Here is a 72089-nt window from a genome sequence, read left to right on the forward strand (position 1 = left end):
TTTACAATGTTGTATTGGTTCTGCCATACATCAACATGAATTTAAAAATTCTAAAAGTTTAATATTCTTGATACTCATAGCATTTTTAGCTTTGATTGAGAAAAGACATTTAATCTAAATGCAAGAAGCAAAGGGAAATATAATTTGCCCAATTGAAAAAAAAAATTTCACCATCAAGAACAAATGTATGGATACCAAGGGAGAAAGGGGTGAGTGGGATGAATTGGGAGATTGGGATTAACACATATGCACAACTGATAATATGTATAAAATAATAACCAAGGAGAAGCTACTGGATAACACAGGGAACTCTACCCAATGCTATGTGGGGACCTAAATCTAAGAAAATCTAATAAAGAGAGGATATATATATATATATATACATATATATATATATATGCATATAATTCACTTTTCTCTACAGTATAAACTAACACAATATTGTAAAGCAACTATACTTCAATAAAAAAAAAACATAATTCTGTACAAAAGAATCTATGTGGCTTTAAAAACGAGGGCATATAAGCTATTTTGTAAAAAAGAACAAAGTGAGCGATCACGTGTTTAAAGGTCAGGGAAAGAAGTGTTTCATCTTGGTTGGGAACCATATGAAAGTATTACCTATTCCAGAGTAATTATTGGATGTTTTCTCCTATTAACAATGAACAAGAGCCACACCTCTTGACAACCCCATGGATGCGCCTTTAGACTGAGACATCAAAAGTACTGCAGCTGCGTCATCTGCAGAGGAGCCTGAAGAGACCTGTGAGACCCAGTTCTGCTAAAAGTTCCGGGCTCCTGGGCAAATTGGTTAGTCCTTTTGCATGATGGTCTCATCATCTGTCAGTCAGCCTACAACAGATACACCTCCCAAGTGTAGTGTAGGTCATATTAGAGAAAGTAAACCCTTAGTCTAGTTGATGAAAGTATAACAATGGTCATTGTGCTAAACTGATATGTAAATTGATTTTGCAGTGGCTGTTAAGAACCTCAGTCCCAACATCGCATTTCCTTTCATGGAAATCCTTGCAGATCCATGGCAAGGATCTGACAGTCATTGACAATACAGGAAAACAGACGCTTAAGGATGTCAGCGAAAAACTCACCCCACTACTGGACCAAAAGAAGATAAAAGGTCACTTCCGAGTGACATATCTTGGGAAGAGGGAGCTACTTCTCTTTGTCCTGATGCAGCGTTCTCCTGGTAGAGTTGAAATTTAATCTGCTCTCCATTAAGGCTTTCTGCATATGAGCTCAACGTGAGGAAAACCAAGAACTTGACCCAGGAAGCCTAGTCTCTGCCCCCTTGAACCCTATAAAAGTATTTCTCTACATAGAACTGCTCACCACAGCCAGGGTATCACACACACCTCCATGTGCAGGGACAGAGCCTGGGAAGGGGCAGAGCTTAGCGAGAGGATGCTTTGAGCCTCAGGTTCTGCTGACATAATTCACAACATCCTTGATCCACTCCTGCGCAAACCGTCCATATGAGGAGGTGAAGACTGAAACACGTAAGGCCGAGCCCAGCAGCTCTCCTAGAAGCCAGGACTGAAGAACTCCAGAGAAGCACCCCCAGAGCTCCGAGGACTCGGCTCTCTTCCAGAGGAACTGCGTCCCACCGCCTCCTGGCAGCCTCACCTGTCAAGCCGATCTGTCACTCCTGCAGGACTGAGTTCTTCCTCGCCTTCTGCCAGGCCTGCAGTGACACTGAGATGATGGGCAGTCCGCCCCGCGGGCCCAACACCTCTGCTGCGGCCTGGTGGGTACTACAAATCAGAGTATCTGGCCTTGCCAAGCGTGGACAAACGGAGGAGACCACGAGCCCCGAATCCAAGTCCGAGGCAGTTCCTGTACCTGGACAACCTGACCTGGCCCCTGACCGCGTGGTGGTCCTGCCCACCAGCTGTGCTCTGCCTGTGCTCATAGACGACATTGACCTGCTGCTGGGGCCGGAGCCCACATCTGTGAGGCAAGTGTCTTGGACAAGTCATCCTCATGCTGGTCCCAAAGTCCTCCTGGGCTTGACTGTGGAAGGCCCATGGGGACAAGGCCTGGAATGGGGTGCTTTCCTGAGTGCTCCCTGGAAGTGCATGGCCCTGGGGCCTGGATTCTTCTGCACGGCTGTCCCAGAGGTTGCCTGCCTAGAAGAGGCCAAGAGGAGGGCTGGACCTGGACTCCAGCTTCCTGAGGGCTGAGATGGATGCTGCCTCCATCTTAGGGGCTGGGTTCCTCCTTTTGGCTGGAAGTGTGTTGGGCTTGACCTGCAGAGCCTAGTCTCAGAGCCCTCCCCTTGAGCTCCGAACACTTGTCTAGAGAGACCCTCACCGACCTCACCAGGAGACAACCTGGACTTCGGCCTTTTGGAGTCATTCCCTGACTCACCACTCCAACCTCTACTTCCTTCTTGGAGTCCAAGTCCTCACCAATGTCCCGGAGGTCCTCATGGTCCTCCACATAAGACCTGGAAATGCCCGTTCCTTGAATCAAGTGCCTTGCACAATTCCTGGCCACCTGAATGGGGCCTAGGACAGAGTCTTCTGATACTGGCTGTGTATACAATGCACATACCATAAAAATCACCTGAACAAATGCTTTTTGAATTCATGTTGCATTGCAGAATTTTGATCAGTGGCTAACTAAAACAACCAAAAGGAAGATCATCTGGACAGAGAAAAGCAGCTTGAAATGCAATGTGTTTGCACATAGCCAGACTGCTGCTTAGGTTTTCTCTAGGGAGGTGAACCTCAAGCAGCTCTACCCACCTCCCATTCACCTCAAACCTAAGCACCAGCTGTTGCTGTTTTAGTTGCTAAGTTATGTCCAACTCTTTTGCGACCCCATGGATTGTAGCCTGCCAGGTTTCTCTGTCCCCAGGCTCCTCTGTCCAAGGGATTTCCCTGGCAAGAATACTGGAATGGGTTGCCATTTCCTTCTCCAGGGGATCTTCCCAACTCAGGGATCAAACCTGCATCTCCTTTGTCTCCTACATCCTTTGTCTTCTCCTAGTAGAACTCTCAAAATATGTGTATTGGTCTTCAAGGTACTGTGTTATGCTTTTTCACTTTTTTCCATCATTTCAAATTACCTGTCCCTGAGTTCTGATCTTTTTCTTCTGTTTGATTATATATTGTCTTGAAATTGTTTAGTGAAGCTTTCAATTCAGTTATTGTTTTCTTCAGCTTCATAATTTCTGTCTCTCTTTTTTTTAGTTTCCATTCCTTAAAATTAAAATTTTGTTTGTGTATCATTTTTCATTTTGTTTATTTGTCTATCTGCAATTTTGGTCGAACATTGAGCTTCTTTAAGACATTTACTTTGAATTTTTTCTAGGTGATTCATAGTTTCTTTCTGGCAGCTTAGTTCTAAAGATTTAGTCTATCCCTTTGATTTGGCCATGTGTCCCTGTTTCTTTATATGTCTTTTGATTTTTTTTTTTTTTCTGAGTAGTATATATTTGAAAAAATATCCGCCATTCTCAGTCTTTGTAAGCTGTTTTTGCATAGGGCAATATTCTGCTCAGTCGAGCTAGAAATTCAGGGCATTTCTGAAACATCTTTTGGGGATTGACAATTTTCTGGGTTTTTAAGTGTCATTTCCCAATTGGAGAGGTTTCCTGGTTTCTTTTTCAGTCGTTCATAATCTCTTGCTCCCTCTGGTGTTTGTTTATGATACAGCAGTTTCTGTGGTACTACAGCCTCAAGTCTCTGCTGCTGCTAAGTTGCTTCAGTCGTGTCTGACTCTGTGAGACCCCATAGAGGGCAGCCCACCAGGCTCCCCCGTCCCTGGGATTCTCCAGGCAAGAACACTGGAGTGGGTTGCCATTTCCTTCTCCAATGCATGAAAGTGAAAAGTGAAAGTGAAGTCTCTCAGTCATGTCTGACTCTTAGCGACCCCATGGACTGCAGCCTACCAGCCCCCTCCATCCATGGGATTTTCCAGGCAAGAGTACTGGAGTGGGGTACCATCTACTCTCCTCTTTTTCTCAGTGGCCTAAGCTCCCTATTAGCACCCCGAGTCAGGTGAGACAAACGTAAATCCCTTGGATAGCCCTCTGAACAGCCAGAATGCCAGATGCATGCTTTACTCTTTTCCCTTCCTCCAGAAGGAGAAGTCATGAGTTGGGATTCCTCTCCCAGCCATGCTAAGCCAACCCACCCTCTGTGGCCCTGCAGGCCCTCTGGTACCATATTGAGCTTCCTCTACTCTCCCTTGTTTTCAATGGCCCTAAAGCACCCAAACTATGCTGATTTCATCCACTGATGAAAGTGCTCCAAGTCAGGCAGACAAAAATCGGTCCCTCAGGCAGGCAGCTCTTCAAAGAGCTAGGGCATTGCCCACAGGTTCCACTCTTCCCTCCCAAGGGAAAGGCCAGGAGCAGGCTTCTCTCCCAATGGAACTGAGCTATGTCAGCTTATGGGTGGTGGTGATGGAGCATATAGTGAAATGACATGTTTCAATGTGTCTCTTCTTAGCCTTGTACATTCATGGGTACTGCGACTTCTTACATGATTTCTATAATTCTCATACAGACATTTTGGTTCCTGTGTTTTTCTAGGTTGTCTCTGTGAGATAATGACACCTGAGACTTCTTATTCTGACTAGTGTATACTTCCTTAGCAACTTTATACTGACAGATAAATGATTTAATGTTTTTGTGTTCAATTTAGGAAAAATAAATATTTATATATATGAAAAGAGGGTTCTTAATCCTGACTTTGAACATTTCCAATCTGTAAACTTGGGTCTGCCAGGATGTCAAAGGTATATTTTAGCTTAGCAAAGCAGAGTAATTATCAGTGGAGTTTATTCTTCCTAAGGGTTCCTGTGTATCTGTTTCTGTGTTTAGAAATGTGAATGTAAAAATAACCAAAAGATACAAATTTTGGTTTTGCCCTTAAGAAATGATGATAAAGTTTTGTGATATTCCCTAGCATGCTTTTATAATACCAAGAGATCTGGGAATCCAGGGTAAGTGCTAAAATTGTCTTTTTAGGTTTGTGAGCATGTCTATTCAGCTGAAATTTTAGTTTCATATTTTTTACCATTTTAATTAAAATATATACTAAAATAGTCATGAAAAGTTAGACACCCATTGCTACAGTGAGAGGAACAGGGACTTGCGAGTCATATTGCTTGTTTTTGAATTCTTGATATATTTATTCTTCACTGTTTTAACCTCCATTTCTACATGTGCAAAATAAGAATATTGATGTTTGCTTTATATTATTATGAGATTCAAAATCAGATATGTTTACTTCAGATTGTTATGAGAACTGAAATCGATAAAATGCCTTCACTCTGAAGTCAATAAATCTTAAACATGACAAAAACATATTTTTTTGAACTTTGGTTCAAAGCTATTTCTTTCATGGTCTGTTTTTCAGAGGTTATGGGATGAGGCACAAAATAATGATAAGGATTCAATATAGTAGATTAAATGAAATTGAGTCCTTTTTAAAAACTTTTTATTTTGTATTGGGGTATAGCCAATTAACAATACTATAAAAGTTTCAGGGGAACAGCAAAGGGTCTCAGCCATACATATACATGCATCCATTCTCAAGTTTAGTCTTATTAGAAAAATAATTCCAAACATTTTATGAATATTGTTTAAAAGGTATCTCAGAATTTTCTCACAACCTTTTTTTTTTTAAATTTATGAAGATGCTACTTCAAATAGAGCATAATACTATTTGAAGTGATCAAGTATTAAAAAAAAAACTTTTATTACTAAGAGTCATATTACTTTAGTTATTTAAAGAATTCTATTTTTATGTTAGATTTCAGCAGAATCTTTATGGCTGACAGAAGTGTTCTCTAGTACCCATAAAATGTTCATAATTTTAATTATATACTGCCATGTTATACTATTTAAAATAGAATATCAACAAAAGCAGTGTAATCATTAGGTTATCAGTGGTATGATTATCAAATACATTGACAATTACTGTCTGGAAATTGTAGTATCGATATTTATACTTATATTTCAGATTTTTTGATGCATAAAATTGTTACTTCATTATAAACTAATGAAAGCACTAGAAGCAGACTTACTATAAAACAATTCACCTTAGTTAATTGCAGCACAAATAATATCTGGAAACATTATGAATGAAGAAACTATAGATCAAACAGAAAAGAAAAAAAAAAGTGGTGGGATCATAGAACTATAACGTGGTGGCTAACAATTGTACTAAAGTGTTGGATGCAGTAGAACCTGTATATCATCAGTCAGGACTCTATGGTGTCCATGCATATGTTCACAAAATATTGAAGAGTCCCTAATGGCAGCAATTTCATCCCAGCAAAATAATAGCGTGTGCTATAGTAAATTATTCTTTGCAATTTAAATTTAAGGATTTATATTTGCAGGTTTTTCTAGTTGTATAACAGTTCTAGAAATGATAATGTGAAGTTTATATTTATGTAGTCAATAATATGAAGATAACTTCCCAGGTGGCACAATGAAAAAGAATCTACTTGCCATTGAAGGAGAAACAGGAGACACAGGTTTGATCCCTGGATTGGGAAGATCCCCTGGAGTAGGAAATGGCAATCCACTCCAGTATCCATGCTTGGAAAATGGACAGAGAAGACTGGCAGGCTATAATCCATGGGGTCACAAAGAGTCGGACATGATGAGCACAAGCACATATGTAGTAGGAAGATAAAAATGATTTAAGGCAATGATTTTTTCCTTCTACCTTAAAAATGTCCCCAATACACAGAAATCTGAGTAACACTGATGGAGTGTATGGCGCTACCAAGGGGGTGATACATTCCTGATGAACTCACAGGCTTCTCACCTCCTAAGACATAGACAATACTTCAGCCCTTTCTAGGTAAGACATGAGTAAGGGGTGATTGAGAGGGTGAAGTTGATGACTCATCATATGTATGCCTCTTGAAGCAGTTAACAATATTGGAAGGCATGTATTTTTACCACTTTACTCACCAAAAATAGAAGCTGAGAGAGATTCACTATAATAGGCATTTCACAGACAATAAGCAGGTGGATGATTTAAACCATTGTGATTTTATTTATTTATTTTTTATTTTATTTTTTTTTTTAAACATCTACTTCTGCTTTATTGACTGTGCCAAAGTCTTTGACTGTGTGGAACACAACACACTGTGGAAAATTCTTTTTTTTTTATTTATTTATTTATTTTTTTACTTTTAAATTTTATTTTATTTTTAAACTTTACATAATTGTATTAGTTTTGCCAAATATCAAAATGAATCCGCCACAGGCATACATGTGTTCCCCATCCTGAACCCTCCTCCCTCCTCCCTCCCCACACCATCCCTCTGGGTCGTCCCAGTGCACCAGCCCCAAGCATCCAGTATCGTGCATCGAACCTGGACTGGCAACTCGTTTCTTACATGATATTCTACATGTTTCAATGTCACTCTCCCAAATCTTCCCACCCTCTCCCTCTCCCACAGAGTCCATAAGACTGTTCTATACATCAGTGTCTCTTTTGCTATCTCGTACACCAGGTTATTGTTACCATCTTTCTAAATTCCATATATAGTATGGAATTTATACATAATATACATAATATACATAAATAATACATAATAATAATACATGTATTATTATAATAATACATATAACAATAATAAATAATACAAAAATAACATACATAATATACATAAATACAGTATACTAACGCATATATATGGAATTTAGAAAGATGGTAACCACTGTGATTTTAAACCATTGTTTGTCTGATTCCAGAGTATCTTTAATAATACATACTTAAAACTGAAAATAAATAGTAAAATATTATCCTATCATAAGTGAAGTTTCTTATTAGAGATTTTTATTTGCTAAACACAAGAATTTGCCTTTCGAGAAGCAAAATAGTTTAGCATGCATTAACATGAAGTTGGAACGTTATTATAGAAAGAGGAATTTTAAAATTCCACAAGGAATGATGTGGGAAATGTCAGTTCATACTATTAATACTACCAAAGCCTTTTTACTTGTACATTGAAATCACTGACTCTTACACAGAGTGAAGGGACTAGAATGCAAGACCATGCATCTTACAGCTTTATGATTCCATTATGCTTTTGAGGCAACAATCTAGAGAAATGCACAACTTCAATATTCAGAATGTATCCTGCTTTCTCCTGTAGTAAAATTTCCTATGTACCAAGCCAGCCAGTTTCTTACCATGGCATAAGGTTTGCTTCATTATCTGGATCCCAACTCCCTTCGCCAGGATTGTCTCCTAGCATTTCCCCGAGGTGCCGTATGGACTGGCCATGCCCTTCTAGTTATTGTTCCCCAAAGACAGCAGGTGTTTCACTTTCCCACTTTATTGTGTGTGCTCTTCCCTTTGCCGGGAAGCTATACTCTTCTCACTTTACTAATCTTTCCTCCTTTCAAGCCTCTCTTCAATTTTAAACTCTTCTGAAAGGTGATTAGACACATTCCACTTGTGTATTCACTAGAATTGCTTACAGTTTTGCCTCAGGGTTCAAATCACATCACATGTTATGATCTATGAGCAGTTATTCCCATGTAGCTTTTAAATCCATGATTTCTATTCTAAGCACTTATCTACGGCACACACACAAAATGTCTTCCTCACCTTTATGTCTGGGCTTCCCTGGTGGCTCAGTGGTAAAGAATCTGCCTGTCAGTGCAGGAGACAGAGGTTCAATCTTGGATCAAGAACATCCCCTGAAGAAGGAAATGGCAACTCATTCCAGTATTCTTGCCTGGAAAATCCCATGAATAGAGGAGCCTGACAGCCTATACTCCATGGAGTTACAAAAGAGTCGAACAGGACTTAGCAACTAAACAATAACAATAAATACCTTTATATCTCTAACATCCAGATGGATCATTACATAATAGGTGCTAAAGGAGTCAATATGACTGGATTGATGTGGTTTGTATAAAATAACTATAATCAAGTCATCAATACCTGAGACAGATTACAATTTGTTTTCAAGAGAAGAAACAAAATTCGATTCTAAAATAACAATTCATACATGGACCACTTGCCAAGGAATGGAATAGCATCTTAAAAATAATGCAAGCTTAAGCCTATATACTCTGTGGAAGGAAAGTTATGACCAACCTAGATAGTATATTAAAAAGCAGAGACAAAAAAAAAAAAAAAAAAAAAGCAGAGACATTACTTTGCCAACAAGGGTCCATCTAGTCAAGGCTATGGTTTTTCCAGTGGTCACATATGGATGTGAGAGTTGGACTGTGAAGAAAGCTGAGCACCGAAGAATTGATGCTTTTGAACTGTGGTGTTGGAGAAGACTCTTGAGAGTCCCTTGGACTGCAACGAGATCCAACCAGTCCATCCTAAAAGAGATCAGTCCTGGGTGTTCATTGGAAGGACTGATGCTAAGGCTGAAACTCCAATACTTTGGCCACCTCATGCGAAGAGTTGACTCATTGAAAGAGACTCTGATGCTGGGAGGGATTGGGGGCAGGAGGAGAAGGGGATGACAAAGGATGAGATGGCTGGATGGCATCACCAACTCAATGGACATGAGTTTGGGTAAACTCCGGGAGTTGGTGATGGACAGGGAGGCCTGGCATGCTGCGATTCATGGGGTCGCAAAGAGTCGGACACGACTGAGCGACTGAACTGAACTGAAGCCAATATACAAAACAATGAATTTTAATGTGCATCTTGTCTATGTTGTGCTAAATAATTGATATGGATATTGATATTTGATGCATTTGCTTTTAAAATTGTTATTATCAGTGGTTATTGTGTCACATTATAATGTGACATAGTGTATATTTAGAAAACATGCAAAATACAGATAATTTTTATCAGTATATCTCATAATCTACAATCATACTTTATAGAATGTCTAATGTTAATTTTTATATAAATTTAACATTCACAGACATGTTAGAATGTCATTTTAAAAAATAAATTAACATTTACTATGGCTTAGTATGGATCTTCCCAAGTGGCACTAGTGGTAAAGAATCTGCCTGCCAACGCAGGAGATTAAGAGACGTGGGTGCAATCCCTAAGTCTGTAAGATCCCCCAGAGGAGGGCATGGCAATCCACTCCAGTATTCTTGCCTGGAGAATTCCACTGACAGAGGAGCCTGGTGGACCACAGTCCTTAGGGATACAGAGTTGGACATGACTGAAGCAACTTAGCATCATGCACACACAGCTTAGTATTTCCATGCTAGGCCTTGAATGATTCAGTGGTGAGCCACATTAGAATCTTTGTCTTTATTAAACTAATCAAGATATTAATAAATTAATTTAAAACTGTATAATTAATATTTTTTATTTTTAAAATTAATTTGTTTATTTTAATTGGAGGCTAATTACATTAAAATGCTGTAGTGGTTTTTGCCATACTGTTGACATGAATCACCCATGGGTGTACATGTATTCACCATCCTGAACCCCCCTCCCATCTCCCTCCCCATCCCATCCCTCAGGGTTATCCCAATGGACCAGCCCTGAGCACCCTGTCTCATACATTAAACCTGGACTGGTGATCTGTTTCACATATGATAATATACATGTTTCAATGCTGTTCTCTCAAATCATCCCACACTTGCCTTCTCCCACAGAGTCCAAAAGACTGTTTTTACATCTGTGTCTCTTTTGCTGTCTCACATATAGGGTCATCATTACCATCTTTCTAAATTCCATATATATGTGTTAGTATACTGTATTGGTGTTTTTCTTTCTGGCTTACTTCACTCTGTATAATAGGCTCCAGTTTCATCCACCTCATTTGAACTGATTCAAATGTATTCTTTTTAATGGCTGAGTAATATTACATTGTGTATATGTACCACAGCTTTCTTATCCATTCATCTGCCGATGGACATCTAGGTTGCTTCCACGTCCTGGCTACTGTAAACAGAGTTGTGATGAACATTGGGGTACATGTGTCTCTTTCCTTTCTGGTTTCCTCGGTGTGTATGCCCAACAGTGGGATTGCTGGGTCATATAGCGGTTCTATTTCCAGCTTTTTAAGGAATCTCCACACTGTTCTCCATAGTGGCTGTACTAGTTTGCATTCCCACCAGCAGTGTAAGAGGGTTCCCTTTTCTCTGCACCCTCTCCCACATTTGTTTTTTGTAGACTTGTTGTTAGCAGCCATTCTGACCAGCATGGGATGGTACCTCATTGTGGTTTGTTTTGCATTTCTCTGATAATGAGTGATGTTGAGCATCTTTTCATATGTTTGTTAGTCATCTCTATGTCTTCTTTGGATAAATGTCTGTTTAGTTCGTTGGCCCATTTTTTGATTGTATCATTTATTTTTCTGTAATTGAGCTGCAGGAGCTGCTTGTATATTTTTGAGATTAATTCTTTGTCAGTTGCTTCATTTGCTATTATTTTCTCCTATTCTGAAGGCTGTCTTTTCACCTTGCTTATAGTTTCCTTCGTTGTGCGAAAGCTTTTAAGTTTAATTAGGTCCCATTTGTTTATTTTTGCTTTTATTTCCATTACTCTGGGAGGTGCATCATAGAGGATCCTGCTGTGATCTATGTCAAAGAATGTTTTGCCTATGCTTTTCTCTAAGAGTTTTATAGTTTCTGGTCTTACATTTAGATCTTTAATCCATTTTGAGTTTATTTTTGTGTATGGTGTTAGAAAGTGTTCTAGTTTCATTCTTTTACAAGTGGTTGACCAGTTTTCCCAGTATCACTTGTTAAAGAGATTGTCTTTTCTCCATTGTATATTCTTACCTCCTTTGTCAAACATAAGGTGTCCATATGTGTGTGGATTTATCTCTGGGCTTTCTATTTTGTTCCATTGATCTATATTTCTGTCTTTGTGCTAGTACCATACTGTCCTGATGACTGTGGCTTTGTAGTAGAGCCTGAAGTCAGGCAGGTTGATTCCTCCAGTTCCAGTCTTCTTTTTCGAGATTGCTTTGGTTATTCTAGTGTTTTTGTATTTCCATACAAAAAAAACAGAAAGAGAAATTAAGGAAACAATTTCATTCACCGTTGCAATAAAAACAATAAAATACTTAGGAATAAATCTAACTAAAAAAACCAAAGACATTGATGGAGAAGGCAATGGCACCCCACTCCAGTACTCTTGCCTGGAAAATCCCATGGACAGAGAAGCCTGGTGGGCTGCAGTCCATGGAGTCGAGAAAAGTAGAACATGACTGAGTGATTTTACTTTCACTTTTCACTTTTATGCATTGGAAAGGGAAATGGCAACCCACTCCAGTGTTCTTGCCTGGAGAATCCCAAGGACGGGGGAGCCTGGTGGGCTGCCGTCTATGGGGTCTCACATAGTCGGACACGACTGAAGCGACTTAGCAGCAGCAGCAGCAGCAGTAGCAACAAATAGTGAAATTATTTGTTCTAGTTCTCTGAAAAATACCGTTGGTAGCTTGATAGAGATTGCATTGAATCTATAGATTGCTTTGGGTAGTATATTCATTTTCACTATATTGTTTCTTCCAATCCATGAACATGGTATATTTCCCCATCTATTTGTATCATTTTTGACTTCGTTCATCAGTGTTTTATAATTTTCTATATATATGTCTTTGGGTTTTTTTTTTATGTAGATATATTCTTAAGTATTTTATTCTTTTCGTTGCAATGGTGAATGGAATTGTTTCCTTAATTTCTCTTTCTGTTTTCTCATTGTTAGTGTATAGGAATGCAAGGGATTTCTGTGTGTTAATTTTATATCCTGCAACTTTACTATATTCATTGATTAGCTCTGGTAATTTTTTGGTGGAGTCTTTAGGATTTCCTTTGTAGGGGATCATGTCATCTGCAAACAGTGAGTTTTATTTCTCTTTTCCAATATGGATTCCTTTTATTTATGTTTCTTCTCTGATTCCTGTGGCTAAAACTTCCAAGATTATGTTGAATCATAGTGGTGAGAGTAGGCACCCTTGTCTTGTTCCTGATTTTAGGGAAAATGCTTTTAATTTTTCACCATGGAGGATAATGTTTGCTGTGGGTTTATCATATATGGCTTTTATTATGTTGAGGTATGCTAATGCCTGCTTTCTGGAGGGTTTTTATCGTGAATGGATGTTGAATTTTGTAAAAGGCTTTCTTTGCATCTACTGAGATAATCATATGGTTTTTATTTTTCAGTTTGTTAATGTGGTGTATCACATTGATTCATTTGCGAGTATTATAGAATTCTTGCATCCCTGGGATAAAGCCCACTTAGTCATGATATATGATCTTTTTAATATGTTGTTGGATTCATTTGGCTAGAATTTTGTTAAGGATTTTTGCATCTATGTTCATCAGTAATATTGACCTGTAGTTTTCTTTTTTTGTGGCATCTTTGTCTGGTTTTGGTATTAGGGTGATGGTGGCCTCATAGAATGAGTTTGGAAGTTTACCTTCCTCTGCAATTTTCTGGAAGGGTTTGAATAGGATAGGTTTTAGCTCGTTTCTGAATTTTTGGTAGAATTCATCTGTGAAGTGATCTGGTCCTGGGCTTTTCTTTCCTGGAAGATTTCTGATTACAATTTCGATTTCCATGCTTGTGATGGGTCTGTTAAGATTTTCTATTTCTTTCTGGTTCAGTTTTGGAAAGTTATACTTTTCTAAGAATTTGTCCATTTCTTCAAAATTGTTCATTTTATTGACATATAGTTGCTGATAATAGTCTTTTATGATCCTTTGTATTTCTGTGTTATCTGTTGTGATTTCTCCATTTTAATTTCTAATTTTGTTGATTTGGTTTTTCTCCCTTTTTTTTTTTTTTTTTTTGATGAGTCTGGCTAATGGTTTGTCTATTTCATTTATCTTCTCAAGGAACTAGTTTTTAGCTTTGTTGATTTTTTGCTATGGTCTCCTTTGTTTCTTTTGCATTTTTTTTTTGCCCTAATTTTTATGCTTTCTTTCCTTCTACTAACCCTGGGGTTCTTTGTTTCTTCTTTTTCTAGTTACATTAGGTGTAGAGTTAGGTTATTTATTTGATTTTTCTCTTGTTTCTTTAGGTCTGCTGATATTGCTATGAACCTTCCCCTTGCTGCTGCTGCTGCTAAGTCGCTTCAGTCGTGTCCGACTCTGTGTGACCCCATAGACGCACAGCCCACCAGGCTCCCCTGTCCCTGGGATTCTCCAGGCAAGAACACTGGAGTGGGTTGCCATTTTCTTCTCCAATGCATGAATGTGAAAAGTGAAAGTGAAGTCACTCAGTCATGTCCGACTCTTCACGACCCCATGGACTGCAGCCCACCAGGCTCCTCCATCCATGGGATTTTCCAGGCAAGAGTACTGGAGTGTGGTGCCATCGCCTTCTCCAGAACCTTCCCCTTAGCACTGCTTTTACTGAAGCCCATAGGTTTGGGGTTTTTGTGTTTTCGTTTTTATTCATTTCTATGCATATTTCGATTTCTTTTTTTATTTCTTCTGTTATTTGTAGATTATTCAGAAGCATGTTTTTTACCCTCCATGCTTCTACTGCTGCTAAGTCGATTCAGTCATGTCTGACTCTGTGCGACCCCATAGATGACAGCCTAGCAGGCTCCCCCATACCAAGGATTCTCCAGGCAAGAACACTGGAGTGGGTTGCATTTCCTTCTCCAATGCATGAAGTCAAAAGTGAAAGTGAAGTCTCTCAGTCGTGTCCAATTCTTCACGACCCCATGGACTGCAGCCCACCAGGCTCCTCTGTCCATGGGATTTTCCAGGAAGAGTACTGGAGTGGGTTGCCATTGCCTTCTCCATTAGCCTCCATATATTTGTATTTTTAATAGTTTTTTTCTACAGTTGACTTCTAATCTTACCGCATTGTGATAAGAAAAGATGCTTGAGATGATTTCAATGTTTTTGAATTTACCAAGGCTAGATTTATGGCCCAGGATGTGATCTATCCTGGAGAAGGCTCCGTGTGCACTTGAGAAAAAGATGAAATTCATTGTTTTGGGTTGAATTGTCCTATAGATTTCAATTAGGTCTAACTGGTCCATTGTATGATTTAAAATTTGTTTTTCCTTGGTAATTTTCTGTTTAGTTGATCTATTCATAGGTGTGAGTGGGATAGTCAAGTCTCCCACTCTTATTGTGTTACTGTTAATTTCCCCTTTCATACTTGTTAGCGTTTGCCTTACATATTGTGGTGCTCCTATTTTGGGTGCATATATATTTATAATTGTTATATATTCCTCTTGGATTGATCCTTTGATCATTATGTAGTGTCCTTCTTTGGCTCTTTTCATGGGTTTTATTTCAAAGTCTATTTTATCTGATATGAATATTGCTACTCCTGCTTTCTTTTGTTCTCTATTTGACCAAAATATCTTTTTTTCCAGCTGTTCCCTTTCAGTCTGTATGTGTCCCTGTTTTGAGGTGGGTCTCTTGTAGACAGCATATATAGGGGTCTTGTTTTTGTATACATTCAGCCAGTCTTTTGGTTGGGGCATTCAACCCATCTACATTTAAGGTAATTATTGATAAGTATGATCCCGTTTCCATTTACTTTGTTGTTTTGGGTTTGAGTTTATGCATCTTTTCTGTGTTTCCTGTCTAGAGAAGATCCTTTAGCCTTTGTTGAACAGCTGGTTTGGTGGTGCTGAATTCTCTTAGCTTTTGCTTGTCTGTAAAGCTTTTGATTTCTCCTTCATATTTGAATGAGATCCTTCCTGGGTACAGTAATCTAGGTTGTAAGCTTTTCTCTTTCATCACTTTAAGTATGTCCTGTCATTCCCTTCTGGCTTGAAGGGTTTCTAATGAAAGATCAGCTGTTATCCTTATGGGAAGCCCCTTGTGTGTTATTTGTTGTTTTTCCCTTGCTGCTTTTAATATGTGTTCTTTGTGTTTGATCTTCATTAATTTGATTAATATGTGTCTTGGGGTATTTCACCTTGGGTTTATCCTGTTTGGGATTCTCTGGGTTTCTTGGACTCGGGTGGCAATTTCCTTCCCCATTTTAGGGAAGTTTTCAACTATTATTTCTTCAAGTATTTTCTCATGGCTTTTCTTTTTGTCTTCTTCTTCTGGGGCTCCTATGTTTTGAATGTTGGGGTGTTTGACATTGTCCCAGAGGTCTCTGCAGTTTTCCTCATTTCTTTTAATTCTTTTTCCCTCTCTGTTTCATTTATTTCCACCATTCTATCTTCTACCTCACTTATCCTATCTTCTGCCTCAGTTATTCTACTCATGCTTCCCTCCAGAGTGTTTTTGATCTCAGTTATTGAATTATTCTTTATTGATTGACTCTTTTTTTTATTTCTTCTAGGTCCTTGTTAAACATTTCTTGCATCTTCTCAATCCTTGTCTCCAAGCTATTTATCTGTAACTCCATTTTGTTTTCAAGATTTTGGATCATTTTTTCTGTCATTATTCTGAATTCTTTTTCAGGTAGACTCCCTATCTGCTCCTCTTTTGTTTGGTTTGATGGACATTTATCATGTTCCTTTACCTGCTGAATATTTCTCTGCATTTTCATCTTGTTTAGATTGCTGGGTTTGGATGGCCTTTCTGTATGTTGGAAGTTTTTGGTTCCTTTTTATTGTCGAGGTTCCTCCCTGTGGGTGGGACTGGAAAGTGGCTTATCAAAGTTTCCTGGTTAGGAAAGCTTGTGTAGGTGTTCTGGTGGGTGGAGCTGGATCTCTTCTCTCTGAAGTGCAATGAAGTGTCCAGTAGTGAGTTTTGAGGTATCAATGAGTTCAGTGTGACTTTTGGCCGCCTATATTGTAATGCTTAGGGTTATGTTCCTGCGTTGTTGGAGAATTAGCTTGGTATGTCTTGCTCTGAAGCTTGTTGGCTCTTGGGTGGAGCTTGGTTTCAGTGTGAGTATGGAGGCTTTTGGATGAGCTCTTGTCAATTAATGTTCCCTGGGGTCAGAAGATTTCTGGAGTTCTCAAATTTTGGGTTTAAGCCTCCTGCCTCTGGTTTTCAGTCTTATTCTTACAGTAGCCTCAAGACTTCTCCATCCATACTGCACAGATGATAAAACATCTAGGTTAATGGAGAAATGATTCTCCAGAGTGAGGGACACCCAGAGAGGTTCACAGAGTTACATGGAGAAGAGAAGAGGGAGGAGGGAGATAGAGGTGACCAGGAGGAGAAGAGGGGGAATCAAAAGGGCAGGGAAAAATCTAGTCAATAATCTATTCCCTATGTGCTCTCCACAGTCTGGAACACCCAGAGAGGTTCATAGAGTTATGTAGAGAAGAGAAGAGGGAGTAAGAGGTGACCAGGAGGAAAAGAGGGGGAGTCAAAAGGACAAAGACAGATCTAGCCAGTAATCAGTTCCCTAAGTATTCTCCACAGCCCGGAATACACAAAGAGATTCACAGAGTTGGGTAGAGAAGAGAAGGGGGAGGGAGGAGATAGAGGTGACCTGGTAGAGAAAAAGGAGAGTCAAAAGGGGGAGAGGGCAATCAGGCCAGTAATCACATTCCTAACTAAAAATGGGTAGTGAAGATTGGATTCTTATAGTTATGAAATTGATAACAAATACCAAAAGCAAAGATTAAAAATCTAGAGGTTAGACTCTCAAAATTACAATATTAAAAAAAACAACAAAACCACGAAAAATTATAAAAAATATATATGAAATTTGCTTTTAAAATTGGGTCTTTTTTTGCAAGATAATAGTAGGTTATATAAATGAAAATTAAGGAGTAATGAATATCTTAAAAATAAAAAAATTAAAATTAAAAAAATGATAATAGTAAAATATATCTAGGAATTTCTCTGGAGCTGTTGAGGACAGTGTGGGGTCAGTTCAGTTTCAGATAGTTTCTTGTTCTAGCTTATACTTCTTCTCAAGATCTATAGGCCCCTTCCAATGTAGTCGGTGCTAACTACAGGGTTTTAATTTGTTGATTCTGTCACTTCCAAAGTGGTTCCCTCTTCATTGTTTATTTTGGCTTCCTCTGTTTTCAAGTCTCTTTAGTGTCTAATTTCTGCCATGACACAAGGGGGAGAAGGTGGTCAGTTATTTAGGCTCACTTGTTCAGTTGTGCTGTGGGGAGGGAAGAACACTACAAACAAATATCACTGGCATGTGTAGGGAGTGCTCGCAGTGTCTGGTCCACACTGGGTTTGCCCCTACACATGGTGTGTGTGCTTTCCTGGTCTACACTGCTCAAGCTCCAGGTTGCTCTGCAGGGGAACTGTCTCAAGTGGGCCCTGGGTTGCGTGCACTTCCCCAGTCCAAGCTGTTCAGGTTCCAGTTCTTGGGTAGTCCACAAAGGCACAAACTCTGTTGGACCTGCATTTTGTGCCTTTCCCAGGTCTGAGAAGCTCAGGCAACCAGGTGCTTGGAGAGTGCACTCTCCCCAGGTGGGCAGTGTGTGTTATCACCTCCCTGGTCCCAGCCGCTCGGTTTACTGGGTGTGCAGCACGAGCGCCATCTCAGGTATGCTGTATATCTCCTCTGGGGAGCTGATCTCTGACTGTGACTCTCCTGGAAGATGTCAATGGTCCAGGATTCCAGGAAGACTTGGTTAGCAACTGGAAGCCTGCTTGCAGTTTGGTAGAGGATGCTGTCTTTGGAGCCGAGATTGCCCCTCGCCTTCCAGCTCTGGTTATCGCCTACCTGCCTCTCTGCCTCCAGCAGGGAATGGGCCCGTCCACAGCCAGCTAGCTCTCCTCTGGTATTCACTCAGTCCTTAGGTTTTGTGAGCAGGCTGGCAGTGCCTTAAGTTAGAGCTTTTTGAGGGAAAGTTCTCTCTCTCTTTCCCTCTCTCTCTCTTTTTTTTTTCCCTCTCTCTCTCTCTCTCTGGCTATCCCACAGTTTGGGTTTCTATCTCATGTTAGCTCTGTCAGATTATCCTCAAGGCATTCAGGCCCAGTCCTTACCTTAAGCAATGCAGCCTGCACCTCCCTATTCAGCCCCCACTCACTGATGGCAGACGTGAGCATCTGGGCTACTTTTCCACAGGAAGTTGCAGTTAGGCACATAATCTGTGGGCTTGGCTTTTTTTCCCCCTTCCTGGTTATGTTGCCTCTGGGATTCCAAAACTTCCCACAGACCTGCCAGTGAGAGGGTTTCCTGGTGTTTCAAAACTTCTCCTTCATGACTCCTTCCCTGGGTCAGTTCTCCATCTCTAACTCTTTTGTCTCTCTTTTTATCTTTTATATTTTGTCCTACCTCCTTTCGAAGACAATGGGCTGCCCTTCTTGGTGCCCGGTGTCCTCCACCAGAGTTCAGAAGTTGTTTTGTGGAATTTGCTCAGCATTCAAATGATCTTTTGATGAATTTGTGGGAGAGAAAGTTGTCTCCCCATCCTATTCCTCTGCCATCTTAGGACTGCTCCCTAAAACTGTATAATCTAAAAGCAACCCAATGTGTTATAAAGGAAAGATGTGTGGCATCATGACAGCACATGACATGGCTTCATGATTCAGAATAGCATTAAGGATTATTTTTATTCCTGAGGCAATAACACAAAACCTGAGATCTAAATATTGAAATCTGATGATTTTAATAATTTGTAGAAATGCTGAAGATAAAATGTCAAATAAAATAAATATCTGATAATAGCATTTTCCCTGGATAGATAAGATCCTTCAGTAAGTATTGATTTTTATCACGATGGAAATGGGAGACCATGGGAGGAGGATTCTCATAGAGGAAGTCAACAAATATGATCTAGGATATTTGATTTTTGTTAAAAATTAACCACAAAATCTTATTTGCAAAGCAACTTACACTTCAGTTATATGAATAGGGGCAGAAAAGGACATAGCTCAGAGGCCAGAAGTATAATATTGGGGAGTAGGGAAAAGGCCTCCATTCTCATTTAGCTCTGTAGCCCCCAAATAATTTTCACTCCTTCCAAAGAATGTTTAGTTTACAGCCAACAAAACACAGGTGTGTGCTATTTTTACAAAAGTTTCTTAAAACATAAATCCAGGCATAAAAATAATTGGTAAATCTTTTTATAGAAGAATTTACCACAGACATTATTTTTGTGAAGATTTTACTGTCATGCATGTCATATGAAGTTTACAGATTTGTATTTACATTCAATTTCTTTTTCAGAAACATAGTTTTGGAAACATACACTTTACTTGGATCTAGCAAGTTTAAAATTCAGCTTAGCTTTCTCTGATTCTTGATAGAATAACTAGAAAAGGAGTGCAAATATAAAAATCTCTGCAATTTCTATCCTACTTTGCAATGGTCTAGCTAGATATTATAGTGTTCTATTTCAGTATGGCAACAAGGAAAATAGTGTGATTAATGAGAACTTGCTGGGCATCACACATATTTAATTATTGTTGTCTCTAGCACATTTCTTCAGTGATCTTGTCTCCAGTCTAATGCAGAGGGAGATCACTTGGCAGTACCCATTATTACCTACATGATGAAATGACAATGACATGTTTAAGATCTTCTGGGATTCAAACTATAAACACTAATGAATGCATGGAGTCTGAAATCCTAATTAGATATATTTCTGTGTGTAAAGCCCAACATTTTAAGAGCAGAAAAACATAGTTTTGCACCCAATTTCTCTTACTTATCCACTGTGTTCTTTCAATTATGCAGCCTTTCTGATTTGTAAAATAAGAACAACAACAAATACCTGACAGGACCATGGTTAGGAGAAGATAAGGGGCTGCAGAGAACATGTTTGGCATAAACAGGCTTGGAAGATTATCTTAGCATTTGGGTTATAAATCAAAGGATAAGACACAAGTTTACCAAAACTTTATGTGTGTTTATATAATTACATAAATACATACATGTGTTTATTTTTAACATGTATTTTTAAATACATACATGTGTTTATTTTTATTTATAAATAGATAAAATTTTATATATTTATATAGCTAATCTTGGCATAAACACAAACATAAGAACAATGCTAGACTGCTTTAGTAATGGCATTATGAAATGACATTTACTTTGAAGAACTAGTGTGTCAAGAAGCATTTTGGCATTAATATCACAGATGCAAATAGAACCTGAAAAGAAAGTATCACACAAACATTGTGAAATGGTATAGGGAAATAAATCCTGATGGTCTGACAGGAAGAGTATAGATGAAATACAAAATATTTGTGTTTCTATTTTTCAGTTTAGAAATTATGCATTTTCTGATTGTTTCACTTTCCTTCCTCCTTTTAACTCAGATTCTGACTGTCATCTATTTTTATCTGAATCCTTCACTACATTTAATATTATTTTCATTTTTCTTCATCCACTGAATGACTGACTTCTTGCTTTATTCAAGGGAGTCATCCTGCCTATAGAAACCTACATTTATTATACATTGAATGGGTTAACAACAATTAATTTTATTGTATAGAACATGGACCTATATTCAATATTCTGTCATAAACCATAGAGGAAAAGAATATGAAAATGAATATGTATGTATAACTGAATCTCTTTGATGTATAGCAAAAATTAATACAACATTGTAAATTAACTAAAAAAACCTACCTTTATATTCTTCAATAAAAGTTGGAAGTATCTGTCAATCCATCTCCATTAATACAGTTTAGAGGTGAGTGAAAGGAGGGACTGCTCTCAAGTAAAATTTGTTTTCTCTTCACATATATCCACTTTGAAATATAACATTTACCTTTAAGATTTGAAATAAAGGATATTTTTTTAGTTTTTTATTGCTGACAAAGAACATGACTAAGATATTTTAAATAGTCTATTTTTATTGGTAAGATGTATAAGACAATGTTTTAGTGTGGACACTTGAAAGGGTAGCAGTGTGGTAATCTAATCAGAAAGTGTGGAGAATACAAACATGTTGAGAGTGATAACAATATTTAAGGATGAAATACCATGAAACCAGGTGCAGAAGAACATTTTTATTCACAAGAAAATTTTGAATGTTTCCATTCTCTCTTATTTCTATGAAATATGTTCATCTTAAAGTTTGTAACCAGAAAGAACAGATGGTGAAGGCAAAGATAAAAGAATAGGTCACTCAAGTGACCGAGTATCCTCTCAAAATTCTAGTAAGATATTCATTCCTGCATTGTTTTATCAGATACACCTCAGAATAAAACAGAAAATACAATTAAACACTTTCCATTTATTCAAAAAATTTTATACTATTTATGTCAATTTAAATTATCTCTGCTTTCTATCAATCATTGATAGTTTTGTAAGAGTATTATTTCAGATGTCATTTTTATTAGTAAATAGTAGTATAACAATTGTTACTGTATTGTGTATTATCTTTTATAGTTATCCAAATTGCTTCTATACTTATTTATATTCAGAAAGCTATCAATATTATAGAATTTAAATCACATTATGAATTTATTAATAAAAAAGCTTCATCATATAAACAAAAAGGAAATTTTTTGCATATGCCTCTTGAAAATGGTTTAGAAAACAATTTTTATATTGATTTTACCAAGAGAAATGAAACTCAAATATGTCTTCTGAGTATAACAATAGCTTGACTTCAAAATAATTTTTAAAAATGAGATATTTTTCCTATTTCTTAGTTTTAGTATATTTATATCTAACACAATGGATAATTATTTTGAAAAGAAAAATGAAGAATCTCAGTTTATAATGAAAAAAAAAAAACATAATGTCTTTCCTCAAAATTTGATTGCCAGGAAAGTTAAATCTTTTTCGTATAATGACAGAACTCTTTACAATAGAGTGGTAGTGAGTTCTCTCTCCTTTCCTTTTTTCATCTTTTTAGCTATGCATTGCTCCTTAGAACCTGCGATTACAAGTATGACTCCTGAAGTGACTATAATTTTATGGCTAACAAAGGATTCTCTGACTGAAGTTAACATTTTCACATAAGAAAATATTGAGTGCACAAACAATGTATACTTAATCATAATGATGTTAGTGAAGAATTACATAATCAATAGTTAAATTTTCTTAACATTTTCAGTTCAGTTCAGTTCAGTTGCTCAGTCATGTCCAGTCTTTGTGGCCCCATGGACTGTAGCACGCCACGCTTCCCTATCCATCACCAACTCAGGGAGCTTGCTCAAACTCATGTCCATTGAATTGGTGATACCATCCAACTATCTCATCCAATGTCGTCCCCTTCTCCTCCCACATTAAATCTTTTCCAGCATGAGGGTCTTTTCCAATGAGTCAGTTCTTCACATCAGATAGCCAAAGTATTGGAGAAAACAAGGCTCTTATAAATACAGGACCAAATACTGGCAAAAACAAACTCCAGAGAAATATGCTTGCAAAATATTTCTATGTAATATAGAAGAGCTTTTCATGTCCTTCAGAATAATTCTTTTATCTTGTCCCCATACATAATTTATATTGGGCTCAAAGTCTCCTGAATTTTGAACAAATATATAGACTTGAGGGAAATTGAAATAGAAGAGAGGGCACCCCACCTGGGTAGAAATATAATACTTGGTTATGGGTTAAAAAGCTCAAAGATAAGGACTTTGTCATCAGAAAAAAGAAAATTTTGACATTTGAAAAGATTCCGCTTTTTCTTAAATGAAATTCAATCAGAGCCATTGACTTATAAATATAAAACAGAACCAGAAATGATCTTTTGTTCAATACTGGTGACATGAGAGAACAATATATTTGGCAATCACAGTTTAAAAGCTGGTGAAGTAAGGTATCTTTAAGAATTTCTCTTCCACCTCATTATTTGACATTCATATGCTGTTTAGTTGGGGAATATTGTAATAAAACATAGAGCTCTCTGTTGGGAATCATGGAATCTACCAGGCTTGATGTAAGTGAATTATTTAGCTTCTTTGAGCCCCAGTAGTTTTTACTTGAAAGTTGGAATGATAATAACTTGAAATAGCCTATAAAATGAAGATTGAGACATATTCATAGATATTCAAATTTACCCCCCAAAAAGTAAAACATCCCTTCTATCAGGAAAGTTTGAATTAAAGGTACAAATGGATTTTAAAATGATAAGCATATCAAAATAAGAATTGGGCAGATTTGGGGAAATGGAAAAATACAAGTCAATAGGCTTGTTTTACCAACCTCCATCTTGTTTTTGCAGGAAGCATAGAATCTGCAAACATTTAGTTTTGAATACGATGGTTCTACATATCTTGAACAAGAGCTCAAGAACTCTTTCATTATCAGGTTGACTCTTTTAGTTTTTTCCTGATGATTATCAAATGTAGCATGGTTGCAGGCATAGATTTAGAACCAGATTGGCTGGATTCAACTCTAAACTATGGCTACTGATAAGCTGTATGTCTATAGGAAAGTAATATAGCATTGTTGTGTCTGCTATTTCTCATCTGTAAATGAATTGTTATAAAGGAAAAAGTGGCTATTATTTCCAAAGTGCTTGAATAGTCTCTGACACATAGTAGGCATGCTATAAATGTTTGATTAAAAATAATGATTTAACTTCCAAGTTAGAAATTCCAATTTATAACTTTTCCCTGAGAGACAGGTTGCTTTTGTAGAGAAAACAATACTAGGTTCCTGAATCTTCAAGTCTGAGGACCAGACACAGGACTCTGATATATTATCCAAAGCAATTGATGTCAACATAGGATGGTAGTGGAGCTAGTTAAGTAGTCATGATGATTCTTGACTTATCTTCTGGAAATGAAACTTCAATGTTAGGAATGCTTTAGAGACTTGGAAAATACAAATTAAAGACCCAAACTTTGAAAGAACTGGGATAAAAGTCAACATCCAACAATAGTTCTCTGATTTCATAGCCTGAGTTATGTCAGTCGAGTCTTTTTAACATTTTTATTAGGGATTATGAACTTCAAACATATACATTAAAAAATTTTATAATGTAATCAACATCCATATACCCATCATCCAACTTCAATAGCTATCAGTTTTTAAGGTCAACATTTCAGTTTAAGAACATTTTTCACTTTTGCTCTTATGACTTCCCCTTGTCCTGTAATATTTTAAAGCAAATTCTTGCACTTTATTCCTAAGTATGAAACTCTTTTCAAAATCACAATTAAAGTAACACACTAAATAATTTACAATAATGTTTAATAAAATCAATTATCCAGTCTATGTTCAATTTTCTAAGTTTCTTATTAATGTTATAAAAATTTAATTTTCTCTATTTGAAATGACTGATATATGACTTTTTAAGATCTTTCCTTTAGAGGGTCCGACATCTCTTCTTCTAAGTGATTCTTGCCCACAGTAGTAGATATAGAAGTCATCTGAGTTAAATTCACCCATTCCAGTTCATTTTAGTTCATTGATTCCTAAAATGTCTATGTTCACTCTTGCCATCTCTTGTTTGACCACTTCCGATTTGCTTTGATTCATGGACCTAACATTCCAGGTTTCTATGTTGGGGAAGTGAGTAATTTCCTTGGTTCTGTCTTGCCGCAGCAAAAATTTGAAGCAATGGACGGACCAGTGCTATAGCTCAGTTTTATTGGCAAGCAAAGGAAAATACATCCTCAAGGCGTGAGAGCAGGCCAACCCAAAAGACACGAAGAGAAGCCACCAGCTCAATTTTGTCCCCTCTTTTTATATGTCTTTTCTCTTTCCCTTGAGCTGGCCCTATGTAATTTGGGCTGGCCAGGAGGGCTGTTTGTTTTACTGGAGGTCCTCACTTCAGTCTTCTAACCTTCCTTTGTTCTATTTTCACAGGCTTTTCCCTTTTTTGTCTTTTAGCAATCACCATTTTGTACTCTATTTTCCTATTGTAACTACCTAACATATGCAATATTGTTCAAAATCATTGTCTGAGGAGGCCTTACAAATAGCTGAAAAGGAAGAGAAACAAAAGGCAAGGGAGAAAATATCCATTTGAATGCAGAGTTCCAAAGAATAGCAAGAAGAGATAAGATAGCCTTCCTTAGTGATTAATGTAAAGAAATAGAGGAAAACAGTAGAATGGGAAAGACTAGAGACCTCTTCAAAAAATTAGAGATACCAAGGGAACATTTCATGCACAGCTGGGTACAATAAAGGACAGAAATGGTACAAACCTAATAGAAGCAAAATATATTAAGAAGAGGTGGCAAGAATACACAGAAGAACTGTACAAAAAAGATCTTCATGACCCAGATAACCATGATATTGTGATCACTCACCTAGAGCCAGCCATTCTGGAATGCAAAGTCAAGTGGGCCTTAGGAAGCATCACTACGAACAAAGCTAGTGGAGGTGATGGAATTCCAGTTGAGCTATTTCAAATCCTGAAAGATGATGCTGTGAAAGTGCTGCACTCAATATGCCAACAAATTTGGAAAACTCAGCAGTGGCCACAGGATTGGAAAAGGTTAGTTTTCATTCTAGTCCCAAAGAAAGGAAATGCCAAAGAATGTTCAAACTACCACAAAATTGCACTTATCCCACATGCAAGCAAAATAATGTTCAAAATCCTCCAAGCCAGGTTTCAACAGTATGTGAACCTTGAACATTCAGATGTTCAAGCAGGTTTTAGAAAAGGCAGAGGAACCAGAGTTCAAATTGCCAACATCTGTTGGATAATGGATAAAGCAAGAGAGTTCCAGAAAAACATCTATTTCTGCTTTATTAACTATGCCGAAGCCTTTGACTGTGTGGATCACAACAAAATATGGAAAATTCTTCAAGAGTTGGGAACATGAGACTACCTTACCTGTCTCCTGGCTGTATGTGGCTCAAGGAGCAATAGTTAGAACTGGACATGGAACAACAGACTGGTTCCAAAACAGGAAAGAAATTTATCAAGGCTGTATATTGTTACCCTGCTTATTTAACTTATTGAAGAGTACATCATGTGAAATGCCAGGCTGGATGAAACAAGCTGGAATCAAGATTACCAGGAGAAATATCAATAACCTCAGATATGCAGATGACAGCACCCTTATGGCAGAAAGCGAAGAAGAACTAAAGAGCCTCTTGATGAAAGTGGAAGAAGAAAGTGAAAAAGTTGGCTTAAAACTCAACATTGAGAAAACTAAGATCATGGCATCTGTTCCCATCACTTCATGACAAATAGATGGGGAAACAATAGAAACAATAAGAGACTTTATGGTGGGGGTGGGGGGCTCCATAATCACTGAAGATGGTAACTGCAGCCATGAAATTAAAAGATGCTTACTCCTTGGGAGAAAAGCTATGACCAACCTAGACAGCATCTTAAAAAGCAGAGACATAACTTTGCCAACAAAGATCCATCTAGTCAAAGCTATGGTTTTTCCAACAGTCATGGGTGCATGTGAGAGTTGGACTATAAAGAAAGCTGAGCACCGAAGAATTGATGCATTGGAACTGTGGTATTGGAGGAGACTCTTGAGAGTCCCTTGGACTGCAAGGAAATCCAACCAGTCGATCCTAATGGAAATCAGTTGTGAATATTCATTGGAAGGACTGATGTTGAAGTTGAAACTCCAATACTTTGGCCACCTAATGCAAAGAACTAACTCATTTGAAAAAACCCTGAAAAGATTGGAAAAGACTGGAAAGATTGCTGGAAAGATTGAAGGTGGGAGGAAAAGGGGACGACAGAAGATGAGATGATTGGATGGCATCAAGGACTCATTGGACATGAATATGAGTAAGCTCCTTGTGTTGGTGATGGACAGGGAAGCCTGGTGTGCTGCAGTCCATGGGGTCACAAAGAGTCGGATACAGCTGAGTGACTGAACTGAACTGGCATCTCTTTTTTCCCTGTCATGTTATTCTCACCTCTTATTTTCCAAATATTGGTATTCATATCCACATATTTTATTATTATAACTTCTTTATAAATTTAAATTTTTTTAAATTTAAAGTTGATTAAATTTTTCCATCAAAAACCATGATGTTCAGTTGAATTTCTCATTAATGACATTGTCTAGATCAATTCAAAAAGGGTTGCAAAATGTTCATATATTATTTATATTATATATTTTTCATTTTTTATTGAAGTACTTCTTTCATGAAAAATTTCCATTCATGTACTATTTCATTTTCCAGGGGTTCAATTTACATGGAAAAAATAGGATAACTATTTCCTTGTCCTTTTATCTACTAGTTTTCAAGTAAGGAACTGATTCCCAAGCCTTTTCCAAACAGATCAATTAGTTTTAATTTTTTTTTGCTTCAATATTAATTAATAACATTAAAATTTTTGCTTTTAACACACTTTTTATTTTAAATATTTTTAGCAATTCAGTGTAAAACTGTGTAACCTAGAGAAAGTTGAAAAATAGTGTAGTGTACAGCCTATAATTACCAATACAATTAAGTTTTTACTATATTGCTTTATCATATATCCTTTTGCATTTATCATATATACATCCATTATCCTGCCTGTACCCATCCATCAAGACTGAATTTTTAACTGATCTACTATTCTTCCTTTCTTTATCATAAAAAGAACATATGAAGTACATGGGGTTCTAAGTGTTACCTTCATAAACATGGCATTTGACTTGATCCTTAATTAGTGGTAATGAATGAATGAGTGGATGAATGAATAGATGGATGAATGGATGAGTACCTGAAAGGAAAAAAGTACAGAGTGAAACTGAGGGGTAGAAATTAAAATAAAGTTTTTCTACCTCTTTAAATTTCCTTTAGTCCTGTGGATATTCCACCTTCCAACTTACTACAATATAAAATGGAAAAGGATGACTGCATTTTCCAATACCTTAAAATGTTATACATAGACAAATTCTGATGAGAAATATTATCATAGTTGTGATCATCATTGTTAAGATTGAGTCATCAACTCATTTAATCTTTACAAATATCCCTCAAATAAATCAAGGCATAACATTAAGAAATATGCATATTTCACATAAAAATGTATATGTAATTTGTATATATGTTCCTCTTCTGATATTTTTAGTTTCTTTTTGAAAACCTCATTAATCCCTGCTGCTCAGGAATTTCAGTGTCAGGCAATTATGTCCATATTCTTTTCACCGACCCAAGCAATTTCTCCCCCCGCCCCACACCTTACTTGTGAAGGCACACTAATTTATTTTCCTCGGAATTATACTTTAGCAGTGGTAGTGAACTAAGATGTCCATACCATGATTCCTCGCAAATCGGATTATCACCTAAAAATACCACTGACTTCATCATGTTCTGTCCTTTCAAGCACAAGTCTTCATACAACATGGCAAGAGTTTCTTGCATGGCTTATTTAACTCTAAACTTTACCTATAACCCAAAACTCATTGGAAGGTAGCTTTCTTCCAAGGAAAATATAAAGAAAAGAAAAGAAGTAGAGAGTGTTTTGCGAATAAGAAATTATGATGTGCAGAGTGAATAAGTTGTTCTTTCTTATTTGAATCAAAGAACAAATTCTCCATGTTTCCCTGAGGGAATTAATCTTAAATTGTATACTTTTCAGTTGCCAGAATATTAATATAGTTAAATTATAATAAACCTCAGAATTATTTGAACTCAGTAGTTCTTACCCTTGCTCTTCTCATTCCCTGACTTTGGATATCTAAGGATAAAATTTAAAAAAGAAAAAAAAAAAAGATTTTATGTGTATTAACAAGTAGGGAAAAAATCCTAATGTGCGAATTAAACAGAAAGTAAAGTCTGAAGTGTGGTGAGGTCATTCATGTTATTTTTCCAACTCGGAGTATAGATATTGTAATGGGAAAATCATATTAAACACTTCCTCTGACTTCTTGGGCAAGACTGACATGAAATCATCTCCATATCTCTTTGTGGTCTTTCTTCAGCCTCTTCCATTTTTAGTCCTCCTAAATATTCCTTTCATTCCTTCCTCTAGTCCTTTTGTGCCCTTAAAACTTACCTAAGAATCTTTCTCCCCACCTCCCACATCTGGAATGTCCTTATTTCTCATGCCAGTAATATCTGAGTATCAAGTACAATTCAGATAAGAGCCTACCTCCTTTTGTCAGTGGGTTCTAAAAATCTCCACTTCTACAGCTCTTACTAGGTTTGCTGCTTTAAATACTCTTCTCTGTGATTGGTATGGTCAAGCTTCTGAATCATTGTTACTCTTGTGCTCAGTCACTCAGTCATGTCCATTCTTTTCGACCCTATGGACTGTAGCCTGCCATGCTCCTCTGTCCATGGAATTCTCCAGGCAAGAAAACTGGAGTGGGTTGCCATGCCCTCCTCCAGGGGATCTTCCTGACCCAGGGATCAAACTGGCATCTCTTGTTTCTCCTGCATTGACAAGTGGATTTCCATTGCCACTTTCAGTTCAGTTCATTTCAGTCACTCAGTCGTGTCCAACTCTTTGCGACCCCATGGACTGCAGCATGCCAGACCTGGAGAAGACTCTTGAGAGTTTCTTGGACTGCAAGGAGATCGAACCAATCCATCCTAAAGGAGATCAGTCCTGGGTATTCTTTGGAAGGACTGATGTTGAAACTGAAACTCCAATACTTTGGCCACCTCATGTGAAGAGCTGACTCAGTTGAAAAGACCCTGATGCTGGAAAAGATTGAGGGCAGGAGGAGAGGGGGACGACAGAGGATGAAATGGTTGGATGGCATCACCTACTCAATGGAAATGGGTTTGGGTAGACTCTAGGAGTTGGTGATGGACAGAGAGGCCTGGCGTGCTGCGGTTCATGGAGTCGCAGAGTCAGACACCATTGAGCGACTGAACTGAATTGACTGAATCCTTATGATAGGCTTCCCTGGTGGCTCAGTGGTAAAGAATCCACTTGCAATGCAGAGACATGGGTTTCATCCTTGGGTTGAGAAGTTTCCCTGGAGAAGAAAATGGCAACCCACTCCAGTGTTCTTTCCTAGGAAATCCCATGGATGGAAAAATCCAATGGGTGTTGCCAGAGTCGGACATGATTTAGCAACTGAACAACACCACCAAGTCATTATGGTAACACTAATTGCTTAGCAATTTGACATTTATTTTTTCCCCAAAAATTAACTGTATGAACCCTGAAGATCCAACTCATTTATTCTTATTTATTTATTTTTTGTCATCAATATCTGGCAAGTGGAACTCCTTTTCAAGGCATCCTATCAACTGTCAAAAGATAATCACTAGCTAACACATTGCAGCCTCATGTATTTAGACTGAATATTAATGAAATCTGAGTATTTAAAATATTTTGAGACACTTATTTCCCATATCTATATACAATTTACTTTAGTCTATAAATATTATTGTTATATTTTTTTCATATTGGTATGTTAAAATATATATGGAACAGTTGGCAAGTTCTTCTAACACAGGTATATATTCATGCTACAACCAGTTAAACTAAAGGCTTTTAATCTTAATTTTGAGGGGCAGATGTCTATTTGTGTGGCTTTTGCTTATTTCTTTATATCCTTGTTTTCCTTTCAATGAAACTGCCCACATGCGCCAGAGTCATTGTGTTCTTAGCAACTGAAAGAACAGAGAATGTATTTCAGTTCTTGCCAGATTAAAAAAAAATTATAAAAGAAGAAGAAGAAAAGAAAAAAGAAGGGAGAGAAGATGTCTCTAATGTTAAGTAATAAAAATAAAACTTTAAAAAGTAAAGTTGAATTTTAGTTGAATAAGAAAATAGACTAGTCAGTGTTCTCCTATTATTCACCCCTGTTCCAAAAGAAAGTATTTTCACAGTCTGGTTATCTCAACTCATATAGATATGGCTATTTTAAGATATAATGTAATGCAAATAATTGCTTCTCTACCTCCCTCCTTGATCCATTGAGACTGAGAGTGGAGTTCCAATATTTGGTTGCTGTATTTATTCATATGGGGGAATTTGATAAGATCTAACATGAAGTCCAAATTCACTTGAACAGTAAATATTCAGGGATCTCATGACCTACTGAGACTCAGCCCTAGCCCTTCCCCACTAGACCCAGCTCCACTAGTTCAAGGTGTTGATAAGTTTGGGATTTTCTAATGCTTGTTCTCAAAAAGTATCATGTTAGAAGAGGGGAGATTTTCCTTCACTGATTTTTTACTCATAAGAAATGTTTTAAAGAATTGATTCCAATTGTCTTAACTATGTTATTTTAATTAGGGGGGATATGATTTATCAAAATAAGAATTAAAACATGTTACAGACCAGATCATATCAGTCCATGCAAAGTTATCTCTGATTCACTGTATTATTTTACCAACACCTGTACAGAGTACAGACCTCAAAGATAAATCTGCACTTCTATTTTTCAAGAGAAGAAAAGACACATCAACAGAGGAAATTTCTAAATGTATAAACTGACCCATTTTCTTTTTTTTTTTAAGCAGTGAAAATGTTAGAAATCCTAAACTAAAATTAGGAAAAATGGACTTTAAACCTTGATGGATAAAGTTATTATACTTTAATCAACTTGCAACCACCATATTTAGAAATAAAATTCTGTTTCTAAAAAATTGGTATTTATAAAATAAATTTTGGGCTTCCCTGATAGCTCAGTTGGTAAAAAATCCGCCTGCAATGCAGGAGACCCCGGTTCGATTCCTGGGTTGGGAAGATCCAATAGAGAAGGAATAGGCTACCCACTCCAGTATTCTTAGGCTTCCCTTGTGCCTCAGCTGGTAAAGAATCTGCCTGCAATGCGGGAGACCTGGGTTTGATCCCTGCGTTGGGGTGATCCCCTGGAGAAGGGAAAAGCTAACTGCTCAGTATTCTGGCCTGGAGAATTCTGTGGACTGTAGAGTCCGTGGGATCTCAAAGAGTGAGACACAACTGAGTGACTCGTTCACTTTCACTTTTCAAAATAAATTTCTAGTATTTATTAAAACAGATCACACATTTGGTAAAAGGTGAAAAAGAGACTAGGCAGGAATAGTGTACAATCTTTCCAATAAGTTGGGAAGATTCCTGGGAGAAGGAAATGGCAACATTTTCTGATGGTGTTGTAACTCAGAGTGATGGAAAACATTAGAACAACAGTATCTTCCAGAGCCATCCTAGTCAGGGATAGTTTTAACTATGACTCTGTGTTTTAGTTTTATTTATTTACTTACTCTAAATTTTATATTTGCTTTATAAGATTGTGGTAGTTTTTACTGTACAACAAAGTGAATCAGCTATATGTATACATATATCCCCTCTATTTTGGATTTCCTCTCCATTTAGGTCACTACAGAGCATTGAGTAGAGTTCCCTGTGCTATACAATATGTTCTCATTAGTTACCTATTTTATACATAATCTCAATAGTGTATATATGTCAATCCCAATCTCCCAAATCATCCCATCTCCCCCTTCCCTCTTTGTTCTCTACATCTGAAAAGCAGATTTGTTTTTAAAGTCTGTAAGGAAGTGTTACTGAAATGTATCCTCTAGTGCTCTAGTGCAAAAACTATGTAATAGTTTATGACATCATTTCAAGCATAAGAAAAATTTGGTGTGATTGAAAGGTCAAGAGTGAAGAATTTACTGTGAGAATATACTGGAAAAGGTATGGCTACACAAGACCTGTTGGCCTTATTCTGGAGTGTAGGCAATATTCTCAGATCAATGAGAAGCCATTAATTAATTAGAATATGACTAAAACAGCCTTTCATAAGAACATCACTGTGGTTAAAATGTGATGAGTGGATGTATAGGAAATAAGAATGGTTGTTAGAAATAAATAAAGAATATAAGTTAAGAGCTTGGCCTCAGTTGTACAAGCAAGAGATAACACTGAATTATAATAAACTGGCTGTGGTAGGCTGAATAAAGCCACATATACCCCAAAGATATCCACATCTTAATTCCCAGAACCTTTAAGTATATTACCTTACATGCAAAAGGAATTTCATAAATGTGATTACATTAATGATCTTGAAATGGGAAAATTATCCAGGGTTGTTTGGGTGGGTCCAGTGTAATCACATGAGTTTTTACTAAGATAGAAAGATTAGAATCAGAAAAAGGGGATGAGAAGATACTACATGGCTGGCTCTGAAGACGAAAAATGGGGTCATGAGTCCAGGATGCAGGTGGGCTCTAGAATCTAGAAAACTAACATAGGTATAGATGATGATGATGATGGAAAGTACAAGTATTCCAGGGAAATTAACAAAGTTCATACAGATAAATTTGACCCAGATAGGATATAGTGGGTGAGAGAAGGGGATTTATCAAGCATAACTCTAGGCATTTTGGGGAACCATCCCTTTATTTGAGGATAGGAACAGCAGAAGAGGACTAGATTTAGAGCAGGGAGATAATTGAGTTTCTTTTCGAATGTACTGAACACGAGTTGCCTTTGAGATATTAAAAAAAAAAAAGTCAAGTATGGTATTGAGATTATGTTTCTGAATCACAAAGAAGAGATTAGGCTAGAAGGCCTTCATGGGCTAAAAGTAATCATTGACTTCAATGACAATGAAGTTCTGAATGAAAGCTATTTATAATAAAGAATGTGGCAGAAGACAAAGTGGAGCAGAGTGAAGACAACTTAGAAATGAAGAAGTGGAGATAGTTGGTGTAATACGTTTTACAAGTAGTTTGGCAGTGAAGTGGATAAGAGACAACTTTTGAAGGATAGGGGTCAAGAAGTCAAGCGAAGCTTAAAAAGTTTTCAAAATATTTTTGTTTAATATCAGGAAGATTATATACTTTTTATGGTAAGGATTTTTTTAAAGAGAAAGTTGTTAAATATAAAAAAGAAATAAAGTATTATTGGCGCTGGTTTCTAAACTATAAAATATATGTGCAAATACCATTAATCAATTATGTATATAAAAGCAAACAGAGAAAGTGAAAGATTGAAAAACTAGACCTTAGATTATTTATCCTTAGAGAGTGAGGCTGAAAGGATGGGGTGTTAGTGAAAGAATGAAAATAGGCTTAGATTTTGAATAATAAAATTTCATATTGTGATTTTCTATATCTTGCAGTTCAGTTCAGTTCAGTTGCTCAGTTGTGTCTGACTCTTTGCGACCCCATGAATCACAGCACACTAGGCCTCCCTGTCCATCACCAACTCCCAGGGTTTACCCAAACTCATGTCCATTGAGTCGGTGATGCCATCCAGCCATCTCATCCTCTGTCGTCCCCTTCTCCTCCTGCCCCAAGTCCCTCCCAACATCAGGGTCTCTTCCAATGAGTCAACTCTTTGCATGAGGTGGCCAAAGTATTGGAGTTTCAGCTTCAGCATCAGTCCTTCCAATGAACAATCAGGACTGGTCTCCTTTAGGATGGACTGGATGGATCTCCTTGCAGTCCAAGGGACTCACAAGAGTCTTCTCCAACACCACAGTTTAAAAGCATCAATTCTTCAGTGTTCAGCTTTCTTCACAGTCCAACTCTCACATCCATACCTGACCATTGGAAAAACTATAACCTTGGCTAGACAGACATTTATTGGGAAAGTGATGTCTCTGCTTTTTAATATGCTATCTAGATTGGTTATAACTTTCCTTCCAAAGGCGTAAACATCTTTTAACTTTATGGCTGCAATCACCATCTGCAGTGGTTTTGGAGCCCAGAAAAATAAAGTCAGCCACTGTTTTCACTGTTTGCCCATCTATTTCCCATGAAGTGATGGAACCAGATGCCATGATCTTAGTTTTCTGAATGTTGAGCTTTAAGCCAACTTTTTCACTTTCACTCTCCTCTCTCACTTTCATCGAGAGGCTTTTTAGGTCCTCTTCACTTTCTGCCATAAGAGTGGTGTCATCTGCATATCTGAGGTTATTGGTATTTCTCCCAGCAATCTGGATTTCAGCTTGCACTTCCTCCAACTCAACATTTCTCATGATGTACCCTGCATGTAAGTTAAATAAGCAGGGTCACAATATACAGCCTTGATGCACTCCTTTTCCTATTTTTAACCAGTCTTTTGTTCCATGTCCAGTTCTAACTGTTGCTTCCTGACCTGCATACAGATTTCTTAAGAGGCAAGTCAGGTGGTCTGGTATTCCCATCTCTTTCAGAATTTTCCACAGTTTATTGTAAGCCACACAGTCAAAGACTTTGGCATAGTCAATAAAGCAGAAATAGATGTTTTTCTGGAACTCTCTTGCCGTTTCCATGATCCAGCAGATGTAGGCAATTTGATCTCTGCTTCCTCTGCCTTTTCTAAAACCAGCATTTTGATATTTGGCAAAACTAATACAATATTGTAAAGTTTAAAAATAAAAAATAAAAAAAAATAAAACCAGCTTGAACATCTGGAAGTTCATGGTTCACGTATTGCTGAAGCCTGGCTTGGAGTATTTTAAGCATTACTTTACCAGCATGTGAGATGAGTGCAATTGTGTGGTAGTTTGAGCATTCTTTGGCATTGCCTTTCTTTGGGATTGTCTGGCTCAAACTAGTTTGATGGGACTTAATATTATATTTTCTTGGAGCTAACCATACCCTGATAAGAAACAATTCAAAAAATCAACACTGTGCACTTTCTGCTCTAAAGTTCCTTAGGAACACAATGAACTCTATAGATCTTATTCTTTACATGAGCTACTCAAAGTCAGGGCCTGGCAGGTGACATTTGAATTTGAAATATTTCAAAGTGAAAATTGCCCTTTTTCCTGAAGTCCTACAAACTAAAGCTAGATGACTTGACATAAACTTCAGAGAAATTACAATATGTCACGTTTAGACAATCTTCTTCATGCTTGTTGCTATATGCACCACTCAGTATGTTTACCTGAACATATAATGGCATCATCAGACATATTCAAACTACAAAAGATGCACCAACCCTGACATCTAGAAATCTTCTCAATTGTCTATACTCAGAAATCTAAGGCTTGCTTGTTATTTGCTCCAATTATTATGTTAACCATTGTTTTTGTTTGTCTTTGACAATTCATAGAAATACCTCTTATTAAACACCTGACTTCTTGCACCACAGGCCTGATTTTGGGGGCCCACTTGCATCACCATCTCCTAAAATGAATTTAACTGAACTGACCGATTGTCTAGACAAAAGACATCTGGTTCAGTGAGATGGAAAAATCTACCAGCTCAATTTTATTGTGTGAAACTTCCAGGGGATTTTCACAGGAGAAAATTTTTAAGGCCCAGGATAAGCTGCCCTAAGTATGCCTCAATGGCATATTGATTATTTTGAAATGAAGTTAGTTAAGAAAGATTCTGGTGACTCAGACTGTAAGGAATCCACCTGCAATACGAGAGACCTGGTTTTGATCCCCGGGTTGGGAAGATCCCCTGGAGGAGGGCATGGCAAGCCACTCCAGTATTCTTTCCTGGAGAATCCCCAAGGAGAGAGGAGCCTGTGGGCCACAGTCCATGGGGTCACAAACAGTCAGACACGACTGAGCAACTAAGCACACCACACAAGAAAGACTCAATGCAAGAGGACATTTTTGCCCTCTTCTCTGTCTCCCTGAAAGCAGGAAAAAAATCTCCTATGTGAAAGATACCCTTACTGTTCCAGGCAATAGAAAAGAATCCTTATCACCAGAGATAGTGAATTCAGGGCCAAGAAGGCTGTATCAACAAACTTTGTTTCCTCTTCACTAATATACTACCCTAAGCCCAAACTTTGCTTAAATTCCTTACTAATTGAGCACCCAAATCTAAATTTTTTTGTACTATCAATGCTTATCAAATTTATCATTTGTCTAAAAAGTATAAAATTCATCTACTTTAGTCACCTCTTAGAGCCTATTGAAACTGAGCAGAACTCTGACTTACGAGCATGGAAGCCTTTCTGTTCCCCATTTTATAGGAAATATATTTCAGCCTTCATGACCTTCCCTGAGTTCTAAAGGGCAGGTTCAAACAGCTTTCAGTCAGAGAAGGGAGGGGATGCAAAGACAAGGAAGAAGCAGTCAAGAAATAATAGTGCAGCCTTGGGACTAGGTCCTGGTTCCCCTTCACAGGATGCACATAACAGTATCTTTGAGTTCTTTTGCAGAACTGAAACCCCCAAAGTATAGAACATGTTAACTACTTGATGAAGTAGTTAGAGAGAAAGTTTGATGACATCAAGAACCACAAAAGTTCATTGGGAGACCACCTCAGGCCAGATTAAAGAAATGCAGGCTTTGCACACACCCTGATCCTCATCAGCAACCCCATCCTTAAACCATTGTAATAAAACTTCTCACCAAATCCCCATTGGGTCAAGTCACTCTGTTGTAAGGGCATGAGTCCATTGTGTTCCTCTTTTCCTGGCAAGTCAATAAAGCTATTCTTTCCTTCATTGTTGTTCAGTCCTTAAGTCATGTCCAACTCTTTGTGACCCCATGGACTGTAGAACACCATGCTTCCCTGTCCTTCACTATATCCCAGAGTTTGCTCAAACCCATGTCCATTGAGTCAGTGATGACCTTCAAGCGACTCATCCTCTGTCACCCTCTTTTCCTCCTGCCTTCATTCTTTCCCAGCATCAAGGTCTTTTCCATTAAGTCAGCTGTTCATGTCAGGTGGCCAAACTATTGGAGCTTCAGCTTCAGCATCAGTCCTTTCAATGAGTATTCAGGGCTGATTTCCTTTAGAATTGACTAGTTTGATTTCCTTGCTGTCCAAGGGACTCTCAAGAGTCTTCTCCAGCACACAGTTTGCAAAGCATTGGTTCTTTGGTGCTCAGGCTTCTTTATGGTCCAACTATCACATCCATTCACGATGACTGGTACTTTGCTACTTCACCCAAAATTCTGTCTCTGAGATTTGATTCGTCATTGGGTGCACAAACACCAAATTTTTAGCATCACCATTTCTATGAGACCACTGTGTGGCCAAATTAAATTTCTTTTTCTGCTTTTGCTTTTAGTTCAGTTCAGTTCAGTTCAGTCGGTCAGTCGTGTCCGACTCTTTGCGACCCCATGTATCACAGCAAGCCATGCCTCCCAGTCCATCACCAACTCCCGGAGTTCACTCAAACTCACGTCCATCGAGTCAGTGATGCCATCCAGCCATCTCATCCTCTGTCGTCCCCTTTTCCTTCTGCCCCTAATCCCTCCCAGCATCAGTCTTTTCCAATGAGTCAACTCTTCACATGAGGTGGCCAAAGTACTGGAGTTTCAGCTTTAGCATCATCCCTTCCAAAGAACACCCAGGGCTGATCTCCTTTAGAATAGAATGTTTGGATCTCCTTAAAGTCCAAGGAACTCTCAAGAGTCTTCTCTAACACCACAGTTCAAAAGCACATTTTGCTCTATCTTGCATCAATTATGTTACTAGTCCAGCCATAAGACTCAAGGAGGGTGGAAGGAGAAATTTTCCTCTCTCTGAGAGCTACAACTCATTTGGAATTTAAGGATGGAATAAGTTAAAACAGATGGAATAAAGTACAAAAATTATGCATGAGATGCTCCTTTGTTGTAAGTGTTATCTTGGTATTTTCAGTAGAAAAAGAAAACAGAACTGTTTGACAAAGGTGACTATAGAGAATACCCACATTTACAGTATTTAATGTCTTTTATTACCTTCTTTAGTTAATTTTAACTCTATATTTTTAAATTTAAGGAAAATTAAACCCTATTTAATATTCATCCATGACAGTCATCCTTTTTTTATATGTATATTTGCTGAATCTCTATTGTTATTGTTTGCTTAAAAAAGTAGAAGATACCAAAAAACTTTATGTGATATTCTTTAAAAATATGCAGGCTAGGCACATGTGTTCCATATTTATAGTTCCAGCTAGACTTGATTATATTGCATTCAATTTCTTGGATGAGAACAAGGTAATTGATTATATTACTGTTTAAATAAAATGCCAGTGAAAATAATATTTTATAAACCAGTTTGAACCGCCCCTACAATGTTGTACATAAAAAGACAATCCAAGAAAAAAATCAATATAATTGAGTCAAAAGACAAATCTCAGTTGCCAGCAACCATATAAATAACAGCCACTGCAGGCTGCTTGCCATTATTAACTACAGTCTTAAATGCCTCACTGTAGCCAAATATGGAAGCAGGTGTACCTACATATATTTAACTAATGGGGAAATTGCTTTTCTCTATTTCCTAAGGTAAATATAATTTACAAGTTTCTGTCAGTGTTGCAAGTCTTAAAGCAAATGTGTTCTGAACTAAGCATTGAAAGAGATGCACACCTTAAGAAAAGGAGAGTGAAATATATCATCAGAGATAGTGGCATAAGCAGTAGTATACAATGCTATTTAGTAGGGAGAAATTAAATATGTTGAACAGAACAAAGGGGATCCACTATATTGGCACTCAACCAAGATTACTATTAGAAAGAGGTTTGGTTTAGTAGAAAGAATAAGAGAAATAGAAAAGGCTGTTTTAAAGAGATTTTTAATTGACAGTGGGATAGATTCATGGAACTAGGTGCCATCTTACTATCTATAAATGGAACATTACATTGATGATCATTAGCTAAAACTTGACAAAGTCATTAAGATTGTGCTTTATTTTGGGGGGCTCCAAAATCACTGCATATGGTGACTGCAGCCATGAAATTAAAAGACGCTTCCTCCTTGGAAGGAAAGTTATGACCAACCTAGATAGCATATTCAAAAGCAGAGGCATTACTTTGCCAACAAAGGTCCGTCTAGTCAAGGTTATGGTTTTTCCAGTGGTCATGTATGGATGTGAGAGTTGGACTGTGAAGAAGGCTGAGCACCAAAGAATTGATGCTTTTGAACTGTGGTGTTGGAGAAGACTCTTGAGAGTCCCTTGGACTGCAAGAGATCCAACCAGTCCATTCTAAAGGAGATCTGCCCTGGGATTTCTTTGGAAGGAATGATGCTAAAGCTGAAACTCCAGTACTTTGGCCACCTCATGTGAATAGTTGACTCATTGGAAAAGACTCTGATGCTGGGAGGGATTGGAGGCAGGAGGAGAAGGGGACGACAGAGGATGAGATGGCTGGATGTTATCACTGACTCAATGGATGTGAGTATGAGTGAATTCCGGGAGTTGGTGATGGACAGGGAGGCCTGGCGTGCTGTGGTTCATGGGGTTGCAAAGAGTCGGACACAAATGAGCGACTGAACTGAACTGAAGAGTCCCATAAAAGTTTCCTTTAAAATGAATCATGCTTAAAACTTTAAATTGTTAAGCTATAAATGATTGAGGTATTGTCTCTTATGTAGGTCACAGAGATCTAAGGTACTTGGTTGAAACGGTATATAATAGAATCCAGCTACATTTATACTGATTTTATAGTATCAGGACAAAACCACAAAGTAATCATATGCTTCTCATGGCTTAAGAACAATAAGCACAACCATTTGAAAGATAAAATGACAAAGTATGTTGATTACAAAAGTTATAATAATCACATTCTTTCAGTAGAATTGGTTTCAAAATATGTGTACATTGGGAAGAAAAATCATGTAAGTAAATACGAAGTTTACTGAATGCATTATAGTTAATACAGTCCAGATTACTTTAAAGTTTAACTTTTAAGGTATGTTTTATTTTTAAATCATGACTATTAGAGTCTAGGAAATCAATATTTTCTGCAAATAAAATGATGACACTTTCCTCCTGGGACTTTATGCAGACACATAAGATGATACCCATACATAAATTTTATGCCTTATGAATCAAATATCTTAGTGAAATAAAAATATATATAGTTAGATTTATGTAGATTTATGTGTGTTGCCTTCAGGATGCAAGATACCTGGACAACATATTTGAAAATTTCCACTTTATTTTCAAACTGTTCTGGTGACAGATATATAGTTATAAAGAGGGGAATAATTAAAACAAAAATGTTTCTAAGGAAATACTTTTTAAAAAAATCAATAGCTTTATTCTAGTTATTAATCCTATATTGTACTATATCTTAAATATCAAGTATTGGGAATTCCCTGGCAATTCAGTGCTTAGGATGCTGTACTTTCATTCCTGTGAACATGGGTTCAATCCCTAATCAGGGAACTAAGACCATGTGAGCCATAGGGAGGCTAAAAAATAAATTAATTAAATTAAATAAATATCAAGTATTGTATGTTTCAAAACAAATTACTAATTTCATAAACTAAATGAATTATTTTACTAACTTTTCATTGACTCATTCAGATAAGTATATGTGAACGAATAAACTTTATGTGAGATGTATTTCCCCTTTTCATACTACTTAAAATACATAATGAGAGGAAATATTGCATGTGGGTGACATTTATGTATGTGCTACAATATCCAGGAGCCAAGAGAATACATATACAAATAAAATAGCTAGAGACCACAGAAGAATATTAATCTTCCTCATCCATTTGACCTATCCAATCAAGATTATAGATTGATAATCAAGTAATAGTGATACATGTCATTTACTCAAGAAGAATATATCCTAATCATATTTGTTCTACCTATCAGGGAGGGAGAAATTTTCCTCAACCCTTTTAGTTTCTTCTGGCTGGTCTAAGGATTAAATTTACATGAGACAGATTAATTGGGGAAAATCAAACACGAGTTTAATAACATAGGAGAGTCTCAGGAGCATTGAGTAACTTGCCAAAATGGCTAAATCCCCACCTTAAAAACCATCTTCAGCTAAAAAAACCCCCATCTTCAGCTAAAGACAAAAAAGGATGTTGGGAGTAGTGATGAAATGCAAGGACTAGTTGCTCAGTCATGTTTGACTCTTTGCAACCCCCATGGACTGTAGCCGTCCAGTCTCCTCTGTCCATGGAATTCTCCAGGCAAGAATACTGAAGTAGGTAGACATTTTCTTCTACAGGGGATCATCCGGATCCAGGGATTGAACCTGGGTCTCCTGCATTGCAGATTATTTACCTTCTGAGTTACCAGGATTTCAAAAGAGAGGAAGGCAATTGACAGGCAGATAAAAAAGCAAATGTTTGGTAAAGAAGTATTTGCTGGTCTGGGCAGGGACAATGGGATACAGAGAGAAATTGTAACAGACCTTGTTAGGTTTCTCCCTGTCTACTCAATTAGTCCATACCATAGTTATGTGGTGATAGAATCGTTCTTGGAAAGGTCTTCTATCTACATTTTTAGGCACTCAAGGGGAAGGTCAAAGTTTCTTCCTGAGGTTTTTGGTTCTTGATCATTTTCATCTTGGAATAATCTGCATTTCAGAGATATTCGAGGGTAGCAAATTTTTCTCCCCTGTGTACTCTTTCCTTAATATGTGCAGTTTGACAGAAACAGAGATATATGAGATGATATGACATAATATCTACTTTTGTGGGGGTTGATTTGATATTCTCTTTGGGGAGAAGAGAAACCCTGAGGGGTAAAATTACTCCCTCTTTACTCACTTTGTTGCTTTCTAATAATTTGTTTTTGGAGTGACATGCATGATATGAGAGAGATTCTGAATAAATATTGTCAGTATGGGAATATTAGAGGCAGTGGGAAAGATGATGGAAGAAATGAGGCTGACTGATATAGAAGGATTTTGGTCCAAATAAATTAAGCATCTAGATTTAAGACAAATTTGGAATAATGATTTATCTCCTGTGTCAACCCAACAAATCTTCAATGAATTTCTATGCTATTTACTAGTGTAATGTGGAGTGATTTTCTTTTATCTGTAATCTACCAAATTCTGTCCCTTGATTTTAATTTATCTTTGAAATGCAAGAAGGTCAATTCTCTGAATCTGACACAGCATAGGTAGAACTAAAGTTATTTATAGGCTGAGATAACTTTAGTTTTACATATTTTATAATATTTATCTTATTACTCTTAATCCTAAGTCAATGCTGGAATTTCCTCTATAGCAAGTCTGATAGGTGCCCATGTATAATTTTGTTATTTAATTGCATTGTTGTCATTATGTACACTTTAATCTGTGGACTTCATATTCTCAGATAGATTCTGACATCTTTCATGAGCAATAAGAGTGTTTACTTTCCCTCATTTTCTTTACTCACTATTGATGATTGATTTATTTTATATTCGTTATAGGCCACAAAATAAAGCATAATCTCCAATTTTTATAACATGGAATGATGACTATAACATATTTTCATGAGTCAGTTCCTTTTTATTGCATATGAGCAAAATTTTAATCACATTGGTGTTTAAGAATCCACTATAAGTACTAATATAATATGCTAATTGAGGTTAAGGGGGAAAAAAAGAAACAGAAGTCATCTGTGAATTCCAGACAGAAAGTGTTTAATATAGGAGTCATAGACATATATGACTGTTGGAAGACTTGAAGGGATTGGGGTGACAGAAATTGTCATTGAAGATCAGGGAATATATCAGTCAGGGTTTCATCAGAGAATCAGAATCACTAGCAGAGATGTAGAGTAAGAACTTTACTATAAGATTGGACTTTTACACTATGTGGGAGCTGGCTGACTGGTTTATGTTCAGCTATTGCTTCTCTGTCAGATTCAGGGCTGAGGTCAACAGGGCAAGCAGTCAAGAAGAAAGGATGACTGTGGAGGTGTTAGGGAATAAGGACAAATTAGAACACATAGAGGCAGACTGTAATCAATGATGGTGAGCTGAAACACATGAGGGCCTCTCGTGGCTTCTAACCTTTACTTCTGTCATAACAGCAACCTGAACTAGAAGCTAGTGATACTCATCCCAGAGCTAAAAGGGCATCTGTTTGTGGAGTCAGAGATGCTGAAAAATGAAATACTGAAGAAGCTGTAAGCTGTAGATTGGGCTGCTGCTTCCTGCCCATGAAAGAGAAATGGTGAACATATGAGAGCACATGCTGACAAAGAGCCCAAGCCAACACTGACTTACAAAGAATATCCATGAATGCTCTTTCATTTTCACCTTACAAATCTCACTGAATTTCTCTTGAGGTCAGCTTCAACCCAGAACTCAACAGAGGAGAAAATCCTGCAAAATAGTTTTCCCAACTAGCTGATGTAGAATCAAGCTATTGCATGGAGACTGGATAAAACTCACTGAATATCAACCCCAAAGCAGGAAAGCAGGGCATTGTCCAAAGTTTACTGCAAAGTTACAATTCTCAGGAATCTCTAGAAACTCTCACTAACACTATCTGAAGCAGCAAAGTGTATGGTTCTTAGAAGCTCGTTGGCATCAGAAAGCCACTGTATCTACTGTCTGAACTGCATACCTGACTCCAGTTTGTGCTAAGTGAATAATAGCACTTTTTTTCTTTCCTACCTTCCCAATTTCCAAAGAGTTTCTCTTATTTGAATTAAAAAAAAAAAAAACTCAAATCCAGCGTCATGAAGAGAAGGAGATTCTGGGAAGTTCTATTCCTGACTTCTCCCTTGTAATGTAGTGGAGCCCCTAAAAGTAGAAATCCTGGGGATACTGAAATGGCCAGAAATAATCCAGAAAATAAAAGTATTCAGTGAGTGGTTTCATCTAGAGGAGAATCCTTGCTAAGAGAATCAGGAAATGGTTATCAGAGGAGATGGTATTTCAACTGGCTCCTAAAGAAAAATACAAATGTTCAGGAAGCAACTATGAAAAGAGAAAACTGAGAAAGGAGGATAAAGAAGATAGAATTTGAGCAAAGGTGCAGGTAGGTGAGAGCACATAGACTACACCAAGACCTATGATAGTTTGGGAAAACTGCAATGTAAGGCCAACAGGGAATGGAGAGGGAAGGTCTAGAAGGCAGGCATAAGGGGCTTAATATCAGTGGTTTATCTTGTGAGGGAATAAGAAGATTAAATGTGCCTTGAGAGCACCTAATAATAGTCAGGCAATATCTTCATCACCCACATAACCACGATGGTGTGATCACTCACCTAGAGCCAGACATTCTGGAATGTGAAGTCAAGTGGGCTTTAGGAAGCATCACTATAAACAAAGCTAGTGGAGGTGATGGAATTCCAGTTGAGCTATTTCAAATCCTAAAAAATGATGCTGTGGAAGTGCTGCACTCAATATGCCAGTAAATTTGGAAAATTCAGCAATGGCCATAGGATTGGGAAAGGTCTGTTTTCATTCCAATCCTAAAGAAAGGCAATACCAAAGAATGTTCAAACTACAACACCATTGCACTTATCTTACATGCAAGCAAAGTAATGCTCAAAACCCTCCAAGCCAGGCTTCAACAGTACGTGAACCATGAACATCCAGATGTTCAAGCTGGATTTTAAAAAGACAGAGGAACCAGAGATCAAATTGCCAACATCCAGTGATCATCAAAAAGGCAAAAGAGTTTCAGAAAAACATCTACTTCCGCTTTATTGACTATGCCAAAGCCTTTGACTGTGTGGATCACAACAACTGTGGAAATTCTTGAAGGGATGGGAATTCCAGACCACCTGACCTGTCTCCTGAAGAATCTGTATGGAGGTCAATAAGCAACAGTTAGAACTGCACATGGAACAACAGACTGGTTCCAAATCGGGAAAGGAGTGAGTGCATCATGGCAAATAGATGAGGAAACAATAGAAACAGTAAGATACTTTTTTGGCAGGGGGCTCCATAGTCACTGCAGATGGTGACTGCAACCATGAAATTAAAAGATACTTACTCCTTGGGAGAAAAGATATGACCAACCTAGACAGCATATTAAAAACAGAGACATTACTTTGCCAACAAAGATCCGTCTAATCAAAGCTATGGTTTTTCCAGTAGTCATGGGTGCATATGAGAGTTGGACTATAAAGGAAGTTGAGCACTGAATAATTGATGCATTTTAACTGTGGTATTGGAGAAGACTCTTAAGAGTCCCTTGGACTGCAAGCAGATCCAGCCAGTCCATCCTAAAGGAAATCAGTCCTGAATATTCATTGGAAGGACTGATGTTGAAGTTGAAACTCCAATACTTTGGCCACCTGCTGTGAAGAACTGACTCATTGGAAAAGACCCTGATGCTAGGAAAGACTGAAGGTGGGAAGAGAAGGGGACGACAGAGGATGAGATGGTTGGATGGCATCACCGACTTGATGGACATGAGTTTGAGTAAGTTCCAGGAGTTGGTGATGCGCAGGTAAGCCTGGCATGCTACAGTCCATGGGGTCGCAAACAGCTGGACATGACTGAGTGACTGAACTGAACTGTAGGAGAGAGAAAAACTCAGTGTGTAATTGGAAACAGAGAACACAAGGTATCTATTTCAGAGTTTATATGAGAAATGATGGAAAATAACAAATATTGATAGTTGGATTAAAATACAAAATAGAATTGAAAGATAATAAGATGACCAAATGATGGAATTTGATAAGTTGAAAGGTCTCCTGGGAGCCTGGCTTATGTGACTGGTATTCTATCCACCCCACTTGAGAAGACAGGAGAGATAGAAGAATACAGAAGGAAATGATCAGTTTTGTTAAAAGCACACTGGGGTTGGTATTCTGTGAAATATTAACAGAATATCATTTGATGTATAGGTATAAATATGAGTGATGAACTCTTGGAAGACATTTATGGCAGAAACAGGTATTTCTGAATGACTATTAAAACATGGTTAAGATATAGGTATAAATTAAAGTTTGTTGAATAAACAAACCAAGTTATGGATAAGAAATCTCTTATTAAGTAGTTAAAAAGAGTTCAGTACTATGCTTCAGATAGTAATAGCTATCTATTTATATGTCAGATTTTAAGCTTAACCAGTTATAAGTGATGTACTCATAAGCAACTGAACATAAATAGTGAAAATAGTACATATGGTACAATTATATTTTTTATTGGACTCTCGATACCCCACATCCAAGGTCAAGAGCATCGGTTGTGAGGAGCTATCCCACATTCAAGGTAAGGAACAGTGGCTGTGCTTTGCTGGAGCAGCTGTGAAGAGATACTCCACGTCCAAATAAAAGAAACCCCAGTAAGACAGTAGGCACTGAGAGAGGGCATAAGAGGGCAGACAGACTGAAACCACAGTCACAGAAAACTAGCCAATCTGATCACATGGACCACAGCCTTGTCTAACTCAATGAAACTAAGCCATGCTGTGTAGGGCCACCCAAGACAGACAGGTCATGGTGGAGAGTGCTGACAAAATGTGGTCCAATGGCAAACCACTTCAGTATTCTTGCCTTGAGAACCCCATGAACAGTATGAAAAGGCAAAAAGATAGGACAATGAAAGATGAACTACCCAGGTCGGTAGGTGCCCAAATTGCTACTGGAGATCAGTGGAGAAATAATTTCAGAAAGAATGAAGGGTTGTAGCCAAAGCAAAAACAATACCCAGTTGTGTATGTGACTGTTGATAGAAGCAAAGTCTGATGCTGTAAAGAGCAATATCACATATGAACCTGGAATCAAAGTTAGGTCCATGAATCAAGACAAATTGGAAGTGGTCAAACAGGAGATGGCAAGAGTGAATGTTGACTTTCTAGGAATCAGCAAACTCAAATAGACTGGAATGGGTGAATATAAATAAGATGACTATTATATCTACTACCATAGGCAAGAATCCATTAGAAGAAATGGAGTAGCCATCATTGTCAACAAAAGAGCACAAAATGCAGTACTTGGATGCAATCTCAAAAACGACAGAATGATCTCTATTCATTTCTAAGGCAAAAAATTCAACATCACGGTAATCCAAGTCTATGCCCCGACCAGTAACGCTGAAGAAGCTGAAGTTGAAAGGTTCTATGAAGACCTACAAGACCTTTTAGAACTAACACTTAAAAATATGTCCTTTTCCTTATAGGGGACTGGCATGCAAAAGGAGGAAGTCAAGAAACACCTGGAGTAACAGGCAAATTTGGCCTTGGAGTACAGAATGAAGCAGGGCAAAGGCTAATAGAGTTTTGCCAAGAGAACGCACTGGTCATAGCAAACACCATCTTCTAACAACACAAGACAAGACTCTACACATGGACATCACCAGATGGTCAACACCGAAATCAGATTGATTATATTCTTTGCAGCCAAAGATGGAAAAGCTCTATACAATCCACAAAAATAAGACTGGGAACTGACTGTGGCTCAGATCATGAATTCCTTATTGCCAAATTCAGACGTAAATGGAAGAAAGTAGGGAAAACCACTAGACCATTCAGGTAGGAACTAAATCAAATCCCTTATGATTATACAGTAGAGGTGAGAAAGAGATTTAAGGGACTAGATTTGATAGACAGAGTGCCTGATGAACTATGGATGGAGGTTCATGACACTGTACAGGAGAAAGGGAGTCAGACAATCCCCAAATAAAAGAAATGCAAAAGAGTAAAATGGCTGTCTGAGGAGGCCTTACAAATAGCTGTGAAAAGAAGAGAAGAGAAAAGCAAAGGAGAAAGGGAAAGATATACCCATTTGAATGAAGAGTTCCAAAGAATAGCAAGGAGAGATAAGAAATCCTTCTTCAGTGATAAGTGCAAAGAAATAGAGGAAAACAATAGAATGGGAAAGACTAGAGATCTATTCAAGAAAATCAGAGATACCAAGGGAACATTTCATGCAAAGATGGGCTCAATAAAGGACAGAAATTGTATGGACCTAACAGAAGCAGAAGACATTAAGAAGAGATAGCAAGAATACACAGAAAATCTGTACAAAAATGATGTACTTGAACCAGATAATCACGATGGTGTGAACACTAGATCAGGACATCTTGGAATGTGAAGTCAAGTGGGCCTTAGGAAGTATCACTACAAGCAAAGCTAGTGGAGGTGATGGATTTCCAGCTGAGCTCATTCAAGTCCTAAAAGATGGTATTGTGAAAGTGCTGCACTCAATATGCCAGCAAATTTGGAAAACTCAGCAGTGGCCACAGGATTGGAAAAGGTCTTTCATTCCAATCCCTAAGAAAGGCAATGCCAAAGAATGGTCAAACTACTGCACAATTGCACACATCTCACATGCTAGCAAAGTAGTGCTCAAAAATCTCCAAGCCAGGCTTCAGCAATATGTAAACCATGAACTTCCAGATGTTCAAGCTGGTTTTAGAAAAGGCAGAGGAACCAGAGATCAAATTGCCAGCATCCACTGGATCATCAAAAAAGCAAAAGAGTTCTGAAAAACATCTATTTCTGCTTTATTGACTATACCAAAGTCTTTGACTGTCTGGATCACAATAAACTTGGAAAATTCTGAAAGAGATGGGGATATCAGACCACCTGATCTGCTTCTTGAGAAATCTATATGCAGGTGAGAAAGCGACAGTTAGAACTGGACATGGAACAATAGACTGGTTCCAAATAGGAAAAGGTGTACGTCAAGGATATATATTGTCACCCTGCTTATTTAACTTATATGCAGAATACATCAGGAGAAACGCTGGGCTGGAAGAAGCACAAGCTGAAATCAAGATTGCTGGGAGAAATATCAATAGCTTCAGATATTCAGATCACACCACCCTTATGGCAGAAAGTGAAGAAGAACTAAAAAGCCTATTGATGAAAGTGAAAGAGAAGAGTGAAAAAGTTGGCTTAAAGCTCATTCACAAAACTAAGATCATGCATCTGGTCCCATCACTTCATGGCAAAAAGATGGGGAAACAGTGTCTAACTTTATTTTGGGGGACTCCAAAATCACTGCAGATGGTGACTGCAGCCATGAAATTAAAAGACACTTACTCCTTGGCAGGAAAGTTATGACCAACCTAGACAGCACATTGAAAAGCAGAGTCATTGCCAACAAAGGTCTGTCTAGTCAAGGTATGATTTTTCCAGTGGTCATGTACAGATGTGAGAGTTGGACTATAAAGACAGTTGAGTGCCGAAGAATTGATGCTTTTGAAGTGTCGTGTTGGAGAAGACTCTTGAGAGTCCCTTGGACTGCAAGGAGATCCACCATCCTAAAGGAGATCAGTCCTGGGTGTTCACTGGAAAGATTGATGTTGAAGCTAAGACTCCAATACTTTGGACACCTGATGTGAAGCACTGAGGTTCATGACACTGTACAGGAGAAAGGGAGTCAGACAATCCCCAAATAAAAGAATGATGCTGGGCAGGTGGAGAAGGGTATGGCAAATGATAAGATGGTTGGATGTATTCACCAACTCAATGGACATGAGTTTGGGTAGACTCTCGGATTTGGTGATGGGCAGGGACGCCTGGTGTGCTGTGGTCCACAGAGTCACAAAGAGTCAGACATGACTGATCAACTAAACTGAACTCAGTTCAGTTCAGTTTCGGTTCAGTCGATCAGTCGTGTCTGACTCTTTGCAACTCCATGAATCTCAGCACGCCAGGCCTCCCTGTCCATCACCAACTCCCAGAGTTCACTCAGACTCATGTCCATTGAGTCAGTGATGCCATCCAGCCATCTCATCCTCTGTGGTCCCCTTTTTCTCTTGCCCCCAATCCCTCCCAGCATCAGAGTCTTTTCCAATGAGTCAACTCTTCACACGAGGTGGCCAAAGTACTGGAGTTTCAGCTTTAGCATCATTCCTTCCAAAGAAATCCCAGGGCTGATCTCCTTCAGAATGGACTGGTTGGATTGCCTCGCAGTCCAAGGGACTCTCAAGAGTCTTCTCCAACACCACAGTTCAAAAGCATCAATTCTTTGGTGCTCAGCCTTCTTCACAGTCCAACTCTCACATCCATACATGACCACAGGAAAAACCATAGCCTTGACTAGACAGACCTTTGTTGGCAAAGTAATGTCTCTGCTTTTGAGTATGCTATCTAGGTTGGTCATAACTTTCCTTCCAAGGAGTAAGTGTCTTTTAATTTCATGGCTACAGTCACCATCTGCAATGATTTTGGAGCCCCAAAAAATAAAGTCTGACACTGTTTCCACTGTTTCCCCATCTATTTCCCATGAAGTGATGGGACCGGATGCCATGATCTTCATTTCTAAGTGACAAATTTCACTATCTCTGTGATTTTAGCTTCAGTTTTTTCATTTTGTATGTTGAGACAGTGAAATTAGAAAAATTAATTTTTGATGTAGTGTTAGAATTCCATAGATATTTTATACAAATAGTTGTGATTTTATATATCAAAGTTAAAAATCCAAAAGAAATATTTAGATATCCAGTCATCTAAATATGTATATGTCCTGCAATGTGGTAGACCAGACATCCAGATAATTAGCTCTGTGTGGCAATTATCATGCAAATTTCAGGTAAAGAGGATATACAGTAGCTAACTACACTAAATAATCATATATTCTATCTATGTTTACTTTTTCCAATACTTCTGGTAACAGAATGCTTATTATTTTCTGAGAAAAACTGCAGTTTAATATTGTGATCATACATGAAAACTAAAATATGACTTTTTCTAATCTCTGTCTTAAAGCACTGCCTAATTTTTTGGCACTTCAGCTTTTCTCCAAGGTCTGAACCACTGGTAATAAATTTTAGGAGAAGTATAAACACTTAATATAGACATATAGTCAGATATAGCCATCCCCTCTAACTTTTTAAGAAGTCTCTGAATGCTATTCTTTCCTCCTTACTTCTTTGCATTTAATCATTCAGGAGACAAACTTAGGTATGAATCATGGACAAAATGTTGTTCTTATGGACATGTAATTATATCACTGTACTAAAGGGGAAGAAGTGGCTTTTGCTACGGAGGAAATGGCAACCCACTCCAGTATTCTTGCCTGGAAAATCCCATGGACGGAGGAGCCTGGTAGGCTGCAGTCCATGGGGTCGCAAAGAGTCGGACACGACTGAGCAACTTCACAGTAAAGTACAGTACAGTATATTGAGATAAAAGTTTTATTTTCTTCTCATTCTCCTTTTCTTTTCTCCCTCTTATGAGGATATATCATTCACTGTGGAGCCCACTTAAAATAAGTTAAAACTGCCTTAGGGCTTGCCATTTAATTGCAAAGGTGCACAAATCAGCTCTGTGCTGCTGCTGCTGCTGCTAAGTCGCTTCAGTCGTGTCCGACTCTGTGTGACCCCATAGACGGCAGCCCACCAGGCTCCCCCATCCCTGGGATTCTCCAGGCAAGAACACTGGAGTGGGTTGCCATTTTCTTCTCCAATGCATGAAAGTGAAAAGTGAAAGTGAAGTTGTTCAGTCGTGTCCGACTCCGCAACCCCATGGACTGCAGCCCACCAGGCTCCTCTGTCCATGGGATCTTCCCCGCAAGAGTACTGGAGTGGGGTGCCATTGCCTTCTCTGAATCAGCTCTGTTCTCATTTGCAAATGTGCCAATGCTGGCAGATGGAGGGTATGTGGTAATCGGTAACTAGGTCCTTTCATTTTTTTTTCTTTCATAATTTAAGTCAAGGTTGACAAACTTCCTCTGTAAAGGGTCAGAGAGTAAATATTTTAGTCTTTGCAAGTTATGAGGTCTCTGTTGAAACTGTCCAACTGTAATTGCCATAAAAAACACCCATGACAATTTATAAAGGAATGAGGAGGCACTTTTAAAGAAAAAGGACATAACTACAAGGAATATCATTGGAAATATTTAAAAAAAATTAAAAAAAAGACCAAAAACTTGTCCATGGTAATATCCTTAAGTTGGTTGATTAGCCAAACACAGCACCATCCTGCCTCTGATTCTGTTAATTAAGGGAATGTGCTTCCTTTTCTATGAGCCATTTGCTGCAGTTTGTTGTCTGTTTACTTGCAGCCAAATTTACCCTAAATGAATTAGTTCCCTTCAGCGAAATTAAGTAATAAGATATCCAACCTCAGCAATTCATGCTTCAATAGACATGTTGTTTTTGGAAATTGAATATGATATTAACTGAGTGGTTAGTGCTAATTGAGGTAGATTATAGGTTTGATCCTCATGAGGTCAGATGCAATCATTCTACCTTATTATGGTCTTTCAATTTCTGGACACTTTCCACAATTCAGTAAGTTGAAAGAGCATAACTGAGTATCATTTTATTCATTTATTTAACAATATTTATTGGTCAGCTTCCATGTGCAGGGACTGAAATTGTTACTGGGGATATAATGGTAGGTGAAACAGGTATAAATTTTTACATATGCAGCATGCATTCTTTTCAGTGAGAAAGACATTCATCAGATAATCACAGCTCTATGTCTTGAAAAACTGTGATATGTGCTATCCATGACAAGCACAGAGCAGCATGAGAGTCATAACAATGAGATATGATCCAGTCTGGGGATTAGAAAAGATTTTCACGAGGAAACAATCCTTGAATTGAGAGCAGAAGAATATTTAGGAAAGAGAGGGGAAAGCTTAATGCAAATGAAACATACACATAAAGGCCCTGAGTATATGTGGCATTCACAGAATTGAAGGAAAGACAGTGAGACAGAACATCTGAGAGTCTGGGGTATTTCAGTGTAAGATGAGCCTGGGAAGTAAGAAATGATCAAAACCTTCAGGGATACATAGCTTTTGTTATGGACAAAGCCAAAGTAATGTAAGTGAACTACTTACCACCTCTTTCCATAGGAAAAGATCATGAGATATAAAAACCATATCATATAAACAGTGGCAGTAGTTAACAAGCTTCAAGTTGCATTAGAATCATCAGCAGAACCTGCTGAAATACAAATGTCTGGGCTCAGTACAGAGTTCCTGATTCAGTAGGTGTGGTCTGAGGCCTAAGAATTTATATTTCTAGCAAGATCCCAGGAATGCTGATGTTGCCGGTCCAGGGACCATACTCTTGTATGATTTGGCTGTGTCAATATTTTCTTTTCTGCACTTGTGTCATGAAAAGCTGAATATGAAAAAGCATTCTAGATTGAGAATCAAAAGATGTGTCTAATTAATATATATATATATATACACACACTAATTATATATTTATCTTCAACCTATATAGGATTCAGGGTCCTTATCTCATTCAATATTTTACATCAACCTGTTAAGAGCAACTGATTTGATTCATAAAACATCTCTCTGAGTGAGGCAGACCTGAGATTACTATAGATTTAACCATCATTAAATGCCCTCTCCACAGACACCAAATTAAATTGGGACTGAAGCCAGGGCTTCATGTAAATCTCTTCCCTTTACAGGTCCTACCTTTCCCATTATGCAACATTTAAATGAACACCATGTTTTTCCAACACAAACAGCTATGGTTTCTATTAAGTGCCTGATACATTGTCTTAGCAGCCATAACCCTACACAATTAACTGAAAATTAAAGCTCAAGTGGTTTTTTTACCTTATCATTATTCTGAAAAGTAAGTCAAGTTTATACCTCTTGCTGTCCTTAGCAAATGACTTCAATGTGTTTCTCTTCAGCACAGTGACTGGAGTCTTTCCTATGCCCAGATATGATTATATAAGACACAGGCTAGAAAAGCTGATACTACTATAATTTTTTGAAAAGAGGCAGTGATAGTAATAATTCAAGCATTTTTCAACAACAATGGCAATTTGAATGGAAGTGTGTGTGTGTACACTTGGAGGGTGAAGTACTGAAAAATATTTGTGGGTGGTCTCTCTTTTTGTAAAGGATTTTCATTGAAATTTCTCCCCTATATAAAACATAAAAGTATACCATATCTTCATTTATCATTTGAATCCAGTAGTTGACAAAAATTATATACTTATTTTTCCATGTTCTTTACTATGTACTTAGTACTAATGAGACATTAATCTCAAGTTGCTTTTCAGTGAACCATGATCTATATTTTAGAGTTTTTGAACAATATTTGTGAACTAATGTTGATTTTTCAATAATAGTTCTCAAAGAGGATAATGAGGTGAAATATTAATCAGATTTATTGATGAAAATAAATAATGCTAACTTACTAATGGGAAAGATTGTGAAGAGATAAATTTTTATTCTTGTCAACTACATTCAGCAATACATTTTATGTCCCTATTTTCTAGATAAGAACAATACCAAAATCAACAGGATGTTGCAATATCAACTTTACAGGGAAAATTTATATATTAAAGTCATGATGAATGTACATAATCATCAGAGAAATACAGCCAAAATTATTGATTTATAAAAGAACTAAGGCCCCTGTAGTATACATTTAGCTAAGAAAATTAGTACTATTGAGTCATAGGATTTGAAGAAATTCTAAAGCTTATCTGGATGAAATTTCTGCTGAATCCAAGAATGTACTCCAGTACATTATTATACAATACATGCATTGACAACTTGTCACCACCTGTCTCCTTGGGTAGTTCAGGTGAAGAGAGTAGCTTTTTCAAAGCAGAGTTCTTTGGTGTAGTTTTGAATTTAAAAAACCTTTTGTTATACGAATCAATGACTGCTACCCTGTAATATGACCACATTTTCTTTGGGAAAGCTAAAGCTTATGTGCTCTTTTAACACTTAGGAATTGCATGCATGTTTTGTTACAAGTGTAGGACCAGATGCTTAAGGATAAACAAAAATAAATGAGATCAGGTTCATATCTTAGAGAAGGTTACAGTCTTGTGACAACTTCTCAGATGTTTGAAAATAATTATTTACTTAAAGTTAATAATACTCACATTAGGTAAATGTAAGTATAAAAATTTATTAGGCCAAAATGTATTAGGTGATAATTGTTAAAGATTATCTCCTACTCAGGGAGTTTCATTGAAACACATTTTTTTAGTGTGACAATGCTACTTAAAAAAATTTGTAATGTAAATTTGATATCTTAAAATACAATTTCTAAAATTCATTGATTGTTAATGACATGTCAAAATAAAAATATCAGATTTATCTTTAATAATTACTTATGGGCTTTCCTAGTGGTCCAGTGATTAAGACTTTGCCTTCCAATGCAGAGGATGTGATGGAGAAGGCAATGGCACCCCACTCCAGTATTCTTGCCTGGAAAATCCCATGGACAGAGGAGCCTGGTGGGCTGCAGTCCATGGGGTCGCTAAGAGTCGGACACGACTGAGCGACTTCACTTTCACTTTTCACTTTCATGCATTGGAGAAGGAAATGGCAACCCACTCCAGTGTTCTTTCCTGGAGAATCCCAGGGACGGGGGAGCCTGGTGGGCTGCCATCTATGGGGTCGCACAGAGTTGGACACGACTGAAGTGACTTAGCAGCAGCAGCAGAGGATGTGGGTTTGATCCTTGGTTAGGGAGCAAGGATCCCACATGCTTCATGGCCAAAAAACCAAAACAGAAAACAGAAACAATATTATAAAAAATTCAATAAAGACTTTAAACATGATCTACATCAAATGCCTGGTGCTCTATTACAACCTAGAGGAGTGGGATTGGGTTGGGGTAGAAGAGAGATTCAAGAGGAGAGGTCATATGTATGCCTATGCCTGATTCCTGTTGATGTATGGTAGAAACCAATACAACATTGTAAAGAAATTATCCTCCAATTAAAAAATTTAAAAAGTCTTAAAAAAGAATTAGTTGGGAATAATCTGATAATTTCAGTTCTGCAGAGGCCAAATATGAGTTTCTCTCTCTAAAGTAATGCAATAGTTTCAAAATGTAATACAGTCCTAATATACTAATAATGGACTTTTAGAGTATCAATCACAGAAGGAAACTGTTGTTCAGACTACATACCTTTTACCTTGTTCACTTCTGAAAACCATACTATAGAGGACTACTGAAAAGCTTGAAAACAATGAAAAGTAACCAAGATGAGGAGGCATTTAGAAAAAAATTTTCAGAAAGACCCATTAAAGCAAATGAGAGAGTGTGAGGAATGCACGTACCTGTCTTCATATTATAGAGTGGCTGTTACCTAGAAAAGGAAAAATAGCTATTTTTTGTAACTCTAAAGGGCAAAACTAAAGCCATTGTCTGAATGTCACTGGGTAACAAGTTTCAATTGACAATAGCAAGAGTTGACTTTATTGAATTTTCCCTGATGTAGAAATGATTGCTTCACTGAAAGTAAAAGCATTGTAGCAAAGAATGACTTGAATATTTGTTTGTGTCTTTGGAAGAATTCTCATGTCATATGTGATGTTTGTAAGGAGACAGGTAGAAAGGCAAAAGAAATTGAGATGATGAGATTATGTTTAATATATAGTGATTATATAGAGTTGCAGAAATTATGTCAGCCTTCCAAAATTATAATGAACAAAACAGCAAAAATATCACTCTAGAGAAAAAAAAAAGAATAATTTATCCACATTTGTTAGGAAAACAATAATGTATATAAGAAATACCTTAGAGGAATGGTCATTTTTTTGATAAAATCCATTGTAATGGGAATGAACCTTCTTGTATGAAAGAAGTAAAAGTGTATACAAAACATACAAGCCAATTTTTTAAAGATATTGAACATCGTCTTATGAACTATAATGATCCCTGTGACATGTGAAATAAATGAAATGAACCTGTGATTCTCCACCTTACCTCCCTGAGAGAATTTCTTAGACCATGGCACAGTGACCTCTATCACTGTGGAGATAAGTTAAGCTTGGCAATACTTGAGTTGATGAAATGGTGCTGAGACCCCAGGTAGGTAAAAATGACAAGAGTAAGTGGAGAACAGTAACAGAGAGGAGAGACTGCACATGGATAATACTCTAGAAATCTACATAAGGCCCCTCTTCCAGTGTTAAGTGAAATATTTGCTACTGTGAACATGTCAAGAAACTAACCAGAGGAAGGGAAAGAGTCACCTGAAAGGGTTATCTCAAGTTGATATAGGACTGTGACTAGTTCCTGTTCTCATCAGTCATAAAGGAAATCTCATAACTGACGAAGTATTGAGTAGAATAATTAGAAGAATTTTGCTTCATTAATAGGGAAAAATAGCCTTAGGCAACATATGGATCTTGTTCTACCTTACATAATTTAAGAGCAAGGCAAAGAAGAGCAAAATGCTTCCCAATAATTAAGGACATTGTAAAACAAGTCTTAAGAATATTTATATGAAATCAAAAATATTCAGAACTCAATAAAATAAAATACATAAATTGAATATCTGACATTCCATAAAAAGCTACTAAAATAGAAAATATCCAAGTTAAAACACTGAAAAAAGTGAACACAACTTCTGAGAACCAAAGAACAACTTCTAGCAGATTTTAAATATGTAATTAAAGTCTGTGGAGGAAAAGGGAGAAAAATACTTAAAAAATAGTGCTATTTTTTTAAATAGCACTATTTAAAATACTTAAAAAATAAATCTATTTTTTTTTCCAATTTGGTGAAAGTCCTAAAACACAAATGCAAAATCTAAATTAACCCAAAGCTCAAGAAAGATGAAGGAAATTATACCTTGACATATCATAATCCAGTCTTAAAGAGACAAATCTTTAAAACAGATGGAAAAAATGCACATTAAATACTGGCAAATAAAAACAAAGAGGATAGTTGCTTTCACTTTAAAGATAATTCAAGGCAGAATATAACCAAGTCTAATCTAAAATTCTATAACCAGCAAAAATATTCTCCAAAAATGAAAGTAAAGTAAAGATGCTTTGAGATATACAAAACAAAGAACTCATTCGCAACACATCTAAAATAAAGATATTAAAGGGAGACAGGAAAGGAAAAAGAATACAAACACGGATTTATACAATGGAAAGCAGAGCACTGGAAATGGTAACTACAAATACAAATATGAATGTAATTTTTAAAATTATTGAAAATACTTTGAAATAAAAATGACTATTAAAATAATAATAATGTATCATTGTGGCTATAGACAGATGTGCTAAGAAAAGCTTTGAGTACACTTATTAAGTCAAGGCAAAAGAATCAGGAAAGAGGTGAGTTAGTTGGTTTATTAACTCTCCCTCACAGAGTAGAAAAAAAAGACATACAGCTAAAAGTCCTAGTTGGGTATTGATTTATTCAACTTTTACTAGATTGTGCCACAATAACAACCCCAAAATTCTCAATGACTTACTACAACAAAGCTTTATTTCTCACTCATGATATGGTCAAATTGTAGATTATGTATGACTCTGTTTCAGGCTGGAGTAACATTCCTAACTAGAGCACAGCTCTTCTTATCCAGAAGGAGAAGGGAAGTATGGGAACCACACCTGGCTCTTAAACTTCTATGCAAAAGTATTGTATTTCATTTCTACACATATTTAAGTCTATGAGCAAGTCATATGGCCAATAGACCATGACTATTGAGTGCAATAAGGCAGCAGAGTTTAATCTTTTTAAAGGTAAGGCAATGAAAAGTGGAAACAATAGTGAAAATGTATCTCACATTCCAAGATACAGTGACCCAGTTGACTGTGGTCTAATTACATGAAACAGACTGATAATTAGTCTCTCACTTCTATCTTCTTTGATCTAACAATGTGACACTAACAATGTGACACTGAAAATACTGTGTGAATTGACTTCAGTATCTTTCTCATCATCCCTAACACTATCAAAGGGCTTTTCTTATATTTCAAGCCTTCATGAAAGTCTAAATGAACGTGCCAAATAGAAGTAAAAGAAAAAATGGTGATTATTTTTCTCATTTTGAAAACGTTGAGTATATGGTTAATTGAAAGTAAAGTGTAAATTAACCCAATATCTAATGCTCTGTTTATGCAATATCAAATATGTACCAATCTCTCTGTACTATATACTTCACTGACAGAGTTTTTTTTAAATTTCACTAGCATCTTGGATGGCAGATGCTTGTCCCTCTTATAAGGTGATCTATAACTTGGCTCCATATCAAAAGACTGTAAAGAAATAGGAGTCAAAAGAAATCCAACCCCATCAATCATTATTTGTCAACTTGCTCAGCTTTGATATAATAGGTGAGGACCCTTCAGGTATTCTTTCCTGATCATATACAGAACCTTTGCTTAGCGAAGTCCACATATTAAATGATGTAGATATTATACAAGTGTAATATGAGTTGAGAAAATGAATTATATTTGCTGTAAGAGTGAAACCTCAATGTCTGAGTGACTAAACACAATAAAGGTTTGCTTGCAATTATGTAATGTCTAATACAGTCCACATGACAATTCTCCATCTTTTAATTACTTTTTGAACATTTGTATAAACATCAGTAGAAACATTTAACCACAGAGAAATATATGTGTGCACTTGTATAAGAATCAATAAATATAATTCACAATTATATATCTTTAAATAAATTTCCCAATTTCTTTCAGAATCCAAGAATGACTTATTTGACAATGAATACAAGCCATGAAAAAAAATTTGTTCAGTCACTAAGTCGTGTCTGACTCTGCAAACCCCATGGACTCCAGCACACCAGGCTTCCCTGTTCATCACCAACTCACAGTTTGCTCAAACTCATGTCCATTGAATCGGTGATGCCATCCAATCATCTCATTCTCTGTCTACACTTCTCCCCCTGCCCTCAATCTTTCCCAGCAACAAGGTCTTTTCCAATGTCAGCTCTTCACATCAGGTGGCCAAAGAATTGGGGCTTCAGCTTCACATTAGTCCTTGCAGTGAATATTCAGGGTTGATTTCCGTTAGGTCTAACTGGTCTCCTTGCTGTCCAAGGGACTCTCAAGAATCTTCTCCAGCACCACAGTTTGAAAACATCAATTCTTCAGCACTCAGCCTTGTTTATAGTCCAACTCTCACATCTGTACATAACTACTAGGAAAACCATTGCTCTGACTATATGGACCTTTGTTGGCAGTCATGTGTCTGCTTTTTAATATGCTGGCTAGATTTGTCATAGTTTTTCTTCCAAGAAGCAAGTATCTTTTCGTTTCATGGCTGCAGTCACTGTCTGCAGTGATTTTTGGATCCCAAGAAAATAAAACCTGCTGGATGTTAGGGGAATAAATTCTGTGTGTTAAATTTTCAAAACATGAATGAGTATGGAATCTGAATAAGTTGCTTGGATAGGTACTCAGATAGCAAAAAAAGATTAGGAGACTATAAAACTATAGCATATGTCAAATGTATTCTATGTTAAAAAGACCTGACACTCAGAATTTAGAGAGATCCAGGCAATAACAGAGAGAAATGTGATCATAGCCATACCTCCAAACCAGAAGCAAGATACAAGAGAGGGTGAAGTTGAAATGTTCATATTCAAATAGGGTTTCAGGAAAAACAGACTATGTTAAAATAAACTTGGTCCTAGGATAACATCTCAGAATCTTGCAAATGAGTGCAATTCTACCATCCATGACGTCCAGGATTGTATTGCTCCCAAGAAACTGCCTTTATTATGAGAAGGATTTATGGCACCCCACTCCAGTACTCTTGCCTGGAAAATCCCATGGATGAAGGAGCCTGGTGGGCTGCAGGCCATGGGGTCGCGAAGAGTCGGACACGACTGAGCGACTTCACTTTCACTTTTCACTTTCATGCATTGGAGAAGGAAATGGCAACCCACTCCAGTGTTCTTGCCTGGAGAATCCCAGGGACGGTGGGCTGCCGTCCATGGGGTCGCACAGAGTCGGACACGACTGAAGTGACTTAGCAGTAGCAGTAAGAGTTAGAAAGTGAAGGAAGGCTGCTCCCAGAAATAAGATCCACTTCTGTGGGTTCAGGAGATTACCTTATCAAGCTAAACTCAAAAGTAGAAAGTGTTCAGTTGTATCTCATGCCGACACAACAGGGCTTTACTTCAAATGAAAGAAGATATAGTATCAGAAAAAATTACAGAGATAGATCTATAGGACTCTAAATTATATACATAGACAACTCAAGAACTCATCCACCATTCTGGACAGGATTAAAATATACCCATCAACTTCAGCATGTTAGCAGAAAGCAATTAGTGTGCCATACCCTGAACCTTAGCCCAAATTAAATCTTGATGTGCTTAGAATTTTATCATCATTTTGACAGTTTAATATTAATAATACAAATGTGGTCAGTAAAATTTGAATTGTGTCCATGTACAGTGCTATCCATTTCACTTAAATTAAACTCTATGATTTTATTTCATTTTAGTGGCAAAATTAATAGAGAATGTCTTGCTCATTTCTTGAATTTGTCAACTTTGTGAACTATTTACTAAAATTTCAAGCTACATAATTTATATTTATCACCTTTTCATTGTCTCTGACTCAAAATAGATTGAGTCCCAATGCAATATGATTTATATTAAGGAAAATTCAACAGACAGAGAGTCAGGCTTTAGCTCTGCCAATAGGAGCTTCCCTGGGGACTCAGATGGTAAAGAATCTGCTCACATTGTGGGAGACCTGGGTTCAACCCTGGATTGGGAAGATCCCCTAGAGAAGGAATGTCTACCCACTCCAGTATTCTTGCCTGGAGAATCCCAAGGGCAAAGGAATCTGATGAGCTACAGTCCATGGGGCCGCAAAGTGTCGGACACGACTGAGCAACTAACACTTTCACTTTCAATAGGTTTAATTACTAATAGATCTAACAATTTCATTTTGAAGCAATGTTTCACTTATGTTATGAGCTCATAAACTGTCCCCAAGTTAGTTGTTTTTCCTGTCTTTGTGCCCTACTTTGCCTGATCTGTCTCTCTAAGCATCTGTCATGATAAATATTTTTACAGTCTCATTTTTCCTATAAAATTGAAATGCTCTTAATAAGAGCATGGCTGATAAAACTTATTTTTGTATCCCTTGTACATTGCACATTATTGGGCTCTTGCTGATTGCTCAAGCATTTTCTTGAATTGAATTGATGAAACAATAGTGACATCCAAGAAGAAGCCATCTGATTATCTTCTATCCAGGTAGAAATAGGTGCTCATTATCCTTTGACTTTCAGGCCTTTTGCATCCATTTCACATTCAGAAGGGTAATGGCAAATCTATATCTACTCTGATCAATATCACACTGTTCCTGAAACACTGCAGAAGTAGAGAGAGATACCCTTAAGAAAAAATTGTTTCTGTGAGCAATTTTACATCCTTTTTAGTTTCCAGAAACTGCAGTAAGATGACAATAAATAAAAGGCAGGTTGTATCAGTGAATTTGAACATTTGATTGTCTTGTTGTTAATAAACAGACCATCTCCTGTAGAACTGTAACACTTTGTAGGCTAGTTTTGATGTTGTTCATTTGAAAGTATTATAAGGACTGCAGCCCCACCATGATGAAACAGTGGACTGAAATGAGGAAATGTTAACCTACTTTGTGAATTGGACACATTCTGGTTATTAGTAGAAAATATCTCAAGTTGTTGATTGAATTTTAGTAATCATTTAATGATTTCTTAATAATTTCTTCTCTTCTCTAGTTGAAAATAATAGTATATATAGCCCATCTCCCCATTGATTTTGATAAATTTCTTATTTTATTTATCTATAAGGCAGATGGTCCCCATTTTTTAAAATGTTGTGTTATGTAGATTATAATATAAATTACATAGATATTTCATGAACTTTCATACACTATCTGTAATATCAGTAATAAATTTGAAAATTAATACCATTATCTTCATTTAGACATAGAGAACTGAGGTGCAAAGATTTTAAGTAACTAACTCAAGACCTCATAGCCAATTATATATCTGGGATGTAAAGCTCAGTAGGCTGAATCTCCTTCATTTTCCTCTACATTATGATATCTGTCTGAGTTCAAATATATTATGGAGTTATAAAAGCAATTATGAAATTGACAAACAATTCACTACCAACTTGGAATATGTCCTTCTTTCTTAACATGCACAAAAAGAGTTCTAAATATGATTGTCAGTATTTACTAAACAGAAAACCATACTAAAAGCACATTAGTTTTACCCAGGAAAAATTACTACAGGCCTTTGTCGACTTTACAAGGTAGATTTGTACTTGTGCTGTATCTTGTTTCCAAAAATTGAAGCAATGAATAAGCCAGATACACACAGCTGTGTTTCTCTCTGAATAAAAGACTGTGGAATTGGGAAAGGAGGGAGTACCACTCATTCACTTATCTAATTACAAATCATTCGATTAGCCAGATATTATCAAAAGTCTCTATATGAAATGTGACTGTGGAAAATGATTTTTCCATTTCTCTTCAACGCCAAATTTGGACGTTGTCTTTAGAGTGGCATGCCAAAACAGAATGAGTCTCTACAGGATAATTTGGTATCAGTTCAGTCACTCAGTCGTGTCCAACTCTTTCCAACCCCATGGAACACAGCACACCAGGCTTCTCTGTCCATAATCAACTCCTGGAGCTTGCTCAAACTCATGTCCATTGAGTTGGTGATGCCATCCAACTATCTCATCCTCTGTCATCCCCTTCTCCTACCTTCAATCTTTCTCAACATCAGGGTCTTTTCAAATGAGTAAGTTCTTCGCAGCAGGTGGCCAAAGTATTGTAGTTTCAGCTTCAGCATCAGTCCTTCCAATGAATATTCAGGACTGATTTCCTTTAGGATTGACTAGTTGGATCTCCTTGCAGTCCAAGGGGCTCTCAAGAGTATTCTCCAACACCACAGTTCAGATGCATTAATTCTTTGGCTCTCAGCTTTCTTTATAGTCCAACTCTCACATCCATACATGACTACTGGAAAAACCATACCTTTGACTAGATGGACTTTGTTACCAAAAGTAATGTCTCTGCTTTTTAATATGCTGTCTAGGTTGGTTATAGCTTTTCTTCCAAGAACAAAACATCCTTTAATTTCATGGTTGCAGTCACCATCTGCAGTGACTTTGGAGCCCCCTCCCCCCCCCCCCCTCCAATAAAGTCTCTTACTGTTTCTATTGTTTCCCCATCTATTTGCCATGCAGTGATGGGACCGGATGCCATGATCTTAGTTTTCTGAATGTTAAGTTTTAGGCCAACTTTTTCATTCTCCTCTTTCACTTTCATTAAGAGTCTCTTTAGTTCTTTTTTTTGTTTGTTTGTTTTTAAGTTCTTAATTTTGAATATTTCCTCTTTATTATCAAAGATTCTTTATTACTGAGGATTATGTTAGGGAAATAAAATAGAAGTAGTCTTGTTCAGGTTTCAGAAGCAAAAGGGCAGACAGAGCAGGCTTCCGACCTCGCTTCTAACCTGACTAGATACTGCCCTGACTGGGAGTGACCAGGAGTGACTGCCTGCTGTGAGTGCAAGTGCAAGACTTGCATGCTTGCAGCATAGATAAGATGGGAAAAGAAATTTGAGATTGTTGAGCTGCTTGTGGGGGTCTGGCCAGCCAAGCCCCAGACTTAGCAATATTCCAAGTTTTACATGACAGCAGAATAAGATATGAGAGCTGAGGTAGACAGAGTGGGTCACATGTTTTCCCCATATTTTTGGCTTGGAAGGCAGGATAGAATTTGGCATCTTCAACCAAGATAGGAAATTCAAGAAGAGAAACCAGTTTGAGGTAGGGCTGCTAGAAGCAGGATGAGGGTGAAGAGAGTGGTTTCTGTTTAGTACATATGCAATTTGATATACCTAGTAAACATTTGGTGGAGTTTTCCATAACACTGAGAATTATACTTCTGAAATATTGCAACTGGTGGTATGATTGATAAAACATAAAGGTAAAAACAATCTACTAAGGAGGATGGGAGGCAATGAGAAATTGAAGCTAAATGGATTTAATTAATCTCAATTTTATATGGAAAAATACTTTTTAACTCAATAATACCTGAGAAATTATTAATGAGTAAAAGTCCCTTAATTCATATATGTTTTATTGCAAGAATCTCACTATAAGTACTATATGAGTCTTTCACAGTTATTCATAAATTTTGTTGAGTTCAAATCCTGAGTCAGCAAGTAATTTTGTGATCTTGTATAAGGAACTGAACCTCTGAGCTACAATTTCTTCACTCATAAGAATAGTTATCTATTAGCTCAGCTGGTAAAGAATAGTTGTGTATACTTCACCTTTAAAATGTTTGTGATAATTAAATCTTATAAAGTATGTAAAGCAGTTATAATGGTGCCTGCTGCTGCTGCTGCTGCTGCTAAGTCGCGTGGGTCATGTCCAACTCCGTGCGACCCCATACATGGCAGCCCACCAGGCTCCACTGTCCCTGGGATTCTCCAGGAAAGAACACTGGAGTGGGTTGCCATTTCCTTCTCCAATGCATGAAAGTGAAAAGTGAAAGTGAAGTCGCTCAGTCATGTCTGACTCTTCACGACCCCATGGACTGTTGCCCACCAGGCTCCTTCATCCATGGGATTTTCCAGGCAAGAATACTGGAGTGGGGTGCCATTGCCTTCTCCGATAATGGTGCCTGGGACCCTACAATGAACAACACTTTCAACTCTTCCTTTCACTCTTTCTCCTCATTATTATTATGATTATGATTATTATTATTTTTTTGACATTACCCTTAGTTATAAAGGCAGGGATTCTCCAGTGGCTCAGTGATAAAGAATCTGTCTTCAGTGCAGGAGACACAGGCTCAGTCCTTGGGTCGGGAAGATCCCCTTGAAGAGGAAATGGCAACACACTCTAGGATTCTTGCTGGAAAAATCCCATGGACAGAGGAGCCTGACAGACTACAGTCAGTGGGGTCACAAAGAGTAGGACATCACTGAGCAGCTGAGCACACATAAAGGTGTGCTATTTACCTACTAGTTAAATAAAATGTGCTATATTTTTATATCTATGGTAAATTATAATTATCACTGTGGTTCAGATGAACCTGAATATGAGTTCCTTCTCTGAGAAGCAGCTGTGTGATCTTGAGTAAGGCATTTAATTTTCATTAGCTTCAGTTTCCACAATGAGGTCCTGGTATTTACTCTGTGACAGAAAAAGATACCTATTAGGATGTAATAATACCATCAGGATCAGTAGGTATACCCCATCACATAACTGTGATTTCATTGGGATATTTGCAATGACTTCAGTAGTGTCAGAAAAAACTTCCATACCTGCACTGACTAATATGTAAGATATGTCACTTTAATTTTGCACCACATCATCCTGCTAGAGGATAGCAGACTCTGAGTCCCTCTAATTTGCTTTTCTTCATTTTAAATCACATATCAAAAATCTCCAGTCAATAGATTGCCTTCAATGGGGTTCTCTGAGAGGAGACTTTAATAATGAGTTGGAGTAGATATTTGTCAGTACTTGCTACCAATTTTATTGTTTTGCTGCTGCACATATTGATTTTTATTATTCTGAAAAGACAAACAGAATGTGTTGCTTGGAGCACATGTCTCAATGGTCTGGAAACAAATATTTTAATGGTCTTTTTAGTGGTTTAAATATAAAAGGAAGATTATCTTCAGAAATTGATAAATTATACAAAAATCAAGAACTAAATTTACATACATAGTTGTATGTAAATTTCTTTTCATTGAGAGTTATGTTCTTGGGAGTCATATTATCGAAAAGGAAATGGGGCTAAGTGAAAGATAGAAGAAGATGTGTTGGCACCCTAGGCTCAAAAATGTTGTAAAATTTATACTCTGATGGTGAGAACGCAATTAAGGGTACTTCTGTTGTGAGGGACATAAACTAAGTTCTGGATAAGAGACACTTAGGGTATGAGTGACAAAATGGTTGTCCATGGGCCAGTAGAGCCTGTGTACACCAGGAACGATAGTATCAATTACTTGAAAATACTGGTTATAGTATGGTAAGACTGGAAAGCAAAGTGTTGTGCTAGAGCAAAATCACAGAAAACATAAATGATAACCATGATGAATTTAGAGATTGAGAAAACTCTGAGAGAAGAGAACATCGTTAAATATTATATTTGTTCAAATTATCAGATAACTTGTACTATTGTTCTTTAGGATAGAGATTAACGGTGGTAATATCTTAAGACTATTATGGAAATATGTCTAAGGCACCGGCACTTTTAACATCTTTAAATATTCCCTAAGTGATTTGTACAAACAATCACTTGAGTTCTCTATACCTCTTCAGCTTCCAGTTCTAATGAGAACAATTCATTGAAACTCTCCTATGGCAGACTTCTCCAGTGAGAGTACTTACTCTACATCTATTATGAGTTATAAAGTCAATAACTTATCAGAAGCTATATGTCAATAAGAATACCTTTTTTATAGTCCTCTAGTGTTTTTGGAGCAATGTGATAGTAAACACAGTTAATATATACTTGTTTTTACTCCCTTTGGTATGGGAAAAATGAGGGGGAAAAAGAAGTGTCTGTGAATATTATTCAATGAGAAAATTTTAGTTTTCTATTATCTTTCTTGAGAATTCTTCCTGTGAATATGTGAACATGTGTGCACACACACACACATTTCAGGCAACTTCTGGATGACAAGCCTGCCATATAAACAACTTCTGGATGAATAAATTAATATTGAGTTTAATCATTTGGATGGTTGGAAATCATTTTTCCTAGAGAAAATAAATTAATAGGGATGCTTTTTGTTACTACTGCAGGTCACAGGAAAGACTAGTAAGAGAAACAGAAATTCCAGCCTTCTAGTTTGTCAGTCTGACCCTTGCAATGTCTAAAACACAAGTATTTGCTCTGTACCATGTTATAATATAACCAAGGAGTGTCTTAACCCATTGGCTTAAAGCCTTAACAAGATACTAAATAATCTAAGAACCCAAATCCAGAATTATATTCATAGATATAACTCAATAAATCATCTCTTCTCAGAAAACATATTTTGTTTAAACAAGGACCAGCCTAGGGTAATATATATCAAATAATTCCAAATATCTGAATTTCAGGTTTAAGAAAAAAAAAATAACTTTTTGTAAGAGAAATCTCTGAGTATAAGAATGGCAGAAACACAGGGAGCTATCCCTGATATCCTGTGATAAACCATAATGGAAAATAATATAAAAGAATGTACGTATGTGTATAACTGAGTCACTTTGCTCTACAGCAGAAATTGACACAACATTGCAAAATCAACTACGCTTCATTTAAAAAAGAAAGAATGGCAGAAGCCATACAAATTATTAATGTTTCCAAAAATATCTATCACAGCATGGAATCAAAAGAGAGGGAGAAAGATAAGGGGCCAGAACAAACAGCAAGTGAAAGGAAGAAATCTCTGAAGGGATGTGCTGTGTACACTCAGATAAGTATTCTGACTTCATGTGGCTTCAGTGAATAGAGAGATCCTGTAAATCTTTAGAGACTGAAATGCTTTTATTATGCAGTTCCATACCTGAAGCAGTACAAACACAATGTTTTCATATGTTAAAATGTTAATGTTATCTTTCTATTGCAGGAGAAAAACATTCTACATGAATAGCTATTGATTTCCTGACTGGGAATTAGTTACTATTTTACCTGGTGTTAGTAACCGATAAGCCTGGCACAGGATTTCATTAGAGAGATTCTGTTTCTCAGTTTTGTGCAGAGTCTGATGCCAGGCCTTTTTATTGGTGCATGTAATCTGATGGACTTCAAATTAAAAGCAATGAAAATCACATTAGTCTGTCTACTAGATGAGATGTTATTAAGAGTAATGGGATAACACTATAGAGCTTCATTTCTTAATGTTGAGTTCTTAGGACTGAAGCTTTCAGACAAATAAAGACTGCTATAAATTATAACTCATTGTCATACATGAATATGAATATATTTATCACTGTTGGCTAAAAGGATGTCATCTCCAAACTGATTTTTTTTTCCCATATACTGGGTGTATAGGCATACGGGCTTCCCTCATAGCTGAGTTGGTAAAGAATCCGCCTGCAATGCAGGAGACCCCAGTTGGATTCCTGGGGCGAGAAGAGCCCCTGAAGAAGTGATAGGCTATCCACTCCAGTATTCTTAGGCTTTCCTTGTGGCTCAGCTGGTAAAGAATCCACATGAAGTGTGGGAGACCTGGATTCGGTCCCTGGGCTGGGAAGACCCCTGGAGAAGGGAAATGCTACCCACTCGAGTATTCTGGCCTGGAGAATTCCATGGACTGCATAGTCCATGAGGTTGCAAAGAGTTGGACATGACTTTCACCTTCAATTTTCATGCTGGTTGTAGAAAAGAGAAGGGAAGGTGATAAAATTAAGTCCACACAGAGATGAAATGAGTGTGACAACATTGAGAAAAAGTGTTATCCAATGTCTGATGGGAGAAGGCAATGGCAACCCACTCCAGTACTCTTGCCTGGGAAATCCCATGGGAGGAGCTTCGTAGGCTGCAGTCCACGGGGTCGCTAAGAGTCGGACATGACTGAGTGGCTTCACTTTCACTTTCATGCATTGGAGAAGGAAATGGAAACCCACTCCAGTGCTTCTGTGGAGAATCCCAGAGATGGGGGAGCCTGGTGGGCTGCCATCTGTGGGGTCGCACAGAGTCAGACACGACTGAAGTGACTTAGCAGCAGCAGCAATGTCTGATGATAGTTTCACTGTTAGCAGCATGTCTACATAAATATAGTTGATAGTATTTGCTGAAATATAGTTATATTTATTATTACAGCACTGTATATGCTTTGAAATAAATCAATAAAAATCACATGTTATAGGTAAGGTTACAAAATTGCAGTAATTTATATATAATGTATTCCAACAGATAACTGAAAGTAGTATGTGAAATTATTGTCCCAAGGCTACATTTTAACAGTACTTCTAGAGGATTTAGGTCTCCTGATTTCTAATTTAGTGTTCTTTCTATTGCAACCTGTTTTTTTTTTTTTTTCCTTGCGCTTCCCCTGCCTAGAGCCCCGGAACATCTTATTTCTTTAGTTGTAAATAATCTCAATATGTTATTCAATTATTTATTTATCTCACATGTGTGATCATTAAACCATGACTACATATGCGTAATTTGCAAGAAACAGTCTCATAAACATTTGTCCCTTCCTAATTCTCTGTCTCAACTGCATGTTTATGGGCCTAAAAACATTGTCATGAGAGTGAAAGAAAGTGACAGGAGGGTAAATTTCAAACTGCTTGAATCAGATTAGACAAGGATATATACATCCCTCATAACCTTTCCTTTATCATTCATTTCTTTCCAGACACAATTTTTCCTTTCTCATTCGAATAAACTTGATCTATATCTAATCTATTTCATGAGCAAGGACATTGTGGACTGTTTGTACATTGATAAATCTAATTGTGTAGGATTTCTATACAGATTAATGGACTCTGTGTGTGTGTGTGTGTGTGTGTGTGTATGTATGTAAGGTACTGGGAATACAGCATACAGTTTGTTTTAACTTGTGAATTCCCTAGTAAAATCAAATACATTATCTTTTCCAATTGCACTCAATTTTAAGCGAAAAGACAAAAGAACAAAATACTGGGATGACTGACACAGGACCTCCTATGAAAGAAGTAGTATATTCTCAAATCTAGTGACCTTCTTTACTCCTCTGAAAATGGACATAACTGAAGTCATTTGCATCTCTATGCTCATCTCAATAAGGACATGTTCTGGTAATGACATGCTTTGTATGTACATACTCATGGGCATTATCTTGTATGAGTGCCTATGACACATGTTTCATTTTTTTCATCATTTCCATAGATTAAATAAATAACTTACCAAAGCAGTTAATATTAAAAGAGGGCATAGGATTTGTATAGCGTGACATTTTCAGTCTAAATGGTAACAGGGGCATGGTATAAATGTCATGCTTAATCTGAATAAATAATATTCATGTAGGCTGCTCTATATTTTATGATGGAAGAAACCATCAAATTTAAAATTTGTTCTGTTTTATATCTTCTGACAGTAACACTCTCAGCGTAGCTCTGTTTATAAGAATATTTTTCAATATGGGTCTAAGATGAATCTTGAAGGATGAGTGGGTGATGGTTAGTGGGAGAGCAAAAGGAAGCTATCTGTGTCATAGTAGAAGCTTGAGTAAAATATGAAAAGGCAAGAGGAACCTAGAGTCAGTTTGTATTAATTAAATGATGAAGTAGGGAGTGATTCTATGGTTAGTACGCTATTTTCAGCTTTTGATTCTGAACAATCGTATCTGTACT

Source organism: Bos taurus, chromosome 2 (assembly GCF_002263795.3).
Source record: "Bos taurus isolate L1 Dominette 01449 registration number 42190680 breed Hereford chromosome 2, ARS-UCD2.0, whole genome shotgun sequence".
Classification (NCBI taxonomy): Eukaryota; Metazoa; Chordata; class Mammalia; order Artiodactyla; family Bovidae; genus Bos; species Bos taurus.